This window comes from Camelus bactrianus, chromosome 9, assembly GCF_048773025.1.
Source record: "Camelus bactrianus isolate YW-2024 breed Bactrian camel chromosome 9, ASM4877302v1, whole genome shotgun sequence".
Classification (NCBI taxonomy): Eukaryota; Metazoa; Chordata; class Mammalia; order Artiodactyla; family Camelidae; genus Camelus; species Camelus bactrianus.
Genome location: NC_133547.1, coordinates 46670141 through 46741134, shown reverse-complemented (window position 1 = coordinate 46741134; position 70994 = coordinate 46670141). Strand labels below are relative to the sequence as shown.

At 48.8% G+C, this 70994-nt stretch overlaps 1 protein-coding gene and 2 long non-coding RNA genes across 5 annotated transcripts; 1 reads left to right on the top strand and 2 right to left on the bottom strand.

Moving 5' to 3' along the window:
- Positions 1 to 19404: 19404 nt before the first annotated feature.
- LOC141578754 (uncharacterized) lies at positions 19405 to 25186 on the bottom strand. Its single transcript, XR_012509412.1, has 3 exons — positions 24883 to 25186; positions 24550 to 24681; positions 19405 to 19744 (listed from the first exon to the last, which is right to left on the bottom strand). It is a non-coding gene; the product is annotated as an uncharacterized LOC141578754 (long non-coding RNA).
- An 8436-nt stretch (positions 25187 to 33622) lies between these two features.
- On the bottom strand, positions 33623 to 55230 carry TENT5C (terminal nucleotidyltransferase 5C). Of its 3 annotated transcripts, none has more exons than XM_045505850.2 (2): positions 55099 to 55230; positions 33623 to 39137 (listed from the first exon to the last, which is right to left on the bottom strand). In XM_045505850.2, exon 2 carries the CDS (start codon positions 39111 to 39113, stop codon positions 37938 to 37940), a length of 1176 nt encoding a protein of 391 aa, XP_045361806.1. In that variant the 5' UTR covers positions 39114 to 39137; positions 55099 to 55230; the 3' UTR covers positions 33623 to 37937. The 3 variants fall into 3 exon arrangements, with proteins under 3 accessions (XP_045361806.1, XP_045361804.1, XP_010966388.1); XM_045505848.2 differs by lacking the exon at positions 55099 to 55230 and adding an exon at positions 54707 to 55092; XM_010968086.3 differs by lacking the exon at positions 55099 to 55230 and adding an exon at positions 54176 to 54291.
- On the top strand, positions 54334 to 69254 carry LOC123612537 (uncharacterized). The gene is made up of 2 exons (XR_006719789.2): positions 54334 to 54471; positions 66063 to 69254. It is a non-coding gene; the product is annotated as an uncharacterized LOC123612537 (long non-coding RNA).
- Positions 69255 to 70994: the final 1740 nt, after the last annotated feature.

Genomic DNA, 70994 nt, shown 5'->3' with positions numbered 1-70994 from the left:
CATGGCCTTTGATTTCTAGAAAAAATGGAAGAGCGTTGCTGCGGAGGGAACAATGGTTTGGGGGCAGCCTAATCAGGATTATCACCAAATTATCACCAACTTGTTTCACAGAGGCAAACATTGCCTCTTATCCCGGTTTTCCTTATTTGTGAAGTTGTCACACCCTCGCCGGCCACCTGGATGTGGCCGGCAAATTTCCAGCAGGCGAATGGGTCCTCGTGGGCTGGGGAGCCCTGCGGGGCAGAGCAGTACACCTGAGCCACTCAGCTCAAAGAGCAGCCCGGGATAGGCTGCCCACCAGGGGACCTCCAAGGGGTCCAGCTATACAGTTGATAACCCGGCCATTTCTCGGTAACTTCCGCTGGGTTGAGCCCTCATGGTAGAGGGTACCCAAAACTAGGGAACCAGACCTGGCTGGAGGAGCTCTGTGATGTGAGAAAGAGGGGCCCCAGCATGGGTGCCAAGGCCAGCTGGCAGCCCCTGCATTTCCTAGAGAAGGTGAAGAAGGAGGCTGACTAGCTGGAGCAGTGGGTGTGCTCCAGCGGGAAGAGGGCAGGCCCGGGGAAAGGTGTCTGAGAGCGCAGATGCCTGACCTGGGTGATGTTGCCCGTGGAGGAGCCTAGGAGGGAAGCCAAGGCAGGAAGAGGTTGCCAGCTTCCCTTCCTTGTCTGGGCAGGATCCCGAAGCTCATAAGACCTCTGTCCCCTTTAAGAACTGCAGCTACTAAAGGAGAAACCAGTCTTGGTCGTGGCACTGACCAGTGTCCATCCCTCCCAGACCTCCTGGTTAGAAAACCCTGCAGTGAGGTGAGTGGGGCAGGTGCCACCGATCTCCCGATTTTGCTGCTGCATCTCAGGGCTGTTGGGAGACTGTTTCAAGGTCACTCAGCACGTAAGAGGCACATTCAGGGTTTGAAATTGGATCTTCCAACTCCGAAGTCCAAGATCTTTCTGATATTCACGCCACCTTGCCCACATACCCCAGGGGGTATGCACCCTCCTTTCATAAAGGAGGTTACTGTGGACAAACTGCTTTGTAAATCCTTGAAACCTTTTGTGAGATGTGCTGTTGATAGATTTGGGAAACAGACAAACTCATGACGCTCAGAGAGGTTAAATGGCTGAGCCAGAGTCACACAGCAAAGCCAGGGTTCAATTCAAATGCATTCACCTGCTCTCAAGAATCCTGAAGAGAATTCGTTGTCAGAGGGCAAAGGGTCTAACCAGGCTCTGCCTCTGCCTTGCTTTCTGGGGCCCAGCTTTCTGTTTTGAGGGGGATCATCGTATTTCTGAGAGGCAAAAAGGGAAGCAAAGTAAGTGTGACACCTGGAAGTCTGAGAAAGGACCCCTTTACCAGTAGGTAAGGATGCTCCTGACAGCTCACAAACATGGGCAAATGTCTGTTTCCGGATGGGCTAAAATCCAGGGCTCTCCACAGAGGGAGGTGATGGAAATGATTGTCCACCCCAGGGTAGGGCCAAAGGGAAAGATCTTCAAACATGTCATTTCCTTAAAGGGTAATACAAGCCCATTAGACCACTCAGCTTTATACAGAAAGCAGGCAAGCAACCACTTTTATCACTATTATTATTGTAAGTGGGAACAAGAGAGGCTTCCCAAAGCCACAGTGATTCACTAAAGGAACCCTACAGGGAGGCGACTCATGGCATAGCTATGGGGTAACGGAGGCAGCCACTGGATTTGGGGTCAGAAGGTATGGGTTGTGTGATCTTAGGAGAGTCATTCCCTTGCTGAGCCTCAGTGTCCTCCTCCACAGACCCGCACACTCTTCAGGGGGTGATGGGGATGGGCATGTGACACGGTGTGTGTACCAGAGGAGCAGCGAGGAGTCCCCTGGCCACCCACCCGGGACACTTCATTCATGGCGTCAACATGCCCTTTTCACCCTGTGCTATGGCTTCCTGCTTGCTTCACTGAGTGTCTCCTGGTCAGCCCACCACCTGCTACACTGTGGTGCTCAATGAATGTGCTCGGGATGAAGGAATAAACAACTTGTTTTCCCATTCATTGAACTGAAAAATCTGAAAAGCACGATGCAGACTTTGGCATTTTTTTTTAACACAGATAACACGTGAATCACAATGCAAAGAGGCTCATTTTCTAAATCTCTGGCCGGAACCAGACACCTAAAAACGGAATACGCGAGGGACAGTCAGAAATGGCACAAAGTATTTCGCACTGTTTCATTTCTGCTCCTTTGGCACAAGGAACTTTGTCCCAAGGAGGTTCGGTTTCTCCCCAAGCATCTCCCCAATGCTCACGGCACCACATCCTCCCAGATGCTCCAGGTGGAGAACACAGTCAGTAGCTGAGGTCCCAGAGCTGGCTGAACCCCCTGATCCCCTCCTCTACATCCCATCTCACTCCCAGGAAACCGAGGCCTGGGAAGGAGAAGTGACTTGTTCCAGACCCCCTGGAACCTGGTCAACAAGGCAAGCTGAGAGCTTGGGAGTCTGAGAGTGCCCCCAGGGCACTTTCAGCTCAGCTGTGTTCCTGACAGGGCACAGCGTGAGCAGGGCTGCCGGAAGCCCTGGATCACCATGAGCTTAAGTTTGGCTTCAAAATCAGGGGCTCATACAGAGGATCCAGTAGTTTAATTCAGTAAGCATTTGCCGAGCATCTGTCAAGTGCCAGGCGCTGGCTTTTTGATGTAAAATATGAGGGTTCACAACAATTTTGTTTTGGGCAGGCCACTCCAGATTAGGTGCCCACACTTGGGTGCGTGGTCACTTTCCTCTCATGGGGAGGAGTCTGAGCGATGCCCTCCAGCCTGTGGACTGCCCCGCCCGTCCTCTCTCTGTCCTGGGGGCTTCCTGCCCTGGTCTCCAGGCCTCATGATTGAAGAGTCACTCTTCCCCTTCCTGGGATGGGCCCTGCTGTCCCGCTGTCCCTTCTTCTCCACGGCAGCAGCATCCAGGGCTTTCTCCTGCCCCCAGGGATGGTGGTGGAGGCAGCTGCGAAGGAGAGGGTCACGACACTGTGACTCTGGGGACAGGGCCAGCCCCTGCACTTCCCTTCTGCCTGGTAGCTGCCCAGGACTTTAACAGGAAGGTGCCCCTTCATCCTGGTTGTTCTGTGGCCTTGGGAGACCGTGGCCCAGAGCCGAGAGGCAGCCAGGCACGCTGAGCATCACTGTACTCCAGGCCAAGACGGTTTCCTAGGGAAGGCTGCGAAACAGAGCCAAACAAGCCCTGTGTCCAGACGAAGAAGAAAATAGAAAACACCAGGAGAGGAACCGGACGCAGGGGCGGGAGTGGAGCAAGAGGAAGTGTCTCGGGAGCGTTGGTCTCTGGCTGGTTGTTCTGAGTCTCGATATGGCTCACGGCTGGAAGTATGGCCGAGCTGGAAGGGGCCTCTGTGACCATACAGTCCATCCCCTTACGTCACAAATGGGAAACAAGGCCCAGAGAGGGCAGGGAGCTGCCCCAGCTGCACAGCTGGATAGAGACAGGGCAGGACGGGGCTCACCTAGCTGGTGGTCTGGCGTGTGTGTCTGGAGGCTGCTGTCTTCACCTCCCCTAGCCACCTCCTCCTCCTGTTCACTCTGCTCTCGGTCACATATAGAAAGGCAGCTTTTCCGATGGCATTCTATAAGTTTAAACCCCGTTGGTCTGGATCCAAAAATGTGTCCAAATCACATGCACGACTGCCGTTTCGTGCAATTCTGCATCCACTGAAACCTAACCACAGTCTGGGAGGGGCACAGGCAGGGATGTGACCAGCCTCTGGCTGTCCCCACTCAGGAAGGCCTGAGATACAGCCAGAGCCCCCAAAACCTTCCTAGAAGAGGCAGCCGGAGCAGGGCAGCTACACCCCGCTGACCACACTGCTCACACTAACGGTTTTCCCAAAGGAGAGACCTTGCTCTGGACACTGATTTGAAGCCTCTCGCTCTGGCCCAATATTATAACCACCATCCATCCTGCTCCTGGGGTTTGATGGAAACAAAAAGGACAAAGAAAGAGAAATAAAAATCCCTGGGTTTCTTTCTAGCTGTGCTGTGCATGAGCTGTGTGACCTTGGGCTGGTCCCTTCACCTCTCTGGGCCTCCTTTCCCTCATTTTGACATGGAAGCGTGTTCTACATAAGCCCTTAGATCTATCCAGCCCCTAGACTCTCTGACTCATATAAACTCAAGGAAGACCGGCCCACGCCCTGCCCAGGACTCTCCCCTTACGTGGCTTCCTCAGTGCACTGAGCTCAGAGTTTTTGATCACGGGAATCCTCACTCCCAGAGCATGGAGCTAAAGAATCCTCCACTTTACAGAAAGGAAAGTCATTCTGTAAGGAGAAGCTCCTTTCTGTTTACTTTCTCCCACCATGTTACCTTAGGAACACATACACCAAGCTAACCAGATTTAAACCAACTTTCTCCGTGGGTGAAAAATTGGTATTTATTGTGTATCAACAGCCTCAGTAAAGAAACCACTTGGTTTTCTGATGCTGAGGATGTTCTGGATCTAATCCGGTGTGCAACTTTCCCCCTCAAGCTCGTCACTGAAACTCTTGGGTACCCACGCTATAAGCCTGCTCTTGAACCTTGCAGATTTGCTCTTGCGTTAAAAGAAGGGGTGGGGTAGGGGTGGGGTCTTTCTCTCGTTACATGCAGGCTTCATCTCGCTCTGGTGCATCTGACACTGCTGTGGTCAGGCCCCCTTTGCTGGGCACAGCCTGCCTAACTGGACATGGTGACCCTGGTCTTTAGAGTGGCCTGTCTCATGCTTCCTCAACCGAAAGTCTAACTTCTCTTTCCTTATGACTTCTCTGCCCTGACAGCTGAGACGGGAAATTTTAAGAACTGAATTCTTTATATAAAGACAAGTGGCCCACTTTCGATGACTTTTCGATGTCATTATCCTCTGCCTACCCAGCACCTGAAGCAGAAGAGAAATGGTCTTTGTGAAGCACAGCACCAAGTTCATGCAGCTCCTTCCGGAATTCCTGACCTCACGTGGACTTGGACCCTCTCTCCCTTTCCTGCTACCTCTGTCCTGGGCACCATTTCTCAGGGAGCACTGGTTACAAAATTGCCAAATTACAGAACAGCCAGAAGACCGCAAGGACATACTCATGTCCCCTTGGGACCTGGGCTCAAAACTGGTACTCTGTCACTTCTGCCTCATTCTACCGGCCAAAGTTGGCCACATGGAGAATACTGTGCTTTCAGGGGAGAAATTCCAAAGTTACAAAGTAAAGAACTTGGGTACAGGAAAGGGTAAGGAATTGGGGCCATTAATGAAATTAACTGACCACACCCCCAAATTCTCCCGTGCTTTGGGCCGTCATCAGACCCTCCCTCCTCTGTCTGCAGCTGCTCCCTCTCTACTTGATCAGAACCCAACCCAAAATATGTTTAAAGCCTTCCTGACTTAAGACAAAAGTATTGCCTAACCCCTTAAGCCCTGATCACCCTCTGTCTCTCTCCCTCCATTCTTCAGGAAATTTAATCCAAGAAAGAAAGAAAGACTATAAAATAAGAAAGTATATATATAATATAAAAAGAATATAAAATATAGAAACATGTTGCTCATAATGGTGAAACTGGAGGCAGTGTAAACGTCAAAAGAGGAGGAAGAATTTGGCAAAGTTCTGTGCGTGCTGGGTGGTTGGCTGGTCATTATACAGTCATTATAAATGATGGTCATGAAGACTACGCAGTAATATTTTTTAAAAATTCATATGAGATCAAGTTAATTGGAAAAAATACATAGACCACACATATAAGACTGTTATAACTATGTTAACAAAATAACCGCAGTATGTGAAGCTGATGAAACCTGAATCAGGTCTGTGGACTGTACCAGTGCCAATTTCCTGGGTTTGATACTATTTCTATATAAATACTGTATTTATATAAGACATTACCATTGGGGGAAACTGGATGAAGGGCACATGGAAACTTTCTGTTCTATTTTTTCAACCTCCCATGAATTTATAATTATTTCAAAATAAGAAGCATCTTTTAAGCCTCAAAACATACACAGGAAAAAAAATTAAAATCTTGAAAATTTAAAAAAATTTTTAAAAATTAAAATCCTGGAAAAACTTATATGACTCTAGTATGTGGTTGAAACGTGAGGGATTTTTTTCCTTTTTTCCTGAATTTTCCCCTTTCCATATTGTATTATGTGGGAAATGCCCACTGTATTTCAAGAAAGAAATCCTAGATTTTTTTTCCACCTGGTCTGAGCTCCCCCTTCCCCAGGCACGTGGGTGGCGTCTGGTGGCGGCCCCACTGTGGCTCCTTCTCCTACTTGCCTCTGCCATCTACCTCCAGACAGCACTCTCCCTAAGGCAGGGGCTGGGGTGCACCACCTTTGCACATCTCTCTTCTCAGTGCTCAGACCAGGGCTTCCTGCGAACTTACTCAATATTCAACAAATATGTGCTGAACCAAAAACTCTCCCGGACACTGGCAATCCTGACCCCAAGCCAAGGTGCATGGAAGTGCACTTACCTTCAAAAGACTCACCATCTCCAGACCCAACCCAGTAAAGCTCCATGCAGGGGTGACAGAGGATGGTGAACACAGAGAGGAAGAGTCAGCTGTGTCTCAGGTGGCCCGGAGGGCTTCACCGAGGAGGTGACCCTGGGGCTGGGCCAGGGGGTGAGGAGGGGGTCACCAGCTGGCCTCTTAGAAGGGTGTTTTCCAGATAAAAAGACACCTTGGACAGAGACTTGGGGAAACAGAAGAGCCCAAGTGTGCACAGGCAATTTGAATCCATGATTTACATCTTGGGATATTTTAACTGGAAATATTTCTAGTCAGAATTACATAAGCAGTAATGAATTTTTGTCAAGAAAATATTTTCCAGCATGAACTCTGTTGAGCCGATTTATTTCCTTTGTCAACTTTTCTATACAATGTGGTTAGCTGCTCTTCTGTTTTTCCTTCCTCTCATGTTACCAGAATTATTTTTGCCATCTCTCCTTTTTTACCTTTTGCATTCAAAGAGAAAAGTTTTCATTTATTCATCTGTTTATTTTGTTCACATCAAATTGGACTGATTAAAGCTTTTGCCATTATGAGGATGTATGTCTTTATTTCCATCAACTTTGACTTCTCTGGGTGAAATTTTATATAAATTAATATGGTCTAGAATTTCTAAAATTCTATTTTATTTTATTTTTTTGGTTACAAAACAATTTTACCAAGGATAATTTTTTTGCCATTATCGCTTTTTTTTGTTTAGACTTTTTTCTCCTAGAAATATTCATTATACATTGCGTAAACTTCCGCGCCTTTTTGTTTCTGAGATTGCTCACGACAAAACTGAATGGACTTGAGACAGATGAAGAGAGCAGACCTGCAGAAGGCAAGAGCTCGAGAGACAGGAGAAGGCTGCCGCACCCCTGGCGCCCTGCCTGCCAAACACAGACACAGGGAGGGGGGCTCACTGTCTCCTTTTGTTTAGAGAACAAAACTCGGTACCCTTTAAAGGAAGACAGGAAGGTCCTGGGCCCCTACAGAATATCATTCACAGCATCATACGATGTGCTATCACAGTATCGTCACATCGTCTGTTCACGATAGAAAATCAATCACTAGACCTGTGAAGAGACAGAGATATGCAAGGATGGGCAAGAGGAAAAGCAGTTAATGGTCCCAATGGAAATCTTTAACAAGGGGGGAAAAGGCATCCATTGTGTATTTCAGAAGGAGCACTGAGAAGGGACTGGTCCAGGGGGAGACAGTGAGCCCTGTTGGCAGAATGTCCTAGTGGCTCTGAAGGAAGGAGATACACACGAAGGTTGTGAAGATCTGTGAGTATTGTGCTTGCACTAAGATCGCAAAATGTCAGAGCTGAAAAAATCTTAGCTAGTGTCCTATCTACCCCTCACATTTCCTATGAGGGAAGCGGGGCTCAGAGAGGATGTGTGATTTCCCTAAGATCCCACAGCCATTTCAAAGATAAACCTGGATTAGAAACCATAACTTTCCCGTATCACATGGCCTCCCTGTGACGACCTTGTGCTAAAACCGGGTCTCTGAGGTGACTCATGTGCGTTCAGAGCAGGGGAAGTCCCAGCCATAGTTTCTAAGATGACGCCAAAGTGTCATTTCTTCTTTCTTCTCCCACGTAGGATGAGGAGGTTTCCAGTAAGCTGTCAGAGAGCGACACAACGGCATCACAAGCCAGGCCCTTTGAGCCCGTTCCCGCGAGTAGTTGCGACGTGAGGCTTCCGAGACTTGATTTCTAGAAATGCGTGTGCTTCAGGCTCACGCTGGAATCTGTTCAGCTGCTGCTCAGAACCAACATGAAGAGGGGGGACTGTGGCTTTGATCAGGGACGGTGCCGGGTTCAGGGTTCAGTTCGGAGCATCCAGAGGAAAAGGAGAATACATTCCATGACCTCAGTTTGCACTTGCAGATGTGGCTTTCAGCAACACACAGGGGCAAGCAAGGATGGTGGGGGATGGACTGTGGCCCCTTCCTGATTCTGGGAACAAACACAAGGCATCCACAGGGGATCTGTGGGCCATCTCTCTCCCAAGCAGCCCCCAACTCAACCCATCCCTGGGCTGCTCTTGTCTAAATTCTCAGGAAGTGCTTTCCAAGCACTTGATGTGTCTTACAATACAACAGGCTCCCTCTTATAGAAGCAAGCTCCTTCCTCTTTCCTAGAGCTGGTCAAGCCTGATCTGCACAACCAAGGGGGTTCAACCCTATTGGGTTCAGTCCTTTCCTGAGAGCTTGCTGCTGTCTGGGACTTGGTGCTGGTGCTCAGCGAGGGTGCTAAAAGGATCAGAACAGCCTAGCCCGGGGGCTGGCCATGCCCTCTATGGCTTCTTCCTTCTCTACAATGCATGGAATTCTCCTATTCGCTGTAGAGGGTAAGAGGCTACCCTTTACTGGGCCAAGTAGGTGGCATTGGTTTTATGCACATGATTTAATTTAAGCCTGACCACAACACTGTGAAGCAGGCATCCTCACATCTGCTGATTTCATTAAACAGGAAACCTAGGCTCCAGAGGTCAAGTCTTTGCCCAAGATCATGCAACGCATCACCCATGTCCACACCACTTTGACTTCAAAGGCAGTGCTCCGTCTGCCGCATTGCACTGCCTCCAGAAGTATGAAGAGGGGACTGCACTTGGGGAAACTCTCGGGCCCCTGTGAATTTGTAACTGAGTGTATTCAGAACATATACCCGTAATGGGAAGAGGTCTGGAAAAACAAAAATACGTTCATGAGAAGTAGCAGCTAACACCTGTAATATTTCCGACCCAAATGTTGTGGGATATTCAAATCTTTAAAAACCCACCATGGCAGAAGATCAGAAACCAGAAGAAAAGATGAGGGTGTGTGTGTGTGGTTGTGTGTGTGTCCACTCAGGCATGGACGCGACCATCAGCACGTGTGATGATGGTCTCACACACTCAGATGTGCACATGTGTGTGAACAGATCAGGAAGCGTGTTTCCACAGGTAAACTATACACTTATTTCATTTTTCAAAGCACAGAAAACAAAATAAAGCCAAAAAAACCTGCTTTTATTTACAAGATGGTCTTCAAAGATCTATCCATGTGACTTGCAATATTAACTTCTCCTGGGATTTTCAAATCATTTATTTAATCATTTAAAAGTGCATGGAGTGGCACATTCTGAGTTCTTAGGAACCAATAGCAAGGAAGCACACATACATCATGACTTACCCAAGTGAGTAGTAATTAAACTCTTGCTGGTCAGGTTCTCTGGAAATTCTTATCTAGGGTTTGCATGCATGTGTTGGGGCCAGGAAAACCAGACCTGCCCAATGGGCTTAGGGAGGGCCTGGCTGAGGGCAGAGGAGACAAGTTGGCAGATTTCAGGCCAGAAGACCTGCATTCTTTAGTCTGCTCCTTCTGGAACTGTGAGAACCTAGCAGGACCCAGGGGCAACCAGCTTATTTTTAGAAAGTGCTTCAAGTCCTCCAAGTGTACACAGGCGTGAAGAGAAGAGCTTACTGCTCCAACTGATGCTGCCAGAGGTTACTGGTCCAATCGACTGATTCCAGAGGGAATCAAGAGGGGAGGGAGGGCCACCTATTAGGACTGGCAGCCGGGGAACGATCTCTGTGAAGGGCTGAGCAAGAGGGCCACTGGCTGAGGCTTTCCTCATGCAGCCCCTGCTCTGCCCAAACAACAATTCCTGGGATAATTCAATGAGCAATTGTTCCTTTTTACCTGCAGAGTAATCCAAGGAAGTGTGGATTTACCAGCCACTCAAGAGAAATTCTAGGTGGGTTCAGTTTAATTCAACAAAAATGTATTGCAGGTCTACAGCCAGCACACATGGGCCCAGGGAGCAGAGAAACACAACTGAGCTGGAGCGATTGTGAGGCTGTGAAACACACCCATGGCAGTCAGCAGTCACTCATCACAGCCTCTCTTCTGCAGGACCAGACGCGGCCGAAGGACCGCCTTGGCAGAGCCATCCCGGTAGCCACCACACGGGACCAGGATTGGCACTTGGGATGGAAACGATTTGCTGTCGTGGGTTTGGGTTCTGGCTGGGCTTCTGGACTGCGTTTGGTAAATAAGGCATGAACAAAAGCTCCTGAACTCTAGAAACCTGTAACTGGGGGAAAAACAAACACCTGGGGGGGATGAGGGGCTCTTTCCTTCCTGCCTCACTGACTCGAGCCACCTGCTGCCTGGTGTTGAGAATGAGACGCTTTTCAGCTCAGGAAGCCAGGAGACAGATCATGCTCACAGAACCATGGGAAACACTGGGGTTCCAATCCAATCCAATCCCCACCCACCCGCCATGCTGGCTCCTTCCAGGCAAGCTTGCCTCCTCTGATGTCCTTGTCATTCTAGCTGCAGGCCGTGCCCCCCCACCCCCGACACTTCCCCACAACAGGACCCCCCCCCCAACCCCCAGCCTCGGTGCCCAGCCTTTTCCACCCTCATGTTAGAAATGGCCAGGTTTCCATGACCTCCCTGAAAGCTGCTGTATGGGAGACTGTTTGGAAACCACACCAAGCTTCTCCAGGGACTGACTTCAGCCATTCTTCTCACTGGTAAAAGCTCAGCTTCCCCAGAGACTCTTGTGAGCTGGAAACACAAAGCCCAGAGCAGTCTCTCCAGCTCCTGGGCTGTACGTTTCAGGGCTCAGGGGCGACGTGAACAGCCAGCAGCCCGGGAGACACTTGCCAAGCGTCCAGGGGATCTTGCGTTAGCAGGTGCCAGGAGGAGGCGGGTGCTGCATTATCTCCATTTATGCTATGCTGTCAGCACTGCCCCAAACACTCTTTATTACTTTGTCATCATCCCCAAACATGCAATAAGCCCCTGCCTGGGGCACCGGCCTCTGTTAGTTCAACGACAGCCCTGCTGGGGAAAGAAGCTCTTTGCAAAAAGTGGTAAGCACCAAGCAACAGCTCCTGTGCTCCAGCCGAACCAACAGCACAGAAACTCATAAGGCTACACAAGTTCTGAGAAGCATGTTGAAAAATAAAGATAAAACCAGTATCTCATGATGTTGATTTTTCTTACATTTTCCTTAAAAAGCTAACGAGAATCTTTTGGACCCAGGGAACAAGGAATGACTAGGTAAGATTTTTCCATTTAAAAAATGATTTTTCAATCATTTTATCTTTTCAATAAAGATTCTATTTCCAATATCAAGTTCACGGCTTGCCCTGCTAAGAACTTGTGCGTGATTTGGGGCAGCTACAGGGCTTCTCTGGGTAGCTAGAATTTGGCTTATAAAATGAAGAGGTTTGTCTAGATGGTTTCCAAACTCTCCTGGTGATAAAAAAATCAGAAACCTTGTAAAAATATCTAGCTTCCCTGGCCCCTCCCTTAGAGGTGCTGGCTCTGGAGGCCTGGCATGGGACCCAGGTTGGAATTTGTCATTTAAACAAGTACCTCAGATGATTGTTGACATCAAGTTATTTGGGAAACACTGGGCTGGAAGAGATCTACCCTGCATGCCCCAACCAACCCCACAGCCCATGCAAGTGTGTGCGTGTATGTGTGTAAGGGGTGGGGGGTATGGAGGAGAAGGCGTGTCTTTGGGCTCATGAAACTGTCAACTGGGTGTTACATTTCAAAAAGATTTTAGATTGTCAGCTTTTCTAGAATTAGTCACTGCATGATCACTTCAATGCCTGGGCAGCCAATGCGCAGATGTGACCTGCTTGTCTCTGTCCTGTGGCTCAGGTTTGCTTTCCTCCAGAGACCTCTGCCCCTTCTTCCAGGAAGAGCGGTGGACCAGGGCCTGCAGCTGGAGTGTCACATCAGCTGTTCTCACAGGCTGCACTTCCTCGAGTTTCTAGAAAACTCACCGTCTTCCCAGCCCCTTTCAGTGCAGCCCAGGGCTCCGGAAGGCCTGTTTGAGGGAGGCGAGCATCAGTAGCCTGGAAGTGGAGCCCCCAGGGGCAGGGGCAAGAGACAGACTGGTGGGGGAGGCAGAGCGCAGGGCCTGCTGGGACCCGTCTGAACCCACCCCTGCCCATCACAGCTGCCAGCCTGAGCTTCGTCATCTGTAAATAACCTGTGCAGGGTTGTCGTGGGGGTCAGATGAGCTCCTGGGTGAGTCTGTTTCAGTGTCGTGTGCCTTCGCCATCTGCACACGTCACCATTCTCCGCTCCTCTCGAAAGCTGCACCTGCAGACCAGCAAGTTTCTAGTGGCTAGACCTAGTTTTTCTTAGCCCCTTAGACCATGGAGATGCAAATTGTTGCACACCTGGAGAGTCATTTAGGTTATTTTCCCTTCCCAGCCCCATTTTTGACCTCAGAGCAAAGACATTAAATCCTCAGGGCCCCAGGGCACAGCATTGGGGTTCGTTGAGACAGGAAAACCCCAGAGCCAGAGAGGAAAAAAACCATCACTTACCTGAAGGGTGGGTGGGGAGGCGACAGCCCGGTGATGGTGGGTGGGGGGTGGGAAGTGTCCCAAGCAGGGGACACTCCACATGGACTGGCCCTGAGGTTTGAAGGAGCGTCCCGGTTCAAGGATGTGAGAGGCACTCAGTGGGGACGAGGAGATAAAAAAGAAGCCAACCCACATGGGGAGTTGGAATGTTACCCTACAAGCAGGGAGAACATTTGAGCTGGGGAGCAAAATACTTTTTGAAGGGGATTCGGGAAGATCTGCTGATGGGAGCAGGAGCAGGCGCCGAGGGTTAGATCCTGAGCTGCTTCTCAGCGTGCTGTTACTTGCATTGCGCATTGAAGTCTCACGACACCCTTGTGAGGTGACTGCTATTATCCTTGTTACCCTGGGGCTGAGTAGCCCTGAGAAACAGGCTCAGAGAGGTTGAGGTTTGCCTAGAGGCCACTCAGCTGGTGAGCTGTGGAGCCAGCTCTCCAAGCCCATGCTTTTGCCTACTAAGCCTTACTGCCTTTGCTTTAAAAAAAAAAAAAAAGATCTATACTTGGTGGTCACCACCTCTCATTTACTTGTCAGCCCCCTGCAACAGGGCTTTGCCCCCCTCTGCTCCCTGCACCTGCCTCTGCAGTCACAGTGATGTGTCCAGTCCCTAATCCAGGCCAGCCTCTGATGCTGCCAACCCCCCGCCCTTGGCTCCCAAGACATCACACCTTCCTGCTTCTCCTGGTTCTCCATCTGCCTCTCAACAGTCAGGAGCTGAGGCTCTCAGTCCAGCAAACTGCAAGGAACTGAATTCTAAGAGCAATGTGAGCTTGGAAGTTGATTCCTCCCCAGTCGAGCCCCAGATGAGACCCCCACCCTGGCCACCCTGACTTGACTGCAGCCTTATCAGACCCCCTGAGCACCCAGCTAAGCTGTGCTCTGATTCCTGACCCTCAGAAACTGTGAGGTCACAATGGTGTTGTTTTCAGGTGCTAAGTTTATGCTAATTTATCACATGGCAATAGGAAATGAACACATTTACAGTCTCTTCACCTGTTTGAACAAAGGGAGGAGAACTCTTTCTGCTGTAAGCAGTGTGGAAACCCAACAGGGATGCCCCAAGCCCACGGGACCAGCCCATCTCACCAGTTCTCCTGCACATCTTCCCCCATACCTATTTTTCTATCATTCCTTGAACCAGTACTTTCTCTACCTAGAATATCTGCCTCTTGGCCTGTGAACTCCCTTTTACCCATCCTGGACTGGTTGAAATGACACCTCCTCCATGAAGCCCTCTGAGATTGACCCCTGCTATAGGATTTCACAGCTCACTCTCCATCCCTCCATCCATGTCCCGTGGCTGCCAGAGCCCCACATCTCACCTTATTTATCATTGTATACCCAGAGCCTGTGAAGTCACAGGGATGCGATACACGTGCACTGAGTGCATAAATAGTTCAGCCCAGCACACCTCCTCCACCAGGAACACGATTGCCAGCGAGGGGGTCAGTAACCACCTTGAGTAGGAGACAAGGCCTTGCTGTCACCGTCGTGGCCTTCTTTGAGTGTTATCATATGATATTTATGTAAGTGGGGAGAGCTACCTTCACGGGACTGCAGATCCGGGTGAATGAAAGGCCCTTTTGTTGTGCTTGGAGCCAGGATGGTTCTGGATATGCAAGCTGATCTGTGGTAGAGCAAAGGGTCGGGGCGGGGAACAGCCTAGAGCGGGAGCCTGGGAGATGCGGGCCCTGCAGACCGCAGAGGTGACACAGACCATGAGAAATCCCCAGTCATGGGGAGCCAGGAACAGAACATCTGATGTTCAATTTGAAGTTGTCAGCATTGCTGTTAGAGTTGCAAGATTTGGAAAAAAATATATTTGGGACACAACAATGAAAGAAATTGTTTATCTGAAATTCAAATTGAACTTGGCGCCTGGATATGATCTGGATATATATTTACTGTGCTATAAACCCCTCCTCCTACAAATGTTCAGTCAAATCTACAATGAACACCGTGCCTTGAATGATTTAGTCTGTTTGTGAATATAATTTAGGTAAAGATCTTTCCCTGAAACTTTTGTTATGAATGTATCTGCCTACATATATGTGTACCCGGTTGCAAGGCAGAAATGTATTTCTGGGTTGTGGTCCAATTAGTTTGAATGTCATCAATTTATAAAATGAGTACCACAGATTATGACATGGAACATGGAACCAGGACAGTGTCCTCTTTCTTATTATCACCCGAATACCCAGCACACAGACACTCAGTAAAGAGGTAATGCGTGAAGGAATGAAGTTAGGGGTTAAGAGGGAAGGGAAAAATTACCCCGGCTCAGATGTCAGGGATTCACCAACAGTAAGAGCGTGTATGGCTTTTTCTCTGCAATTTCTGTGTGCTGCTGGAGTAGAGGCCAGACTGCAGAAGTAAATGGGAGGTGAGACAAATGACAGTGGAGATTGAGAGGCATTTGTTTTGTTTTCTCTGAAGACATGAAAGGTTAATGTGTGTCCAGAGGAGATTACATAGGAAAGGCGTGCTCTGTTACTGCACTGTCCACTAACAGAACCACTTGCCCCATGTGGCTATTTAAATTAAAATTAATTAAGATGCAGCTCCTTAATCACAGTAGCTAAGTGGCTACCATATTGCACAGAGCAGATTGAGCATGTATCCGTCATTGCCAAAGGTCTATTGGACAGCACTGCTCTAGAAAAAAGTATCAATCCATCATGTCTCTGCTGGCTTCAGTAAAATAAGTTTAGGTTAAACCAGTGCACAGCAACCCCCGGCTTCCTCCTACCGGAAACATTCTCCAAACCTGGCAGAAAAACCGTTGGGATTTCATTACAGTCTCTGCACGACAGAATCACATTTGGCCCCAGGGAGTGTGAGATCAGTGGGGACACCAGGAGGCTGCGGGACCTCAGGATGTGGTCTAGGGGTGGTCTGAAGTTCTGTGTTTGCGGTGTTTTCCCAGCACATCCCACAACGGTCTGGGACAACTGGAGGCAGCTCATGATCCATCGCACGGGAAAAGGAGGTGTGGGCGGGCTGGGTGTGCTGATGGAAGGCACCGGCACAGTGCCCCACAGGGAGGATTGGCGCATTCAGGCTGGGGGAGACACGGGGTCCTTAGAGCAACATTCCAGTCCTACAAAATCCAAGTGACTGTTAGAGAACCAACAAATTGTGTTTATGATTTCTTTATGCAGTTTTCATGGCTTTTATACGGCACCTTAGTAACAAAAAGAATGTGGTGGAAGATGATGTGTTATTATCCACCAGAGCTGTCCACTTAGGCTCTGTCGTTAAGGTCCTGCTGACCCGCTGAAGTGACCGAGTCACTTTGGAACTTTAAAAATACGATTTCCAATTTTAAGAGAAAATCTCTCTCTCTCCTCTTTTTGAAATCACCTTGCTCCCAAAGGTAAGTTCAGTTCAAAGAAGAGGTGCTTTTTCCTCATAGAAACTTGTTTACTTCTCTTTTCTTTCATCCTCGTTAGTGATTTATGACCCCTGGGTTCTATTTATCTTATCGCTTCTCCAATAAGGCAGGAGTTGGGAGGAAACTCTGGAACCATTTCTGAACCATAGTTTGTGATGAGGTAGCGGAGGCTCAAAAAAGTTAAATGACCTGCCCGAGGACATGGAAACGACATATTCAAAATCATCCACAAATAAAAATATACTGTTCAATAAGACAGTTGAAGTATACAAACAACTGTTGAAGGAAGGAAGCATGTTCTGAAAGAATAAAATTATAAATCTGCTTCTAGCAAGTTCAAAACCAGGCCAGACCAAACAACACACCTGGAGGTGCCTACACGGGTGGTAGAACTACAAGGAGAAGGAAGAAGCAGTGTCACAGAGGACAGGAGAGGGGCAGCCTGGGGACGAGGGAGAGTGCAGGGATGCAGGCTCCCTAGGGGCTTCTGACGGCCCCGCAAGGTTGTCCCTGCTTAAACTGGGGGCAGTTACACAAATAAGGAAAAGTAAAGTATATGTTTTCTCATCTCACCGATTCAAAAATTACAAAAAGCTCATTCATTTGGACTCAGCAGTCCGGAATCAGTGGGAATTCATAGGTGGAGCAGGTTATTTTTCTGAGAATTGAGCTTTTTTTGTTTTTAAATTTTTTTTTCTTTTTCCTTTTTTTTTCAATAGAGGTACTGGGGATTGAACCCAGGACCTTGTGAATGCTAAGCATGTGCTCTACCACTGAGCTATACCCTGAGGATTGAGCCTTTAAGTGGGGGGATGGGAGCCACAGGGGGGACATCGGCTACTCTGGGCTCTGCTTCCAGTGCTGCCTCAGTGTGTCTTCCTCCTCTTCTATGGGGATTTCAGAGTGTGGTCCTTGGGGCCCTGTGGAGGTGAGTCAGGGCTCCCAAGGGAGTGATAAGCCAACCTCCAAGAGGGGCTCCGGGCCCCTAACTCAGCTGCAGCCCAGCTCCACTGATTCTAACTGCTTTCCACACTGGATCTACAAGAGATTTCATTTTAAAAATGGCTTTTGATGCTAACAGAGAAATGTAAAAAAAATCCCTGGGTATCAGTTCTCCCTTTAGTAATAGACATAATAGTTAGAAATACTAAAATTACTTTTCTTAAAAAAATAAAATCTCTCTTCCAGATTATTCACCAGAAAGACTTCCTTCAGGCTCCCCTCTGGACCCTGAGGCTCCAGGTTCTGCTCCCAGACTCCCCACCTCACCCCTTCCAACTATACCCTCCCCGCCTTCTGTGCAGAGGAAAAGGCTGCTTCCTTGAGTCACGTGGGCCAGTTTCAGCCGTGCTGGCTCACCCAGAGGTCTTCTTTAGGGAAGCTGTGGTTTCTAGGGGGTGGAGTCCCCCAGTCCACACTGGGCAGGATGCACAGCTGGGCCACAGGAGAAAGGAGTTGGGGACCAGTTGCAGCCACCACAGTCTGGATTCCACGGGGCCAAGCCATGTGCTGCTGGCTCTGATGTCCTTGTCTAGACTTGTCAGCTCTTGCGCCTCTAGGAGCCTCCAGCTCGGGACCTCTGGCCTCCTCTCTGACCTGCTGGCTTCTAGAGCTGCTGACATAGGAGTCCTTCAGCATGCAGACTGCCTGATCCCTGCTAGCAAGAGCTGGGCACTGTGAGAACCCGACACATGACTGCCCGGAGTCATGGCCCAGGGAGCCAGGAGGGAAGGGGCTGTGCTCCCAAGGGCTGCCCAGCAGGGTGGCAATGTGGGTTGGAGCGTGCTGGACGGCAGCACCAGCCCAGCCACTTGCCATTCAGAGAATGTGCTCCCTCCGGAGAAACTTGCCTATTGTGGCTCCAAGACTACATTCAAAGTCATGGACGAGATGTATTATGTAACCAAAGGCAACCATTCATCTCGGCCTTGCTCCAGAACTTCTTTATTAAAAACAGCTAAGACCATTTACTCAGTTATTACTACATTCCGGGCATTCTACTAAGTGCTTTATGTACGTATCTGGGTCAATCCAAGTCAATCCTACATAAAATTTAAGTACTTTTACTCATTTTATTCATGCAAAAACTAACACATAGAGAGGTTTGGTAGCTGTCAGGATTACCCAGGGGATTACCCAGGTTCCCAGGGGAACCCAGGTCTCAATGATCCATTCAATCCACTGAAGTATCAACAGGAATTGCCCTGCTGCACGCACAGAGCAAGCCCACTATGGCCGCCATCTGCGCACCTCAATATTCCCCAATGCCTTGCCAGGCTTCCCCTATCACAATGTCCCCAGTTCCCCCATCTCCGTTATAGTCCCCGGACCTTCATTTCTGAGGGACACCTCCTCCATAGTTTGTAGTTTGTTACTCTGCAGGGTCCCATGTAAAGCAGATGCTGCCCAAGGCAGGGTCCTCAATGAACCCCCAATGAACCTAACTTTGGGGACCCAAGGTCAGTTCTCAGACTTCTAGGACCTTCCATATGTATGTCGACATTCATGGCTACAGTCCAATAGGGGATGATCCCAGTGACACCTCTGAGTTACTAAGAACAGATAAAATTATACTTAGTGATCTGTATGCCTTGGACACATATTTAATCGCCTGTGTATGTTTCCTCATCTACAAAATGATGATAATGCTTGTACACCCTCACAGGGTTGTTGTGAGGATTCTATTAATTAATACTAGTAAAGCACACAAAACTGTGCCAAACTCATTAAGTATTATTATTATTATTATTGGTATTGTCATTTGATGACTCTTACGAAGGCAGAAATGTGTGCAGTGAATTTTAGAAATAATTCTATCAAGAAGGTAAAATGTTTGAGGTGCTGGCACTCCAGGGCTAATCTTTGGGTATGTGAGAAACCCGCTGGCCCAGCAACTCCCATCGCCTGAGGGACAGGATAACCCAGAGGTGCAGCACCATCAGGCCACTGGAGCTAAGAGATAAAGGACCAGGGAGTCGCTGGGTTAGTTTAAGCTTTCTTAAATTGCCAAAATAGGTCCCCTGATTAGCAATACCCCTTCATCCAGCATTTGAAGGAAATGATTGACAACATGTTAGATGAAACTTTTTAATCAGAAGAACAGCATTGCTATGGTGATTTCTTTCTTGGATGCTTTCATTGCTCTCCACCCCCATCCCTTTGCTTCACTTTCCAGAAACAGAAACTGGCCTTCCAGCCTTTGGCCTCCACCGCACCAACTCCCATCACTGCAGGTCCCATTCTCGGGGGAAGAGGCAGAGAGATGCCACAGGACTCTGAGAGGGGTGGTCTCCATCAGAGCTGAAGCCAACCACAAGCTGAAGAGTTGTGCTTGGTGGATTTTATTTTTACCATGCCCACACTTCTGGGGATTCTATTTATGGTGAACCCAGCAGGAATAAAGATTTGTTCAGTTCAAAAGCAATCTCTAGACTTTCACTTCCAGCCATTCTTACCCTCTTGCCTGGAAAAAAAAAACAAAAACAAAAACTTGAAACCAGACAAAATGTATGAAAGATGTCGGGTATCAGGCAATAAAAGGTGGTGATTCCTGAGAGATGGGAAACCAAGGAATGGAGTCCTCTGATTGCCTCAGCTCACTGGCTGGAGGGAGTTCCAGACTCCTAAGACAGGGAGAGGGGAAGCCAACGGGAGCTGAATTTTGGAGATGGAGCTGGGAATATGGGAGTGTGCAGGGCAGGGGACCAGAGAGCGGAGAGCTACAAGGGGAGGGAGCTCCAGAGATCAGTGGATCTTCTGCAGGTCTTCAGCTGAGCACTGACCAGTGCATACATGTAGAGGAAACTTCTCAGGGATGGGGAAAGAACCACCCTAAAGGATTAGAGGGAATAATCCCCAGTGTTCCACAGAGCCAGCAATGGTCCCTACTCCTTCCAGCAGAGTGGAAAGCCTTATCATGAAGTATCAGGTGGAGAAGCAACATAGACGATAAAATTGGTAGATGAGAATATTTTAAAAGTTACAATATTAGAATGGCTAAAATCCAAAACACTGACAACACCAAATGCTGATGAGCATGTGGAGCAACAGGAATGCTCATTCATTGCTGGTGACAATGCAAAATGGTGCAGCCACTCTAGAAGAGAGTTTGGCAGTTTATCACAAACCTAAACATACTCTTACCATGTGAGCCAACAATTCATTTGTAAAAACCCATAGATGTAGAACACAAAGAGTGAGTCCTAATGTAAACTCTGAACTTTAGTTAATAATAATGTGTCAATGTTGACTTATCAATTGTAACACATGTTCCATACTAATGCAAGATGTTAATTAATAATAGACAAACTATGTGGGGGGGGCAGGGAAGAGAGAGGCGGTAGAGGGAGATTCTCTGTACTTTCTGCTTAACTTTTTTGTAAACCTAAAACTACTGTTAAAAAGTCTTTTAATTGAAAAAAGAACTACATAAAGTACAAAGTGTTATGATAACTCCATGCCACATTTTCAGAAAGATAAAGAAAAGATTAAATACGCTAAGGAAAGAAATGGAAGATATAAAAAGACCCAAACCAAACTTCCAGAGATGACAATGGTAATGTATGGAATGAAAAATATCCTGGTTAGAAATAACAGCAGATCAGGCATTGGTAGAGGATAGGAGGGTTACTCTGCAGAAGTTGAATTGGAAAGGCTCTGGATTTGGGGATACCAATAATAGGTAAGGGACGATCGAGACACTCTTCTGAAAGTGGAGATTCAATGAAAGCCCACACAGTAGACTGTGAGTCAGGCTTGGACCTCCAGATACACGTATGGACGAAAGAGTCCTTTGGGAAAACTAGTCAACCCAAGAGAAAATACCTACAGAGATTCACACTAGGGGTCTCCCAACAAAGTGTGGCTGAGTACCTGCCTCATCTCTCTGCAGAGAAGGCTGGAAACTCTAAGCATGCCTCATGCACTGAGTAGAGCTTCTAATTAATATTTAAGTGAAATAAGAATGCACAGCCAAGGGTCATCAACCTTCTGAAGAAAGTCTCTAAATGAAAGATGGGATAAAACACATAAACAGAGAAAAGGAGCTTGGAGAGAAGGGAGTAAAAGGAGCATGAGAAAGTATCAGCAAAATGTGTAAATATTCTTTTTAGAGTGATAAGAGAAGATACTGCATCTAAGAAATAGGAATAGAAAGTTTTTTTTTAAAGAGTATTATAAAGAACTTTTGAAAGTCAAAACTTCGTGGCAAAAATTAAAAATTCAACAGAAAATTTAGAAAGTATGTTCCAGATATTAAGGATATCACTCAGAAGTTTAAAGAAAAGATATAGATAGACAGAGACAGACAGGCACAGAGAGAGAATTTGTTTGAGAACCAAAGAGAAACAATAGCAATTGAGGAGTAGCTCAGAAGTTCCAACGTCTGATTAATCAAATTCCAGAAAGAGAAAAGGAAGAAAATGTTTGCAAAGAAATAATAAAGGAAAAATTTCCCATAATGGAAGGACATGACTTTCATATTAAAATGACCCATGGAGTGCCCAGTGCAGTGAATGTAAGTTCACACACACACACACACACACACACACACACACACACACACACACACACGAGGCACTTTATCATGGAATTTCAGAATCCCAGAAGAGAAGGCCCTTAGAGGGCAGATAATGGGGACAGGTCATACACAAAGGATGAGGGGCTAGTGTGGCATCAGACTTCTCAACAGCAATACTAGAAGCTAAACAGCAATGAAAAACTGCCTTAGCCTTCTCAAGGAAGATGACTTCCAGCCTAGAAATTTATGTCCAGCTAAATTCAACCAAATATAAAGGTAGAATAAAGATATCTTAGGCATTCAAGCAGGTTGACTGGGGAGCAGGGAACTCTGTCCTCTTAGCTGACCTGATTGGAGAGATTGAGATGATTGATGATGTCTCTGGGATCTGGTCTTCCAGGTTATGGCAGACAAGGGACACACCTGCATACAGCAGCTGTCTGGGAGACAGGGCCATGTGTGGGGACATGAACAGTCATCATTCAAGTACTGGCCCCCTAAGGGCAGCTTGGATGCATAGAGGGGCATTGGCTGTCATAATCACTGGGGGATGCAATAGACACCTAGTTCCCTCAAGGGGCCAGGATGCTGTGTCCTGCCATGCGTGGCAGTCCCTCCACAAGGAACTGTGCTCCCCATAATCCCAAAGCACATCCGTGAGAAATACAGACTAGACACTTTCCTTGGCTTCCACTATGAGGCTGATTATGCCTGAGGTGGGGCTGAGAGACTGTCCTGTGTGTTGTGGGGTGTGCTGGGTGAGATAAAGAAGACAGCTGATTTGGGGAGAATGGAGGAGAACATTCCAGGAGATAAAACACAATGACTGATTAAAATAAACAAGCATGCCACATGCCTGTGAGTCTACAGAACAAATTCTATAAAGCTATATTTGGGGATGCTCACCTTTGTAAAAGATTCACGAGTTGTTCTGAGCCCAAGTTCACATCTACGCCCCCTCACCATGTGTCCCCTGAGCCACCGCTGAGCCTCCCTGTGGCCAATCTCACCTCTGCCTCTCCATCCACAGCACAGTGACCACAGTGATCTTTCTCAAACTCAGATCTGATGGTGTCACTCTCCTGCTCTGAAGCTTTCAGTGGCCTCCCGTTGCCTCCCCGGTCCCTGGAGCACACACAGACAGACCAACTCATCCTGTGAGACCCAGCACCAAGGCACCTCCAGGGTGGTCTTGCCCAGTCATTCCCTTCTAATGAGACCCTCTCATTATACCCTCTGCTTTAGTTCACGTCCACAGTGTGACACTTGTGTGTCTTTATACAGTGTTTCCCAGGAGTCCATGAGCTCCTCACCTGCTGCAGGAGTCCCTGCCTGCTTCTCACCCATCTTGGGATCTCCAGTGCCTGGCACCACGCCTGGCCTGGGGCAGGTACTCCCCACACACCTACTAAGGAGAGTTGACCCCTTTCTCCCTCATGAGAAGGCTGAGCTCAGAGAAAGGCCCTCAGATACACTCCTGTTACCAACACTAGCAAGGGCCCTACATTGTGTCAGGCCTCCTCTGAGCACCTGAGCCCTTCACAGCTATTCTGAGTCACAAAGGACGTTGTGCATTAGGCTGGGCTTAGACCTGTGGCCTGAGGCCCCTACAGATGGGCTTAGGATTTTGCAGATGAAGAAACAGCAGCCGAGAGAGGCAGTGCCTTGCCAGAAGCAGCATGGCAGCACACACCAGACCAGGACATGGTCTCCTGGCCTCCAGGCCCGTGCCCCACAGGCTCTCACTCCAGCTTTGATGGGACCAGTGGGAACTGGTGAGTGTCTACGCATAAAGTGACTGTTTTGTCACCCCATCTTCCCTTCTCACCAGCAAGGACGCTTCAGTGGAGGGGGGTAGGGATGGGAGGAATGGGAGAGAGACTTGGATGGTGATTTGAGGCCAATGGTGGAGGATCTGGAGCCTTTCTAGAGGCAATCAGGAGTTACTGAAGGATTAAGAACAGGCTGACTCCATGGAAGCAGGGCTTCTGACTGATGAGAAGAGAGGTGGGAAACGCAGGCCACTGGTGAAGTTGTCATGAGTGATCCGAATGCCACAGCTAGGCGTGTACAGGAAAGAGGCAGCGGTCTCACCAACACAGCGAGGTCTCAGTGGATGTAACAACCGAAAGAGAAGATCCTGGGTAAAGAGCAGCAGGGAAACTGTCCCTGGACTCTGATCTGGACCCAGGAAGGGTCAAGAGGTCAAGGAGGTGGCCTTGGAGTAGTGGTGACAGTAATTGTGGCCCCACCAGTGAAGGCTGAGACAGGGAGCCAGCCCCTAGGAGCTAGAGCACAGGGCTGGCCAGCCAGGGATGGTGTGGGCTGGAGCCCAAGGGATCAGTTTACCTCAGGGAGTGCCAGGGGCCAATGCTCTTCACATGATGCTGTGTTTACAACCCTTGCTCTTTCTATATTTATTTTCCTTTTGTTCTCCTTTAAAATTTAATAAAGTGTCTTTTTTTTTTTTTTTTAAACACATCCAGCTTGTCTCAGCGGGCTCCGGGGAACCAAGAGTGTTGGTGACCATGCGGTGGGGGTTGGGGGGAGGGGCAGTCTGCAAAGGAGGGGCAGCCCGCCCCCCACCCCACCCCACCCCAGGCCAGTGGAAGCAGCAGGGCCGCTAGAGTGAAGGTTCCAGAAGGGCAGGAGGAACTCCTGGTCACTTGCCCTTCTCCCTGGAACATTCTCCTTGCAGAGTTAACCCCTCAAGACTGGGGATTTTATCACGGGAAGTGAAAACCACTTACCGCCACTCTCCGAGCAGACTTCAGTTCTTGGACTCAGTTTCATGCTACAAACCGCAAATCGCCTTGATTTTTCTTACTATTCAGTACACAGTTCCTCACCAGGAACAATGATTTTTTTTCTTCCCCCAAAATCTGAAGTAAAAATGCAATGTTTTAACAACAGTCAACTAAAATTACAAAAACAAAACTCTCTCTCTGCACCCTGGTCTAAAATTCGAAGGAAAGGACAGCAGACTGGTCTCTCTTATTGATCCATGTGGGCAACCATTTAAAAATTCAAACTAGGTGTGGGCATCTCGCTTATTGGGTTGCCATTTCTGGTTCCCTTTTTACCTTGTTGAAAACTGCGACACGTGATCCCATGTTCAAGTGTTTCCCCTGCCCTGGGATGTCATCTTCTGAGACCAGGTTCAGTTTTCCAGCTCCCAAGGACCCCCAGTTATCCCTGCTCCCGTGGTACGTCTCCTCCTTAATTCGTATGGCTGTGGTGTCCAAACTCCAAGTACGTGAGAATTATCCGGGGATGACTCCCCGGCCCCAACCCAGACCTTCTGAATCAGAATCTTGGGGTGGGATCTGGGGAATCTGAATTTAACTGGCCCTCCAGGTGATTTTAATCAGGCAATCCCAAGACCAAAACGCAGGGCTCAACTTTACTGAAGAATCGCCCTGTTTAAACACACACATAGACGTGCCTACACACACAGGCTATCATTTATTAACCATCTGCTTGGTGCAGGGTCTTTACTAACCTTATCTCCTTTAATCTTTATCCTAACCACAGCCGGCAAGCATCCCCACTTTTATAGTCAAGGAAACAAAGAGGTTAAATAACTTACCGAAAGACACAGTGTTGGGAAATGGCAGTGCAAAGTCCATCCCACTCCTTGGCCCTCACCCACTCCTCACTCTCACTGCCTGTGCCCTCTTGAATGGAAAAGACAGACGCCTGGAGGAACTGAGCCTGCGGGCTGGCTCCACTCTCCCCTGCCCCCGGCAGCAGGGCTGTGCCCTCCATCTTCCACTTGGTGAAGCCTAGTGTCTTTCAGATACTTTCTTTCTGGCTTTGACCCTTCTTGACTTATTCTTGGCAGGGTTGAGACCCTCCCTCTCAGTACGGCCCCTCCATCACCTTGTCCCCTGACCACCTGAACGGCTGCTAGTCACCCTGACCCCACCACCACCACCACCACCTTCTGGACTCTTTAGGGAGAACATCAGTGGTTCTCCCATTTGGAACCTATTCTCCTCAGGCATTTGGTTTGTCTGGCCATTGTTTCTCGGAACCTCCAGTGACCCATGTGCCTGCTGCAGGGGTACCAGGGAGGTCTGAGCCAGATGGGGCAGACCCTGCTGGAGCCCAGCCCAGGGGTACAGTCAGCTTTCAAACAGCCCCAGGACCCCCTGAAAGAAGTGGTAAAGATCTCTGGAGTCTGAGAGTCAGCCCCCAGGCTCCGAGAACAAAGGGCTTGCTTTAGTCTTAGGGGAGCATCTTAAGATCCTGGGGTTGTGGGCAGGAAAGATATGTTTGACTCAGTGCTGAGGGGTACAACTTGAGAGTCCCAAGTGAAGTGTCCTAAGTTCTTTGAGATGAATGGTAAGGAGCTGAACCAGTCTGCCTAATAGGAGTTGTAATATTGGGGCACTCTGGGAAGAACCGAGGGACAGAGTTCACCCCTTCTGAGAACATAAAAGAGATTGTGACCCCACCACGGGTAGGGAGAGGGGCTTCCTCACCTGACAGGTATGGTGGAAAGTGGGCCACGAGAATCAGCTGGGGTCAGAGAGCAGGGATGCCCACCTGGCTAGAACCTCTAGGCTCAAGTTCACAGTCATGGTGACAGCAGCTCAGGCTGGCAGGTGCTGCGGGCCAGCACAGCCAGACCCTGAGGGGGCAGGATGGAGGCAGCTCACAAGGAGGCTGGTGGCACACGAGTAACAGGACTGGCAGTCGTTCCGGGACACAGTTGGAGGGGGACGAAAAGGAAGAGGAGTATTTTGCTGTGAAGCAGCCTTGCATCTAGAGCAAAGGTCGGCAAACTACAGCCAGGGGCCCAATCTGTCCTTCTGCCTGTTTGCATACGGCCAACATGCGAGACTGGGTTTCACGGTTTAAATGGTTGGGGAAAATTATGGTATTTCATGCTATATGAAAACTATACAACATTCAAATTCAAAACCTAGAGATGATCATACTAAGTGAAGTAAGTCAGAGAAAGACAAATAAAATGTGGTATCCCTTATATGTGGAATCTAAAAAAACGATACAAATGAACTTAGTTACAAAACAGAAACAGACTCACAGATATAGAAAACCAATTTATGGTTACCAAAGGGGAAGGGGGTAGGGATAAATTAGGAGTTTGGAATTAGCAGATACACATTACTATATATAAAATAAATAAACAATAAGGTCCTACTGTATAGCACAAGGAACTATACTTAACATCTTGTAATAAACTATAATGGAAAAGAATCTGAAAAAGAATAGATTTATATATATGTGTAACTGAGTCACCTTGCTGTACATCTGAAACTAACATACCACTGTAAATCAACTATACTTCACTAAAAAACAACATACAAAATTCAAATTCCAGTGTCCATAAATAAAGTTTCATTGGAATACAGTCATGCCCATTTACTTCCATATTGTCTCTGGCTGTTTTTGTGAAAAAAAAAAAAAAAAAAACAAAACAGCAGAGTTGAATAATTGTGACAAGTCCCCATGTCCCACAAAGGCTAAATGATTGCTAATTAGTCCTTTACAGAAAAAAAATTGCTGACCCTTGGGTTAGAAAAACCCTTGTTATGTCCTCAACAAGTTATTTCTCTAATTGGTTTCCACGATGGCCAGATCAGAAACTCGCCCAAGCTGATCCCACGTGGCAGGGCAGGGTCTCTCCACCTGTCCTCTCCCACAGGCCCCGGCCGCTGACCGTGCTGGAAGTCACTGAATGCTCCTTGGGTGGGGGAAGCCCTTGTCTGGCAGAGAAAACACAACCGTGCTGGGGAATGCGAACCTGTGAAATCCCAGCAGGGAAAGCCCTGTCTCCCTCCAGCCCCATTTTTGCCCTTTCCCTGGGCTGCTGGGTCCCGGGTCCGGGGGAGCAGGGCCTGGTGGGGGACCGAGGGGGCTGGGTCTGGGGCTCAGGCAGTGGAGGAACATCTGAAACAGCAGCTTTGGAGAGAGGAAACGCCCCGGCCATGCAAAGTCCTCTTTGTTTATCATCACCATTATTATTAGAAATGTGCACACCCCAGCAAAACCAGCGGGTCACACAGTTACAAAAGAGCCTGCCACCCTGGAGCAGGAGGGTTCTGGGCTTTTTCAGCGTGTAGGTTCCAATTCCGGGTACAGGGAAGTTGTTCATCAAAAGAACAAAATGAGTCCATTGTATAGCGAGTTGACTGTCGTCGTCCAGAACAGTATCTTCCATTCTCTGCTTACCCCCAGCACAGGGGTGGGGGAAGCGGGTCTGAAGTTCCGGGGAACTGTGTGAGCTGGCAACACCTTGGAAGGGAGGCTGATCGGCTGTCTAGTAGGAATTATGATGATATTGCACCCCATGGGCCACTGGGCAATGGGGCGGTCTGCCAGCACAGAGCACTGGCTGGCACCCCAGGCTCCGGACCCCAGCTGGACATGGTCCACACCATCTTGGCTCCAGGTGTGGAATGGTTCAGGCCAGACTGATCAACCTCTCAGCAGCTGTGCGGGCTGTAACACGTCTCTTAGCCTCTCTGAGCCTTGGTTCCTCATCTGCTAAGTGGGAGGTGGGGTTGGGGGAGGGACTGCCACCACTAACCTGGCAGAGCTGTCTTAGCATTATCGAGAGCACAGGTGCCACCCTTAACTGGCCTTGTAGCTTTCCATAAACTGCAGCCAGTATTACTATTTACTTCCTGATGTCCAACAGAACCGAAGAATCTGTGGCACACAAATGTTATTGCTTTCATGTATGGTGTCTCTTAGCTCCCCAAGCAGATTGTAAGCTCCCGGGAGGCAGAGGATACCAAGGAATGGATACCATCTGGTTTGGAGCTTGGGGCTTTATGTCAAATACCTTGCTTCTCTAATTCTCAGCAACCCCAAACTGGGTACCATCATCACCTGCATTGTCCAGAGTGAAGTTGGGCTTGGAGTGGTTTATAAGAGCAGGCAGGGGGGGAGGGGAAGCATGCTGGGCTTGGACCTCTGGCCCTTCTGCCTCTCCAGAGTCCTCCTCACTACAGGCCCCTTGTCCCCTGCTGGGTTATGGGACTGGCACTCAGGCAAGAGGCTGTAGGCATCGCCCACCAGGCTCAGAGCCCAGGACTGCAGCAGCAAAACCTCTAGTTTGACATTTCCTGAAATAGGGGCTGTGCCTGATTCAGCAGCAGCCAAAATTCAAGAGGCAAAGGCAAGGAAGAATCACTTTCCTTTCAGGAGCGTCTCATGTGGGATGGAAAATAAGCCTGCTGCTTAGCTGCCTGTGGGCCGGGCAGGTGCAGCGGGGACCGGGGCTGTTCTCCCGCCCCGCCCCCTACCTCCGTACCCATGCCGATCATGTGAAGGCCAAGAAAACCGATCCCTCACACTGGGGAAAGGGACACAAGGCACAAGGACAATCAAGTACCCAGAGTCGACCTAAGGGAAGGGAAGAAGCACGGGGGAACCTGAAAGAGCCAGGGTGGCAGAGGAGCTAGAGGCTGCCCCGAGGCTGCTCCTCCCAGCCTGTAGGAGCCAATGTCAAGATTCTTTGGTAAAATGTCTTTGCCTAGTTAGTGTTTATTTAAGGATAAGATGACCCAACTACCGCTAAATTTAGTGCATGAACATCAACAGGTGTTTGACTCCAGGAACTGCTTTGGGTTTTGTGATTAGTTTTCTGAGTCCCCTCCTTTCTAGGTTTTGTTGTTCCAGAGCTGTGGGCAAGCTGGTTTCCCGTCCTCCCTCACCCTCTCCTCCAGCTTGCAGGGAGTTTAAATGCCCCTCTATTATGTAACTTCTTAAGGGGAAAAAAGGATGCTCTTGCAATTTTAATTCTAATTAAAACTGGCTAATATATCTAAAACAGTCAAGCAAGAAGTTTATACTGTATGGCACAGGGAACTGTGCTCAGTATCTTGCAGTAACTTATAGTGAAAAAGAATATGAAAACGAACATAGGTGTATTCCTATGTGACTGAAGCAGTGTGCTGTGCCCCAGAAATCGATGCAACATTGTAAACTGACTATGCTTCAATAAAAACATTAATTAATTAATTAATTTGAAAAATTTGTATGTCAACCCCAATCCTATATAGGCACCTGTTTCAGCTTAGTCAGTGGACCTGATTTTTATTTTTAACGCGTCAGTTTAGTCCGTCTCCTTGGCTTCCATTTAATTCCATTACTAACCACAGAGCTGGGAGGTGAGCGCCTTCCTGTCCAAAGGCTCCTATAGGGAGGCAGGATATCTGTTCTCTTGTGCCTCTTCCACCTGCTACCCTGGAAAACACAGGGTGAAGGCAAAACAGCACATCGTTGAGGGGCTAAAAGCTCGGACGCCCGATGGGCCAGTCCCGCACTGCCCGCTGCACAACATTTTGGTTTCCTCTGCGAACAGGACCACCCTGTCTCCGAGATGTTGGGAGATGAAATGCTAACTCAGCACAGGACCTGGCACTCGGCGATACTCCCCCAACATGTCAGGGAGCCTGCAGTAGGCTCCCCCACCACCAGTTTCCCCCACCTGATTCAGAAAGGGAGGGTTTTCTGAGAAGAGCTGCTGGCCTGTCCAAGGAATTCCTTTCCTGCACAAGTGGAAGCGGATCTATTACCAGGCAACTCAACACCTCTGGCATAACAACATTTGCCAGTGATTTATGGTTTACAGAGAGCCTTCAGGGGCATCAGAGAACAGGGCCTTGGAGGCAGGCTGTGGTACACAGGCCCTGCCTCTCCTAAGATAGAAAACTTGTGCAGCTCCAGAGTGTTGGGAGCTTCTGGCCCCTTGTTTGTAAAGTGGGCCTGCAGCTCCCTGCCCCCAGGTCTGAGGTCCAGAAGCTGACATGCAGGTAACAGGCATGTGGTGAATTCTAAAGCCTTAGTCAAACGTGAGCCATGTCACTCCATTTTCTCATGGCTTTAGCTTCCAACAGATAGATCCCTTGAGCAAAGGCTCAGAGACACTACGTATATTGAATGGATTCAAATTGTTCGGAAGAGTCTGGAGAAGTGTTGTGTCGTCTGTCTCCTTTCCTCCCTCCCCCCTCCCCCCACTCGCACATACACACACACACACACAGCGTAGCTTCAGACCCCTCCCTCTAAGGTAAGCATCTGAAAGGAGGCAGGCCACTCTTGCTTCTTGTGCCTCCCCTAGGACCACTTGTAAGGAACTTCTTAGCGTAAAAGGCAGCCTGAGCGGTGACTCACTTTGACAAAACAGATCTGCGGTGCAGCCGTGGCCAGGACAGGTCGGCCCGCTTGCTCAGAGCTCGGTGAGGCATCACCTCCCCAGGCACGAACCCGAGCCTCCCGCCATGGCCCAGCTTCCCTGGCTTGTTGGCAGCATGCACAGACATCTGCTCAAGAGAAGGATGCCAGTCAAGCAGGCGAGGGACATGTGGTTCAACTGCCAGGCCAGCACATTCCTCTCGATAGCATTCACCCTCGGAAGAGGCACGCAGCCCGGTGGGACAGGAGGGAGCACGGGGCCGGGAGGCAAGGAGCCAGCACTGTGGGCCCAGCACCAGTCCTATCACTCGGGCAGGAAGTCACTCGACCTCAGCAATTCCCACTCAGCTTTTGGGTGGTGCTGGTGGGTACCAGACACTCATCATGTTGCCATCCAGCTCCTGACTATGTCCCAGACTGGGCTCCACCCTGGCTTGCCTCTCAGCTCTACCTGCCTTGAGATGCACAGGAGCTGGGGGCCTCTGGAGGGGATGAAGTTGCACCCGAAGGTAAGGAAGTAGAGGGTGTGTCACACTGATGCTTTGGTCTGGGCCTCTCCTAGAGGTTGTTTGGTAAACCCTCTCAGGTCCTGTTAATGCTCTTAGTATCTTCCAGCAGACGTTAATCCCAAATTACAGGTATGTGACTATCCCACCCCAGTCACTACTTGGACAGGGAAGGAAAAAAAAATTCCCCAGTACTGGAAAGTGTACTCCTGGAGTCCTGGGAATCCTGGGTGGCAGTGGGAGCAGGGCTCCAATGCTGAGGAATTCACACTCAGAGGGGATTCAAGAGAAGTTCTACTAAAACACCAGGAGGGTATGAGGTGGGTGGGGAGTTCAGAAGAAAACGACAGAGTATAAGTATTGCAGCCATAAGTATTGACCTTGCTTAGGAGGCCAAGAGCTTGTGGCCCACAGCGTTCCAGTGTCCACGAGGTAACTACTCATTCTGGGGAACCAAGCACCACCGCTGCCCACACAAGTTGTAAACACTGCTCTGGACAATGCCTGGACCGAAACGTTCCCTAGCATGAGAGTGGGCATGATAACACATCCAGGTTAATATGCAGGATTCAGCCTCCTCGCTGCGAGTGGCCCAAGGCCAAGTCCTCTAGGGACAAAAGCATCAAGTTCAACATTTGAAGCACCCAATCTATGCCAGTTGTGTGGGAGGCAGGCAGGGGAACACGGAACAAGCAGGTGTTCACAATGAGAGTGAAGAACTGACGCAACCCAGGATGGACAGGAGTAGAAAGAGCAGCAGGGAGGGTGCGACATCCCAGCTGATTTTCGAGGCTCGCTGCACGGGAGGAACTGTGTGCTCAGGAACCGGAACAGGGTCTGCTTGGCAGAGCAGGTACGAGGCCGGGACGGGCTGTGAAGGACTCCTCGTGGGTCGAAGTCTGACATCCACCCTTGCACAGCACAGTCGTAAGCAGGTTTTAATGTACGGGAGGAGCACAGGTAAGTCAGAATGTTTGAGAAAGAGCCCTTGGATGAGTCAAGAAAAATGGTGGGGAGACAAAGGAACTGACTCACGAAATAACCCCGGTGAGAGGTGAAGGCAACATCAAAAAGGCAGAGTTGAGGAACATCACAGAAGGAACACGCAGTACAGATGAGGGGGAAGAGGATCCTGGAGCTGGCTCGTAGGCAAACATAGCAAGACTGTAAAATTGCTCTTTGATGGATCCTAGTTCTTGTGGCCACAGAGGGAGGAGAAAGTCATTCCAGCCTTCACGGGCAGTTCTAGATCCAAAGTCTAGCCAGTGTGAGTGGCTGGCTGAAGAGGCCACTGACCTGGACTTCGACGGTGCCAGGTGAAGTGAGGAGTGAGGGGGCGACAGAGATGGCGCAAGCGTCAGAGGAGGGGTCAGCCAATGAACACTCCAAAGCAGTGATCTGGAAGGACTCCAGAGAGTTCTCATCCTCCGACTGGAAGGATTAAGGAGCAGCAGCAACAGGCAGGTCGCAGGCAAGGGAATGAAGGATTTTACACAGTTAAAAAACCAAGTTTTTTGATGACAGTTATAGAGAAGATCATTGGAGTTAATGAAATTTAGCCCAGAAGAGAGGCCATGGGAGGGGCAGGGCTGGGGATGCTTGAGAACTGGATCAGAGGAATCTGGAAGCAAGTTGGTGACCGGGCAAGGTCAACAGTTTCTCTTTACACCCTCCAAGTTTCCATCAACCAATCAAGGATCACTTGATCACTTCTACACTGCTCTTCAAATGTGAAGAAACCATGGTAGCAGTTGTATATAGTAGAGTTGAAGTTATTCTGGTTCTCTTACTGAAATGATTTTGGGACCAAAGTCAAGCTCAAGAGAACCTGGCCTTTAGCACTGAATCAAACCAACTGCCAGTGAAGGGGGACTTCAAGACCACACCATCTAATGTGGATGACAGCTGAGAGGCTGAGGTCGGTTTAAATCAGTCCAGCACCTTGGAGAAGAGTCTAAATATTAAGGGAATTATGGCCCCCAAGTTACCCACATGTTCCTTCCCCCAGAGAAGGCACCATCTTTCAGACAAGCATCCAAGGCTGATAATGTTGATAACCGCTTACCATGTGCGACATGTTTCCAGAAACCTAAAATAAGTTCACCATTGAGGCGGCACAAAGAAACGAGCATAAATGACAAGGTCTTTTCAAATGTATCTTTATTTCTCAAACTCAAAGCTTTACTGCATCAAGTTCTAACACATTGTGCATTGACAAATGATTTCTCCTGCATCACGTAAGAAGGTCAGGGACCATTACACCAAAGAGGAAACCTCACACATCCTAGGCACCACTAAGAAATTAATATTTCAAAGGCTATGCAAATATTGAGTAACAAAAAAGCTTCAAATTTAGTCTAATTTGTATCTTTTCATCTATAATAATTTGGAAATTAATGGATAAAAACTCAATTTTCTGAAAGCAGCTCTTTTTTTTTTAAATTCATTAAACAAAAAAGACCAGATGCCTTGAGTTTTAAAACACCCACAGATCCATATTATTTAACGACCTCCTCTTTAGTGGATGGTCTCCTCGCCTTCCTAGGCAAACACACATGACAGCCTGCACCAGCTCCCACTAGCCCAGGCAAAACTCCAAGCGTTTTCTTTCACAGCCACTTAAACTATTTTTTTTAAGTGATAGGTAAACAAGGTTTAGAATTGGAACTCACAAAAAAAGCAGTTATTTCCTGCTCCTCACCTTGGAAGTCTCCACAAATAATCCTGAAAAGTTGGTCTTTCTAAATACACCCCTCATTACACACCCCTCCCTTGGTCCTCTGAATGGAATTGGCTGAGCTGGAGTATGTTCCAAAGTCAGCTGAGACATTTTGGTCTCTGCCAGGTTAAAAATTCAAATTTACCCTTGGCAACTGGCTGTTCCTTCACCTCACAGAATCCACGCACAGGTTCTCCTTGTGTGGAGCCCCAGTCAGATAGCCGGGAAGCAAAGGCCCCGGGGAGCATCAGGGCCTCTGCTCGCAACTGGGTAACTATCCTTTATTCTCTGGAAGAGGACGCTCGCACTCACAGTCTATCTGCATCCTAAAAAAAGGCACCGGAACCAGAAAGGTAACTAGAAAGGAGGTTTTCCTAAAGTTAGGAAGTTGCTTTTGAGTGGCACCATTCCCCAGAGTTAACAAAGCAGTACTAGTTAAAATCCTAACCTACCGTGAAGGTGAGGGGCTAATGCTAGCGGCCAAGTTGAAGGAAAAGCAGATTCAGGGCTTTAGCAAATGGATTACTAATGTGTCACCCCAGAGCGTGGGTTCACACACAGCTCACTGAGGCTCAAATCCCCAGGGGGGCAGAAAAATCAAACTAGGAAAAAAAAAAAACCCTTGAATGCCAAACCACATCCGTGACCGCAGATCAGGAACCCAGCACCTTTCCCACCTGCCTCTCCCCATCTGCCCGGCCCTCCCGGTGTGCGCCATGCCACCTCCCACACCCAGTTGGCGGAACCCTGAGGTGAAGGGGTCAGCAATGTAGTTTAGTTCCAGAGCTGAAGTTAGTGGGTGAGGAAAACTGTCTCACTGCCAAGGTTAAGACTTAAAGGTGAGATGAAGCTCGAGGCCAGGAATGTATTGTATCCTCTTCTGCCAACACAAGCGGGAAAGGGTACTGTTTCAATCTCACAGCTGCTGAAACTGATTCTAAGAAGCAGGCTAGGGTAACAGGCTGCATCCTTGCAGAAAGCATCAGAAAACTGCTCAGAGTCCTGAAGCAAATGAGGCTGCTTAAGTCTACACTAGAACTTGCACTTGAACTTTAGTGCCCTTGGCCACTGCCAAGTTTCACATTACTCAACACACAAAGAAGAGGAACCACTGGACTCAGGACAAGCTCGGAGTACCTGGTGCTTGTGTGAGCACCACGAAAGGCAGGTTTCAGCTAGAATTTCCAGACACCTGAAATTCAAGGTTACCTGGTCTCTTCTGAGGCAGACAAGAGGCTCGGAGAGCAGGTGGAGACACCACTAGACCAGGGCGGTGCTTCAAAGTGCAGCTTTGGTGAGGGCAGCTTTTTACCCGGATGATTCTAAGAACACAGGCCTACTCTCAAACTTCAGAACAGCTGGGCTGACTACGAACTGCAGGCAAAGAGAGTTTACTGAGATGGCCATCGTGCAGTGGTAGTAAAGCATTGGGGGGCTGGGAATTTCCAGCAACTTCTGTGCCTCCCTTCCTCCTCAAAGGAGGACTAGTACCAGATAGGAAAAAAAAAAAATACGAGCACAAAGCACTCCAAGGACAAACTGGGAATTTAATTATTCATGCGGTTCTGATCCTCTCTGCATCTGGTCCCTCATCACCCTGATCCGTGAGCCTTCTGGTGGAAGCAACACTGACCTCTGTTAGCAAGTGCTTATGTTGGTGGCTTCATCATATTTCAAAGCTTTGGTTAAACAGATCTCTCATTTTTGTGCAAACATGTTGCCATCTGACCACAATGGCAGTTTTTAAGGTCATGGATGACCACGTAGTTTTGAAAGTTGGGGCTCAGTCTTCATTGCCCTTTTTAACCCTGAAGCACCGCAGGGCCCCTCTCAATGTAGAACCAGCCTTGACTCAAAGCCGTGAATTTAAATATAACTATGGCTCCCAGGGAGACAGGAGCTGTTTACGCTGAGAAGTGGCTTCTATTCGCCTAGTCCACAGCATGGATACCGAGCCACGCCCGATCTGCTTTCAAGAGGACCTAGACATCACATTCTAGAAAAAAGCCCTGAAACTATAATCTTTGGAAAAAGGTAAACCACTCCTTTTCTACTAAGCATTAAGGTAACTTCATTGCTTCAAGCAAGAAACAGGCAATCACGCAGGGCTTGGGATTTTTATGGCCACAAGAGAATGCAAAACTCTGGAGCGTGGATTTGATCAATCACTTGAGAAACCAAGCTGGCTGGCAATATTGCGTTCTTTGCCCTTGATAACCCTGAAGTGATGTTTTCCAAGAGAGCCCACAGACAGTTTCAAAACACAAAGTCCCGTAAATAAATCTACCGGGAAAGCAACAGTAAGTAGCCCAGAACTCTCCCATTTACTAAGCCTGCTTCAGACTAGAGAGTAACACTGTTTTCCTTCTAAAGTGCAGAGTACAAACACGTATGATCAATCTACCAGAGTAAGGAAGATTCTCCTTCGTTCACTTGCTTCTTCCCAAATACACCGGAAGTAGTCGCCGGGAGGTGCCTCAGTGGCTCTGATCCACATGAGGCCCGACTGACGGGAGGGGCGGCCACCTCACATGGAGCACAGGGACAGCAGGGGAGATTCTAAAGCAATTTTCTTAAACCAAAGAACTCTTCCCGCAAGAGCAGGCCATTCCACAGGTCACTCAGATCTACTGAAACTCCTGGATTCATCTGCTGTCCAAAAAGCCTGGAAAAGGAAACCACTATTTTTTTGGGTTGGGGGGGGATGAGAACAAAAACAAAATATCAGCCAAAGTACTCCAGAAAAAACAGCCAGTCATACTTGGAATGTGACCAAAATGGGTTTCCGATTAAAAGGTGAGAAGACCCTCATGTCAGTTACTGCAACGACTCTAGACTCACAACCTTAGTCTTGGGAAGAGCAAAACGAAAGTGATGAGCTGATGAGGGGGAAGAAATGTCATTCAATAAGAATTCCTTACGTTAAAGAAAAGAAAAATTGAACATTCACGTTTCCTATTTACAGTCACCCCACCACCACTACCACAATTCTACTTAACATTATGTTGCACATTTTATTTTGTTTTCAAGTTACATTTCAAGAAAAGGTCACTTTTTTTTTTCTCAGCGATTTCTCACAATTCCTCGTGCTAGCACAGCATCTAAACCATAAACCACTTTCAACCAGATCTCAATTCTCCAGCTACTGGCTTTGGTTTATTGATGAGAGAAATCCTCAGCTCTGTTGACGGAGAATAAACATAAGCAAGTCAGTCCTTTGAACAAAAATTAAGTCACAAGAGCACCCTCATGTTTACCATTTTCTGCCCGACTGAAATTGATAACAAGAAAACAGACAATCAGCACAACTTTCATGCAACGGCTGAGGATTGCACATGAGGGCTGCGCGGCCTCCCCCGGGCACAGACGAGAGGACCAGCAGCTGACGACTTCTCAGACACTGCCCAAGCGTCCCCCCAACCTCAGTGACTGCAGAGCCCAAACGCCCCGTGCCAGTGTTTGGGACATGCCATGTTAGTGTCTGTCTTGGAAAGATGTGGGTAGGCCATACTTCCTATAACCTTTTCCAAAGTGGCACTGCAATAACGGGTCCCTTTAGGGTTGGCTCATGATACACTGTAGACCCATTCCAATGGGTACACAAAGGAAAAAAAAAAAAGCAGAATCAGAGCTGAGTTCCCCTTTAAAAGCCAAACGCCTACATCTAGAAGGAGGCTCCCCTACCTGAGAGCCCTTGCCCTAGTGGGATTCCCACTGTGGAAACCCACAGGTCTCAAGGTTAGTTACAGGGCAGCCAGGTGGGGTACGGCTGGCTGTAGGTGACTGGGGGCTGGGCAACGTAGTAGTTGTTGAAGTTGCCGTCGCTGACGTAAGGAGCGGGCTGGTAGTAACAGGTGACGTTAGTGGCATTGGGGATGATGTTCTGCTCCGCCAGCACGCGCAAGGCCAGGAGGGAGATGAGGTTCAGCGTCTGCCTCCGTTCGTGCCCCATCAGACACACGGTGCTCTCGTTCACCACCCGGCGCAGGGTCATGAGGTAGTCGTACTTGCTCCTCTCCTCTTCGGCGAAGTGGTTCTGAAGGTAGGTCTCCAGCTTCCTCTGCTGTTCGAGGATGTCAGGGAAATCAATGAAGAACCTGGAGCACATGTAACGCTCCAGGGTCTTGATCTCTTCCTGGTCGGTGGGCCTGAAGTCCCGCACCAGGAGGTTGCTGTACTTGAGCAGCCCCCCGCCCCGGATCTCCTCGGGGTTCTTGGTGGCGATGAGTCTGTTCTGCAGGTGGTCGAAGGCTTCCTCGAAGTCCCCATACACGCTCTCCCCAATCACCGTGGGGTGCAGGTGCTCGGAGATGGGGTTACTGGAGCAGTCGTAGAAGAAGAGCAGCGAGTCCAGGATGATCTGAAAAGAGTCCACGCTAAACTCGAACTGACGCCGGATGGAGTCGACAAACTTCAGCTCCACGTTCCTCCCGTTCTTGTTGGAGAGCGAGATCAGGCTCCAGCGGTCTGTGTCCGTGCACACCTTCACCAGCTTCTGGACGTAAGCCTCCTTCAGGGTGACTGGGCTGATCTTCAGCTTGTTCACGCCCTCTGGCAGGAAGTTCAGAAGGGAGCACAGAACCACATCCCTGACCAGCTGAAACTCGGCCTCCGTGGGAAGAGCCACGTGAAAGATGAGGTCCAGGTCTTTGCAACCCAACCCGTTGTCTTTGACCAAGACATGGCCGGCTGCAGAGCCGTTCAGCCGCACATCCTGCACTTTAATGCCCGCCTCCTCCAGCCGGCCGCGGACGGTCTGGACGATGTCCTTCAGGGTTATCTCCAAGGTTGGAAAGTTGCCTCGTCCGTGGATGGGGACGACCTCGGTCAGGACCTCGTGCAGCCGGCTCACCTGGTCCCAGTTGAGCACGCTGAAGGACACGCAGTCCCTGGTACTGCTGCTCTCCTCTGCCATCTCGGGGTGTCCTTGCCAGGGAAACTGAAAGTGAGGGGGAGAAACAGTTAGCGCTCACTTCTACGTGGCAAAGCGGCTCCCGGGACTCAGAGATGATGCTGGTTTCTCTCTGAACCTCTTTCTTACTGTAAAGAGGTAAACAGCACCTACTGCCGGGTGCTGCTGAGGGCTAAGTGAGTTAGACGTGGCAAGAATGGTGCCGGCAGGCAGTAAGGAGAGAATACACGTAAACTTACCCTATATCGAATCTGACAACTTTATAATTTTGTTTTCTGTGGGGTTTGTTTTGTTTTATCTGTGTGGGGTAGGGTGGGGGCAGAGTTTGTGTGTGAAGGGATGCAGAGAAACTTATTAAGCCAAGTAACCTAAACCCAACGTTACTCAACAGAGGGCCTATGGGTGTTGCTAATTTTCCTTGTTTTCTATGGAAAATCACCTCTCCTGCTTTTGGCACCGTAACTACGCCTAGGCTATAATGCCCACACAGAACACACGACCTACCAAAGACTCCTTCACTCTGTGAATACATAGATTCTCAACGCCAGGCTACAACCACACAGAGAACAGAGAGTCGGTTTAGTCCTGCTAGAATCCAGTACACTGATACGCTTTTCACTTATGGGAGCCGTCTGCCCTATAACAAACACTCCTGTTATCTGGGGTATCCAGGCGAGGACTAAGGAATTGTCTGAAGGACAGGATTCCTGAGTAACAGAGGGTTAGGTCAGGGACGGAGGGAACCGCTCTGCCCAGCAAGGAGGCCTGACACAGGATGTGGGAAACCTCCTTGGGGCAGTGTGATCTTTCAACTGTGTTTTGAAAAAGAGTGCCTTCAAGCCACCCAAGGAGAACAGTTAGCACTCAGTACCAGGAGCAAAGCACGCCTCTCACAGCTCACCTGTTAGAACCACAAAGTTACCAAAGTAATTTCTAACTAAGTCAGACTTTTCAGAAAATGAAACACTGGAAATCCTACTGCGGAAGAACATAAACGGATACACTAGAAAGCCAAGGTGCCTGTGGATCCACTTGGGTCACCTATTAGCCAGACAGATGTCAGAGCACAAACGAGAGGTTGAGGTGCTGTCCTCAGACTTCCTCGCAAATTGGTAGAAAAGTGACAGGGGCAGCAAAACTGACTTGCCAGACACACATAGCCCATCCCGATGACCTGCAGTCTCAGGGTCTGGAAGCTGCTGCTTTCGGATGCACACCCAGTGTGCGCTGTCCTGGGGTTCCAACTTGAGTTTTCAGTCTTGCACCGGTGCCGGGGATCCTCACCTCATCAACAGGGCTCAGATCAATGGGACAGTTTTCAGTCTGTGCTGGGGCACCCAGGGACATGCCGAGACAAGCTTTCTAGGAGTTGGCCATTAAGAGGAGGGTGAGAACACGACGTCTCAATACAAGGCAGTGTGTAGGAGAAAGAAAATGTAACAAAAGGGCAGAAGAAAGAAGCGCCCCCTGATTGGGGTGAGCAGGGAGGCCACAGAGGAGCTCACATGGGGAGGGGATGCTGGCCGACAGGAAGGCTGGGGCTGAGGGGCAGCAGGGAGCACACAGCTGAGAGCTGGCAAGTTGTCCAGTCTGGCCAGCATGGGCCTCTCCTCTAGCCAGATCACAGGCTCCCTGTAGGTTAAGGGACAGAATCTGCTTGGCCGGGCAGCAGGAAGGTTGATCGCATGATCCAAGCAGGCTCCAGGAAGACCGATGGGGGATGGGCAGGCTTCTGCTCCCGCCTGAAGAATACTCACCAAGGGGAAGATAAAAGTTTCCCTGCAAACCTGTTTGGACAGCGTTAGGAGGCCCTAGGCCATCTAGATTATCCGACCAAAGCACTTCTGCGTTAAGGAGACCAAGCGAACTTGGTGATGAAATGCTGCATGTTTACTGTGGCTGGCCTTTGGCTTCAAGTCAGCTCTGAAACAGCAGAGTTCTCTTCTTCAATGCGCTCTGTGCACACTTAGTTCTTTGTGGCCCCTTTTATGACGAGCACGCAGTACACTTGTACCCATTATCTAGGGCAGCACGCAAGCTCAAGCGATCGCAGAAAGGTACGGCTCTAGCTTTGTTTTGAGACACGGCCAAACTGTGATTTGGTGGCATGGGTTTCTGTCAGGCACGCTGACCTACCCATAAAAATGCAACTCGCTTTACACCCTGCGGATCCCCTGTTAGCGTGCTTCCAAGGCTTGTGCGGATGATACGGGCAAAAGAAGTCATAGCAACAGGAGAGATGCTGCTCAGTCGGTACTCGGAATAGAAGGAGCACTTAACTTTCAGAAAATCTCCAGGAAGAAACTCAATAATGTTGTAGAGGAGAATCGTTGTAGGAATCGCTTTTGACTCATGCCATTTTTTTTAAGGACTTGTTTAAAAAAAAAAAAAGCCATGTAGAGTTAAAGCCAGGACTACTCCTACCTCTAGAACAGTGGTTCTTAACATTAGGAGAGGGACATCTGGGACCGGGGAGAATCTCATGAAAGTGACCGCTCCTTCTGGGGGGAGGGGTTGGGGGCGGGGAGTGGGATGGGGGGGTGCACTTATGCCTGAAAATTTTCATATGTTTTAAAATCCCTGAACTTGTAGTAGATTCAAAGTGAGAATCTATTTTAGACTGAAAATTGGTAAGGTTTATATGTGAGGAGGGGCAGGAACAGCCAGGAGAGTTACGAAGAACAGGACGTACAATAGGCTGGTAAGAGATATTATGGAGCCACAGTGATGGGAACAGCGTGCCACTGGCACAAAAAGACAAGCTGGTGAAACAGAAACTTTTAAATCCAGAAATAAAATCTAATACATAAGAAGATTTAGTATATAATAAAGGAGGCATTTCAAAATAGTAAAGGGAAAATTTTGAGACATCTGGATAATTATCTAGATTTAAAAAATACGCAAAGATGGCTCCTGAGCTGGTGCCAATCTAAGACCTAGATGGAAGAATCAAAGACCTAAGTGTAAAGGATGAAACCCTAAGAGTACTAGGAAAAAACCCACAAAACTTATGTATACTTACATAAGCTAGGTAGTCCTTTCTAAATCACATAAAACCTAAAAGTCAGAAAAAAATTGATATATTTGCCTATATAAAAATATCTACATGGTGAAAACACCATAAAGAAGTGAGAAGACAAAACTAGGAAAATATTTGTAACATTAGACAAAGTACTAATTTCCTTAATGAATAAGGAGCTCCTGCAAATCAGAACCACAGAATCCCAACATAAGATGGGGTAAAGGACATGAACAGTGGCTCAGACCTGTAACGTAGTCAACCTTACCTTAAAGGATAGGCAAATTTAGACTATGATGTGTCATTTTTACCCATCAGATTGGCAAAGACCGAGAAGCAGACACTTTTACTGCACTGTCCCTGGGTTCTCTTTGAAGAACGACATGGGATTCTCAATTTTAAGCGGACACACTCTTTGGCAAAGCAATTCAACTTCCATGAAGTCTACTTTGGATTTTATTCTATGGGTACATTTGCAAGTATACACAAGGATATTCACTGAAGCATTATAAAGCTACAAATAATCATCAGTAAAGAAGGTTAAATGACTCGCAGGTACACAACAGTATACAAATGCACACAGGTGTCCAAAAGAAAGGTGGCAGCTCCCTCTGTATGAATATGAAGCGCTCATCAAGGTCTATTAACAGAAAAGTGTGAAACTGTGCAGAAAAGCGTAAGTCTGCGCTTGTCATACAACCAGAAGTCTCTGGAAGGAGATGCTAGTGGTTCCGACTACACCAAATGCCACAGCTAGGCTAGGAGAGGGTAACAAAGGAGACTTACTTTCTCTCTTTTGAATTTGGGACCTACACATGCATTACTTGAAAAAAAAAAAATCCTATGAGCCATGTTCCCAAATCTCTCCCGCTATGAGCCATCTAACCTGCTACCTTGTTTAATTCCTTCGATGCCTTTCCTCCTAGCCGTCCCCATGTCCCCATGCTCAGGTGCCGAAATCAAGTACACTTGGAGGCTTCCCCTCCAAGCCTTAAAAGCTGATCCCCAGATCAGCAGGGGAAGAGGAACAGTTTTTCTCTAGAAGAGCTTTTAGTCAATTTTCTACTTACGTGTTGTTTAAAAGAAGATGTCCATTGTTTATCCCAAAAACAAAAACAAAAACAAAAAAAACCCAACAAACCCAAACTTTCAAACTAATGGATAAGCCATCTCATCTAGCACCATTTTATGTTTGGTATTCAAAAATGTTTTCTGTAGTTTTACAAGACTCGCTATTTCTCATTTCAGACATGGTACAGCTTTCCCCATGATGTTGCTGATTATTGTCTACAGTTGCAAGAACCTTAATAAATGCAATAAACACTTTTTCAGGAACCTAAGATGCCCGTGGTTGGCATCTTCCACGCCAGCAACTCCTGACACATGTATGAATAGTGGCGTCGACTGTCAGAAAAAAGCAGTCTATGTAAAAGCACAGTGTGGGACGCGCCAGACACCGAGCCCATGGGTAGCTTTTAATTCTCCCAATTTACCGTGATTTAGACATAGAGGAGCTCAGGCTACTGAAGGCTCAGATGTAGGCTGATTTCACATTCGGCGTCTAGCCGCCCGAAGAGCCCAAAGTAAGTTACTGAGGCCTGTTAGAAAGCAATCTTTTGTTTTCTTCCCCGCCCCCCACCCATCCAAACAATTTCAAGTATCAAAAGCACATTTTTAAGTTACTTAGACCAACACTAGAATACATTTATTACTAGAATAAATCCAAGTCATAGGCCCTTAGTGCTTGGATAGCACACCAGAGCACAGTGTAACAGTTTTAATTAACCACTTGAGATCAACATTGATATAATCCCCATATAAAAGAACCACGTGAAACACACATTCTCAAATCACAACAGGAAAATTCTAACTAGCAGAATTAATAAAATGGTAACCAGGAAAAAAAAAATCCATCTGAAGCCTGGTAAATTCAAAGTGTTTGATTTCCTTTCATTACCAGAGAAGCAGATTCACTGTTATTCCGCACAGGAGAAACTGGGAAAGGTAGGAACCGTGACTCCTCACTGATTTGAAAATTCAGGCACCTTTTCACAAGTGAGGATGACCAACCGCCTACTCAGCTTAAGCTACATAGTCTTCTAAAAAGTTTGGCTCATGATGATCGGCACCTCCGGGTGCCCCTGAATTCCCTTTTATCATCCGGCTGCAGCAGCAGCATAAAATACACATATTCCTGGAAAACAGGTTTGCAGAGATGGCAGCAAAAGGTGAGAGGGATAGACAAACTGAGCCCAAAGACTAAACCGAGCTCCCCGAGGACAAGCTGATGTCTAACTTACCTTTGTTTCCCGCTGCCTGGGACACTCAAGGCAGGTTGATCTGAAAACCGCTTTGAGCCCTCATGGAAAAGAGTCCTGCTTCCTAGCTTACTTAGACCCCAGAAACAAGGGGGGCAGAGGCGGTGAAAGCAGGCGGGATTCGAGGCGGGCGAGCAGGCCTGACAGACGGACAGTAAGAGCGTCTGTAGCACTTCCCGGCCTTACGGCCCAGCGCTCAGTTGAGGCAACGCCAAGCCTTGTTTGTGCCTGGCACTAAGACGCAGACCCTGCCCAGAGAGCCCCGTCACATGTGGACACGCACATCCACGAAGCTGAAGGCAGCATATACTTCAGCCTAGGTCTGCGACGTTTAACGTGCAAGCTCCAGAAGGCTTCATGGGAACGCTGTGGTCAAATGAGGCGCTCTCAGCCGTGGCAGCCCTCCATCCAGTCCACAGACAACTGAGTGACACCCTCGTCCTCTGACCCTGCTGTGGGCTTAAGAACACAAAAGAAACTCAAACACATTCCGGCGCTCCTTTGACGACAAAATTCCCTCTCACTGATAACTGGATGCTCCCCCACGGCCTGGATGCTCCCAGTGACACTTCCCAGCTCAGCGTGGAGACCCAGCCAGGGCAGTGGACCAAGCCTGGTGACAGACTCCGAGGGAGTGTGTCTGTGGAACAAAGATCCCTGCTGTCCCCAGCTCCTGGCTAGGGGGGATCCCATGGCCCCGTGGCTGGCATCTTCCACACAAACTCTTGTCCTCCGTGGACAACAGAGGACCTTTTAAGCAGGAAGAAACTAGTTTACTGTGTATAAAGGCCTAGAGAATTTAGGCAGAAGTGAAAGCAGAGGGCAACATGTGTCATAATATCCTCTCCCGCCTCTTCCCTCATCCAGCTGAGTGAGTGAAATGACAACTCTGGGCCTATTTCTTTTTTTTTTCTTTTCCTGTAAAATGAAGGCATAGAGGGGTGTGTACCAGCCAATGGAAGGGTTCTCAGTACAAGCCACTTCACGTCCATCCCTATTCATCCTCACAAGCACCCAAGGAAGCGACAACTGTCCCCTTTTCACGACGACTAAGATCAGAAAAGATGAAGTGAACTGACCCCAGACTCCGGAGCTAACAGTTCTGACTCCTGGAACTGGCCACAACCTCCACCAAGGTCAAGTTCTGCCGCTGGCAGGCGAGAGGTGGGGAGAGGGCAGTAAGTTCACACCACAAACCCACACGTACACGGGGATGGCCAGGTCTTGCTGCTAACAAAGTGACCCTTTCTAAAACAGCAAATTTTATTGGTCTTATCCAAAAAAAAAGGAGAAAGCTACACTCTGCTCACTACGTGACTATGACACCTGATCTTCCCATCGCCCCTTGTCCCCACCACACATGCACACATGCCAAAGGCAGCTACGCTTGAGTCAAGCACCCTTTACTGCCTGCTTGAGTGCAGACTCCAGGCGAGCAAAGGCATGGGTCCGTGTTCGGAGCATAGAGGGGCTCCTCAGAGAGGCACCGAGAAGGCAGCTCACTGGCCACGGTGTGGGAACCCCAGCTCTCCAAGGGCAGGCACACACACTGGCTGTGTCACAACACAAACACTTTACTATCCTCACCCACAGCCTTGTGCCACTGGGGTTCATTTACTACTTCCTCGGAAGCTCTGGCAGGTACTGACGAGTGCAGAGCCCTCCAGGGGCTCTTTGTGTAGAGCTGGTCACAGCCAGGGGACGCCAAATGTGACTAGATGTTTGGCCAGGCGCCTGAACATGAGCCACCAAACTATGTGACTGCTTCCCAAACAGCAGCGAGACAGTGCTGCAAGGGCTTCACCGGGACTGACTCACCCGATCCCGACGACTATCGTCCCTACTTTGCGGGCGGGGAAACTGGGGAGCAAAGGGGATACGTGCTTTGTTAACGGTCCAAGAATGCGCTGCTGCAAGTGGCAGAAATGGGCCTCAGGAGGCTTCCTAAGAGATGGACAGCCCGCATGCATGTGCTGGGGTGGCGGCAGGGCTTCGAAGGTAAACTGGGTGCTCAGGAGTTGTAGGAAGGATATGGCAGTAAGAGGAGAGAAAAAGAGAAGAAAGGTATGAAGGTTTGTTCTGAGATGGCGGGAAAGAAGTCAGCCAGATGTGCGAAGGTCCCCCGTGTGGAGTAAGGCCAGAGGGCAAGTGCCGAAAGCAAAGCAGAAGCAGCCAGAACTAAAGTATCTACAACTGGTGGGACAGAAACCACCCCCGCCCCAGCCAACAAAACCATCATGGACGTGCGGGTGTATCCAGCCTGGTGGGAACCACCAGAATTGCATGTGATTAAGCACAGACACGCTAACAGCTATGCGGATGTTTGCTGTAAAGGAACAAGGGCTGAGAGAGGAAAGCCAGGGTCCTCACTCGTGACGGAGCTCTGGGCAGTGGTGGTTTCAGAGAAGGCAAGTCAGGAAGGCAGAGAGAAGCCAGAGTGGAGGAGCTGGGATGGTCAGCTTGCTAGATGAGCAGACAAGCATTAGGAGGAAAAAATAATGGTACAGAAGGGAGCGTTTAAGAATGGGCTGACCCTGATCTGGGTCTGCAACCAAGGCACGTGCCCTGCTCACGGGCGAAAGGAATGGCTGCTGGGATTCGCTCTGGTGGCTGGAAGATCAGGAGTGAATCTGCTGACGAAGCCAACGGAACAGGACACCCCTGCAGACAAGAGGGCACTTTTATCAGATCTAAGAAACAGACAACCCAACTGGAGCTGCAGAGGGAAGGTAGGTAAGTTTGCAAGAAGTGGTTAGGATCCCAAGGGCTGGCACAGGAAGGAGAGCTGGAACAGACCTGAAAACAGAAACAGCCTGGAACAGCCTGACCAACACATGCACGTGGAACCTGAGACTGGACACCTGTCCTTTTTCCCACCTGTTTGTGGTCTGAACCTTGAGATTCTTTCATCCTCGAGAGCGCGCCAAGCGCTTGGAATGACCACAGACTTGATACACGCAGAAACAGATTAGTAGTCAGAAAGGAGAAAAACCAGGGTCAACACGGATTCAGCCTTCTGCAGAGACATCCTCCCTTACTCCTTGAATTCCTAGGGGGGTGAGAGCCGGAGTTATCTAGGTCCAGGGGGCAGCCTGAGCCAGTCTTCCGTCCACCAGCTGCCAGCCCCTCAGTGGGGCCCCAAGCCCACCTGGGAGGAGGTCACATTCTGGAGACTCCTCCACTGCCCCCAAACACACTGCAAGGTTACAGACAACCAAGATGCACACCTGGGTTTAACGTACATGGAGTTAAGAGTTTAGACTAGTAGGCAACCCAAAGCAACAGAACCAGATAAAATAAAGCCTTGTTTATTAAAAGAACACTAAAATATATTGTTAACTTTTCCCAAAAAGTTATGTTTACAGTTGCCCAAACACCCACAAACACACTATCTCAGTTCAAAGGAATCAGCGTCACATACCACAAAGCTGTGCCCAGGGAACCGTCTCTGGGCCAGTGACACCAACCCCGCAGGTGGTTTTTTCTCACTCTGCTCGAGCACATTCAGCCGGAGGCCTGAATCCATTTTCTCGGGGTTACCAGCATCCTCCTAGCCATTTAACACTGATGTTTACTAGAGTCAAAAAATTTAGTTCGATTCCCACAGCAACTGGGATGCTGCCCGGGGCTTCTCACGAGGTCTCACTCCCCACTGATGCCAACATACAGTCTTCATGGTTATCAGCAGCAGGGCCCTGCCCACAGACACCACCCGCCCCGTGAGGACTCCAAACAGTTTAAAGTGCTTCCCTGTCTTTCAAAATAGGATGCTTGAGCAAGTGTGGCTGGAGAGATAACACAGGGAGAACTCATGCTGTGGCTGCAAAACAGCATGAAACAGAATCAAAACACTGGCCCAGATGTTATAACAGGGACACCACAGAAGTTCAAGTGCTTAAAAGAATATCCTGAATTGTTGCAAATGTAAATATTAACAAGGCCAGAACACAGATATCTTTGGATGGGAGCGAGGCATGGGAGCCTTGATTTTTCCAAGGTGTCAGCACGATTAAATGCGACATGTACAACTTGAACTGGAAATAATCCTTGTTGCTACTGGGTACCTCATTTCCTCCCATCAAATGCCTCTTTCTAAATCAGAGATGTGACTGGTCTGAACTCATTTAAAGAGATCCCCAGGGCCGGCCCTACAGATTGACCAGGCCGAGAAAAACAGGACGATTCCTAGGAGGCTTTGTTGTAAGGACGAACAAGTTTACACACAATCCACGGGGTTTAAGGGTTTTTTTTTTTTTATCAAGGGTTGCATCCACGAGCTACCTTACCAATTAACTCTCCAGTTCAGAGCTTTCAATAGTTGTCAGCTGTCCAAAATGAGGACCTCAGTCAGCTAAAAGCTGCATCTCGCCACAAGCAGCATCCCTGGGCCTCATCAGGAAAGGGACAAGCAACTCTTAGTTACTCAGATGCAGCACTTCTCCTCCTCCCCTGGACATACACACACCTCCTTCGCCGATACCTAAGCATGAGCTGCCTCCATTTCAGTGAGGATGCTAATTACGCATACAGTTTCAGTTTTGCGTAGCTCTTTTCCTGCAGAGTTAACTATCACATAGCAGGTACCTGACCTGCAGGTACTGAGCGAGGCGGCAGCCTGAGTGAACATCGCCAGGCTCAATGGTCCCTCTGACAACAGCACAAATACTACGAAAAACAGAAACCTGGGTGGGAAGGCAGAGGACGGAGTTGCAGGAGTGGGATTAAAGGGAAGGAGTGAGACCGTGGGATGGTACCTAATTCTGTACTAACCACACCTGCGGTGGCCAACTCACCTTGTCTTTGGTGTCCCTACCTGCCTGAGCCGGACAAGCCACGCATACGGCGCACTGGGATGATCATCACTAAAGTAGCGTTTACCGAGTCATGTGCTGTTGCCATCAGGCTTCTCACACACATCTTTCACTTGAAAGTTATTTCCTCTGGCATTTTCAAACTTTAATTATTGATAAATTTTATTTGTTGATAAATTGTTGGAGTCCTGGTCCCCTGCCCCCTCAGAAGATTTTATCTGCAGTTCTTGGAAATCCTATTACCTTATGATTATTCTCTAAGAACTACAGAAAAACAAAAGAATGAGCTGGACTAGGACTCAAACATCCTGTGTTGTAGTGTCAGGTCTGACTCACATGGTGAATGATTAGCAGCAAGCTGGCCCCAGTGACTGAACTTCTTTTCGTTCTTTCAGATACCTGAGTGTCTACAATGTTCCGAGCATCCTTCGAGGAGCTGAGGAACCATCCAGCAAGAGACCAAGTTCTGCAACAGCAGAGAACAAGATCTCTACTGCTGCAGAGCTTAGATCCTAGTTCACACTCTCCGTCCAAAACTTCCGTGTTAACTGTGGTCTCCCACACCAGGAGGATCAGGATTGGAGGGTGAAACATTTTTGCAGATGGGCTAGACCAGCACCACCCCATACTGTTCCCACAAGCTGTTGAGCCCTTGAAATGGGCAAGTCCAGGCTGAGATGTGCCATGGATGATTGGAAGATACAAACTGGATTTTAAGGACTCCACATGTGGAGAAGTAAAATAACTCAGTAATGTTTTTCTATTGATTACAGGTTAAAATTATAATATTTGATATGGGTTAAATAAAATTATTTTCACCTGTTTATTTTTTTCCTTTTCAATGTGACTACTAGAAACTGAATTATGACTCATATTTCTATTGGACAGCACTGGCCTATTGTTCTTATTACCATGAAGAAATGGAAGAGGTAGAGGTGCATCCAGGACCAGAACCCAGGTGTCCTGACAACTAAAGCAGCCTCAGAGGTCGGGAGGAGACAAGTATCAAGACCACAAAGGGCCTGGGCATGGGAGACAGAAGCAGTGTTGGTGCCCCACCCAACCCAAGGCCGGCACCTGAACACACAGCAGGTGCTCAGTGAGTGCCCACTTCATCTCTGCTCTGGGACCAGCACTCTTCCTGGGACGGGCTGAGTGCGCGCACAGCCGGCCAGCTGCTGTGTCCTAATGCCCACACTTCTTCAACCACCACAGGCATGGGACAGGGACAAACCGGGTGTGTTTGGGGGTAAGGAGCAGGCAGCCAGGCGAGTTGGAGGATTACCCCTTCTCACATCCAGTAAGCGCTGCACAAGGTGAGAGAAGCTTATGGTAACACGAGAGGGTGGGAGCAGTTCAAGATTCATGGGTAATTTTCTCAGAATGTGTTTACAGGAAGTGAATATAGAGACAGATACGGATGTTTCTGTGCTCATCAAATGCAAGATTTTTTTAAAAACTAGAAAATAAGGGACAAGGCAGGAGTGCAAAGCAGTACTGATGAGAAGAGGTATGGGATAAGGGGGTCCCCAGATGGATAAGATCAGAAGCCTTTGAGAAGGGTTCAAAGCTGGATTGAAACACGGTTTGGTGAGGAGAGAGAAGTGTTCACTTGTTCAGGTATTTGAGTGTGCATCTGGGAGGCAAGGGAGGGCAGTTAGGAAGGGAGGTATAAAATGAAGAGAAGGCAGAAAGGTTCAGGTCCCCAAAAGGAGTGCATCTTCCGAGGGGGGCAGGTCCTTGAGCTCTTAAGGTGGTGCTGGAGGGGCAGGATGGAGAACTGGCCAGGGCAGGGGAGGCGCTCCACTCCGGCTCCAGCTCCGATGAGCTGCCGTCTGCAGCCTGAAACCAGGTCAGCGATGGCAATGGGAAACAAAACGCTAAAAAGAGGAAGACTCAGCAGAACTGGCAGGAGTGAATGGGGAGAGAGAAAGGCTGAGTGCGCTGTGTGAGGCTGGTGCTGGGGTGGAAGGCAGGGTCGGATGAGCTGGGAGGGAGGGTCTGGAGGTCACCCTGAGGACTTCCAGCTGTTGCCCAATGGGTCCGCACTGCCCCTCTGGCTCCAAACCTACACCCCAGAGGCCTCCGTTTTAAAAAAGGCCCAGAAGCCACCCAGCCTTTGGGGCTTCCCACTTTTGATCCAAAAACTGGCTCCAGCCCCCGGGGCCCACTAGGCCGCCATCTCCTCATGTGCACTTCCCCCTCCGAGAGGAATGGCAGGCGAGGGCCAGCAGAGCCCTGGAGCCAATTATCAGGAGCACCTCCTGTGCCCCGGGCGGCTCTGGGCACCAGGCCCTGAGCACAGACCCCTGCCTTCCTGGGCTCACATGCCAGCAGTTACGACCAACTGGCAAAACCCACGTGCCTCCAGGATGTCCTGAGGCCGACCCGGCTCCACTTGCATCCAGAGTGTCTCCACAAGCCTTTCCGCATCCCATCCCCTTGGCCTCCTTGGCACCTGGCACAAACCACTGCCAAGGAAGCATTTAACCACTCACGGACTCAGTCACTGTCATCCAAGAAATAAACACTTTACGCAGTTGGGTGACCGAGACTCCAAAAGGCTCTGAGACTAGAAAACATCCTACCCGGAGAGTTGCTTAACATCAGCAATTATTTCTTCACATTAGTTTTGTCCTATTGTTTCAAGAAGTTCTGGAAACAGTTCGAGAACAGGCTATAGGGCCCAGCTGTACAAAATCTATTAATTTTAAACAATTCGTAAGGCTTCCTCACACAGTTGGGTTATACAAAGATGCTTCCCCTAAACCATTTAAACTCCAAATATAAGCTTCCTTATGAATGCATGGAGTGAAAGGATAAAAAAGTGTGAGACCAGAAGTTCTGGCAGCATCACAACAGATAAGCTCTACCACTGCACCCAAGTGGCTTTAAAATACATGAACATCTCTTTGAAGACAGAGATGTCTGCTTCATCACAATACTGCTTGTGCCAATGTATTGAACATGCTACAGTCAAAGCACCAAGAAGGCAGAAAGCATATGTCTATATTGCCTTGTTTACCTCAGTGACAGCACAAAAAAAGCAATGGACCTTATCTAACCAGACTAATGCTTTATACTAAGTAACCCCTCTGACTCTGCACTGCTTCCCCTTAATCCCCATCCCCCGCCCATAACAACAAAACAACAGATACAGCCCAGAGTCCAGTATGAGACTGAGGAACCCAACACTTAACTCAGGAAATCAGTCCCAGGCATCCACGAGATGAAGTTCTCTCAGTAACACACACACACACACACACGCAAAGCTCTTACCGCATCAGAGCCCTTGGCTTGTCATTCTTTAGTTCTTTAATGACTGACCCCATGCACACAACATATCAGAGAAGAAAATGAAGACAGGGTACTGCTCACTTGACGCTTATTTTTTCCAACTGCTCATTTTCCTAATTTTGTATCACACGTGCCCAGTTTCTGGCCCTGGGAGAACAAGAGCACTGCAGTCCACTCTAAGTTATCTTTACTGCTGGGCAGTTCCTTGGCCTCTCAGAAGTGTGAGGACTCCTCTGTTCTCTGATGGGCCTTGCACAATGTGCACAATCTGGCCCGGCCTTGAACGCTGGGGAATGTGTGCTCAGTGGGGCGCAAATATTGGGAGATGGGACAGGGGTAGGGGAGAGCTTCTGCAACACAGGATGGGATTTCAGGGGCTACTTGCAATCACAGTAGAGCTGAGGCCAGTAAGTAGTGAGTGCCAGGGGTGCTCAACCAAATCATCTTCATTCTGACAAACAGGCCAAGAGCCAAATCCTTTCCTTCAGTGTCACCCTAACAATCTCTGGATACAAGGTAGGTATTGTGGAAGAAACTCAGAGTGTAGCTGTTTGCTCTGTGGGCACATGCTAACATGAAATTAGGGACCTTTGTTGGGTAACAATTTAGAGGCCTCCTAGCAGAGAAAAAAATTATTTTTTATTTTTTACCTGACAGCTACCTGAACAATTATATGCAATACACCAAAATCTTTCTAAAAACTACCTGAACAATTACATACAATATACCAAAATCTTCTTTCTAAAAACGCCTTACTGAGACTAAACTGAAGACATGGGTATGCCTTCAGACACAAGGTTTCAGTTATCTCAAGTAAACGCTTCACTCCAGAGACACTAAGCTTCCCATCTTCACAAACAAAAATGTCAAAGGGCAGAAACCCTGCTGGTCCAGCTCAGATGCTTCCCTGAAAACGAAGAGTCAGCATTCTCCAGTCCCTGCTCCAGCCCCTACCATGGCAGGGTCCCCGGAACAGGTCTCACTCCCCCAGTAACACCTCCAGGGGCTTGAGACACAGCACAATTCTTGGTAGGTAGTGCTCCTGCCACCCTGACGGCTGCCTGGCTTGCTGCCTGGTTCACTTCCTTGCCAAGTTACTCACGCTGAAAGGTTAGTGTAGCCAACAATGGCCACTCACATTCCCCCTGCAGGGCAGCTGGGCCGCGCCAGGAGTCTACTTCAGGAGGATTTAATAATCTTAACTTCATTTCCTGGGTAGGTTCTGGTTCCCAACTCACCTACCAAATGTTCTGAATACCAACTGCCACAATATAAACGATTTCACAGTCTTTATAAACGCTTACTGTTAAAGTGCAGCTGCATGTTGTAACTCCACAACAAACAAACTTTAAAAAGGCAGCAGGTCCCTGCTTAATACAAGGATTTAGTCTGCCTTGCAGAAGCCTTTCTCCAGATAAAAAAGAGTGGGCAAGGGGACTGAGCTGATCCCTTCCGCGGCATCCAGCCCTAGCAGTCGGTTCTAGTGAGCATGGGTCAACTCGCGTTTTCCAGAGAAACTCGCCAGGCATTTCCCCGGAAGTCTTCCCTCACTTCGAGGTAGCGCCGGGCTGTTTTCTCCCGCAGGCAAGCGTTCTGCATTTCGGTGTACAGGCTACCAACCTGTACTCGCGAGGTCCATCTCCCTCCTCCGACTCCCTCCCACCTTCGCGATCCGGACTGTGACACCTCCCGGGGCAGCTGTGCCTCCAAGCCGCCCGCGGCCCCGCGAGCCAAGCCAACTGACGGCCGCGGCTTTCAGTCTACAGGCTAAGGAAGTTTCATTCCTAAAAGGGGAGGACCCAGGTCACAGACGCAGTATTCCGAGAAGTTTCCGAGAGAAGCGCAGCGCACGAGTCACTCGCTTGGATCACTTTGCTGCTCACGGAGACCCCAGTCTAGCGCGAGTCCAGGAAAAGGTAGGGATCTCCGCCCTCTCCTTAAAACCCCGGTCCTGGCACCGAGCCTGGGAAGCGCCCCTCCCTCCCCAGCCGGATGCGGCCCCTGACCGCGGAGTCTCTAACTGCGCCTTCAGAAACCGCTGCATTCGAATTCGCGCCGGTCCAGCGGGCCGCGGCGTGCGCGCCCGCGGGAGCACCGGGGCGAGCCCGAGAGACCTCAAGCAAGGCACGGGTGGTGCGGACGCCGTCCTACCCCAGGGAGGAGCTGAAGGCCCCCAACGCACACTCTTCGGCCGCCCGGCCCGCGCCCGGACGGCGCGCAGCCTGCGGGACGCGCAGAGCAGGAACTCGCTGAAGTTTGCCAGCCCCGGCCGAAGTCTCTGGAAAGTTGTAGCTCCCCCTCGGAGCGATTCGCTGGGCCCTCGGGGGCGGGCTTCGTAGGGGGAGGTGTCGTCGCGGGAGCTGGAGGGGAAGGGAGCACGGGGCCCGACACCTGTCCGCACCTCCCCTCCGCCCCCCGGGCTCCCACCGGGCACGGTGAAAACTTGAGCTCCGCTCGACAGGGACAGACCCCCGAGGGCAGAGTGCGCGGCTCCCTGGAACCACGCATCCTCGCACCTTTGGAGGAGTGGGCCTTGCGCTCACCTGGGAGGCGGGGGAGGAGACCACAGAGGCAGGTCCTTGGCGTGGGCAGCCCCCGGCAGGAGCGGCGCGGTCACTACAGCCCCCAGACAGCGGCACCAAGTGAGCCGTCCTGCCGCCGCCCCCTCCGTTCTTATACGGCCTGACCACGCCCCCGCCCGCCACCACCCCCGCCCCCACCCCCGCCCCTGAGCCAGCCCTCCCGAGGGAGCGAGGGGCGGAGCGGGGAGGAGCCGGCGCCCACGGGATCCTTCCGCCTGGGCGCTGACGGCAAGGGCAGGGCGAACGGTGCCCTCTGATTGGCTCCTCGGGTGAATGGTTGCCGAGAGACGAGTAAATCTTCGGCTGCGGGACGGGGCCGGGGTGCCCAAGGAGGTAGCACTGCGCAGGCGCAATAGAGAGGGGCTGCGTCGACGCCCCCTTAACTTCGTAGTTTCAGGGACTCCCTTTCTTTCCACTTTCCACTACGCTCTTTTCTGCTACTCCGATCACAAAACTTCCGCCGCCACAAGTTTTCTCATCTCTACTCCGCTCTCTCGCAGGCTTGTTTTTCTTTTGCTTCTACTGGGGATTTTCGCGTTGGTTCTCTCTCTGGGACTAGGGAATGAAACCCCCACGCCTACCTCCGACGTGTGTTTTGAAGTTGGAAAAAAAAAACGTGTGGTTTCTGAGCCGGGCGAACCTTCCTGATTCCCCAAGCAAATTGGCTGGAAGTCATTGGGGAAAGGCCGGCACAGTTGGTTCTCTGGCGCGGTTACCACCTGTGTGCAGTTAGTGGGACTAAGGGTCTGGAGGAATTCGTCGCGGCAACTTCAGCGCGACTCGCAATGTCCCAGGGCTCAGTCGTGTATGTTATATAACATGCAGGCGGGGCTTGGACACCATCCAGTCACTCCGCAGCGAGTGGTTTCGGGTCCAGGTTCTAAATCAGATTAATGGGTTGGAATCTCCATTCACCACCTAACTATCTGTAAGGTCTTGGGCAAGTAACTTAACCAACCCTCCATAAATCTCCTTTTCCTCACCTGTATGATGGGGCTAAAAATGGAACAGCTTTGTTGGGTTATGTAAGTATTAAATAAGGAAATGGAAAGATAGAAGTGCAGTGCCTGATATAAAGTGTGTGCTAAATGTTATTTATATCAAGTAGTAGCTGTTATTTATCAAACGTTTTTGAGCTTGTACTAATCTTAGCTCGGTGGTGGGGGAAAAGATTACTTCCTAGAAGCAGTGTTTCTCTACCTGGCCCCTTCCATCCCTGCCTGAAATAAGTATGGCTCTCAGTGTCTGCCAGGATAGAGCTCTCAAATATATGCCTTTTCTGGGGAGGGGGAGGTCCCCTGGAACATTAATGAGATGGGATATCACTATGAATGCTTGTAGGAAAGGCACAGTGACTCTATTGTCGGACATGAAATTAGGATATATGACCTTATCTTTTTTAACTTTTTGTTTTTGAGGAATAAATTCTGTAAAGTGTACAGAACAATGAATTTCTACATGTAACTGCCACCCAGATCGAGGTAGAGAACATCTCCAGCTTCCCCATGCCTCTTCCCGTTCAGTGGCCACAAGTAACCACTCTTCTGAGCTCTGTCACCATACGTTAGTTTTACTAACGTTTGAACTGGATGTGGATGAATTACATAGTGTGTGTACTTTTGTATCTGGTTTCCTTCACTCAACAGTGTGTCTATGATGTGATCCATGTTGTTGCATGTAACAATGGTTCATTCTTTCCCATTGCTGTGTATTGTTTCATTATGTAAATATTCAATAATTTATGCATCATTCCACCAGTGGATGTTTGGGTTGCATCAGGTTTTGACCTGTCATGAGTGAAGTTGCTACAAACAATCTTGTTCCTCCCCTAGCTTTAGTGAGGTATACTTGACAAATACAAATTGTATATATTTAAAGTGTACTCCTTGTTATTTTTATATGCATATATACTGTGAAATGATCGCCACAGCCCAGCTAATTAACATACCCATCACCTCATATAGTTACCATTTGCTGGGGGTAGGAGCAGTGAGAATGATTAAGAGCAGCTCTCTTGGGGGGAAGGTTTAGCTCAGTAGTAGAGCATGCATGAGGTCCTAGGTTCAATCCCCAGTACCCCCATTAAAATAAATAAATAAACATAATTACCCCCCAAAAAATCACATACACATACACAAAATAAAAATAAAAAAGATAAGCTTTCTTAGCAAATTAAGCATATAATAGGGTATTATTAACTATAGTCACCATGCTGTACATTAGATTCCCCAGCACTTATTCTGAACCTTTGTGCCCTCTGACCTACAAGCATTCTTATATATGTCTTTTGGTGGACATAACGTCCATTTATGCTGGGTTTATGCCCAGGTATTGAAATTGAAGAATCATAATGTATATACATATTAAGCTTTAAATGCACTGCCAAGCATTTTTCCAAAGTCATATAACAATTTATATTCCAGTGATAGGAGATTTCCAGTTGCGCCACATCTTTGCCAGGACTGATATTGTCAGTCTTTTTCATGGAAAAATGGGGTTGTCTATTTCACTGTGATTTATATTTACCTTTCTCTGATAATGATGTTGAGCAACTTTTCATATGCTCATTGGCCATTTAGATGCCTTTTTAGTGAACTGTCTATTCTAGTCTTTTGCTTATTTCTAGACAGTTGTCTGTCTTAATGATCTGTAGGAGTTCTTTACAGATCCTGGGCAAGTCCTTTGTCCAATATATATTTTACAAATATCTTCTCCCACTCTGTGCCTTTCTTTTCATTCTCTTGATGTTATCTTTTGATGAACAGAAATTCTTAATTTTAATGACATCTAATTTATTAATCATAATCTTTTATGACTAGTACTTTTTATGTCCTGTTGAGGAAATCTTTGCCCAGCCTAAGGCCATAGAGGTCATCTCCTTCATTTTCTTCTAGGAACTTGATTGCCCTAACCTTCATGTTTAGGTCTATGATTCATCTCAAGTTAATTTTTTGTGCAGTCTGGGGTCAAGATTTATTTTTTCCCCATATGAATATCTAATTAACTCAGCACCATTAGCAAGCAGTTTTGTTGAATGAATGAATGAACATTTATTAAATGAAAAATTCAGTTAAGAAAACAAAGTGACTAGCTACTTAAAATTCAGATTGTCCAGAAAAATCTAGGACACATGAGCAGAATAAGATTAATATAAATTATTATATTACATTGATCCTAGGACCATCTCTACTTTATCAATACCTCCTGGATACCATTAGCACAAGTGGCCTCAGGGTAGAACACAGGTCGGAAGTTCTTTCCTATTTGCCAGTATGACACCTGGTTGAGATAGAAATATTTTCCCTTTTGTTTTCTTTCTTTAGGATGATGATCTAATATATTTGAATAAAATTACAATTTAATTAAAAAAAAAGAAATTCTTACTTAGAACTTGATCTATCATGGCTTAATTTACCTTTGCTTAGGTAAAATTTTATTTAGTTTCCTAAACCTTAGGCAATTTTGTGGAAGGGAGGAGGCAAGAACCAAGAAAGAAATTCATTATTTATACAGGTGTATATTTTTCCTTTGAACTCCTTTTTAGTCCTGGGGCATTACTTGATTTTTCATAGAATTTTGTTTCCATTTTTGTTTTGTTTTGTTTCTTTAAAATACACACTGTTCTTTCTACACCATAAAACTGTGGCACCTTGGAGCTGGAAGGAGACTCAGGAAGTCTCCAGGTACTGCCCTTTGGATGGGGAACCAGATATTAAAACTTTCCTTCCAAGATTATTGGAGCCTCCTTCTTGCCAAATCAAAATGGTTTAAAGATCAGTACCTAGGAAAGCTGGGAAAAGGGAGGGAAGAAAAGCCGAGGGAGGAAACAGTCTTTAAAATGCAGGTGTGACTTGCTTGTGGCCACAACACTGAAAAAGTTTTATGTCTCAATAGAAGCAAAGAAATTCTATCATTAATTCTTTTTTTTTTAAGGCAAGAAAAACCTTTTGTTTAGTGCCCTGTTATCTCATTTATTGGTTTTCTTAAGTCTTGAGTTTTTGTATTACTTTATCCCAAGGTGGATCACCTTGATAAATGTTTATTAAAATGCCCTTGTCTAAATATCTTAAAATGATTTTTAGGGAAAGTTTTTATTGATGTACACTGACATATAGAGACGTGCACAGATCTTAAGAGCAGCTTAGTGGATTTTCACAAACTGAACAAATATGTCACTAGCACACAGATCAAGAAACAAAGGAGCCCCACAGCCCTTGCAGCCAGATTTGAAAACCACGACAGTGGCATTGTCTCCACCCTCATAAGTTTCTGGTGGGGCTAAGTCATGACCTGGCTTTACACTTCCCACCTAGAACTCTTGCTAATAAATCCCTGTCTCTTCTCAGGCTTCTTCAGGCCAATATTTTTCTTGGGCGTCACAGAAGGAGAGCTCGGTTGAGAGTAAGAAGGTGTGAGTTTTATCTGGAACAAAGAGCAGAAGGCAAGAACCTAGGACTGGTCCGATTGGATGGGGCAGGGAGGAGGAGCGGCCAGGACCACAGGCTCAAGCATAGCATGGCAGTGGAAGCACTGGGGCACCGGGGCAGCCCAAAGGCAGTAAGAGAGGGGCCAGGAAGGGGGGAAGGAGTGAGGGTGGCACTGCCAGAGAAAAAGTGAAGCTGCCAAAGATGAGCAGGGCTGACCGCATCCCTCTGAGCTTGTCTCTCTAGACACCCTTCCTGCCCATCACCCTAGCGGTGAGACTGGAGAAAGGATGTAGGGCTTTGTCAGATGGCTTGTATCCCTGTCGGATGGCTTAAGCCCCCTGAGTCTCAGCTTCCTATTCCGAACACTGCTCCATGGAGTTCTGTGCTGACTGAGTCGGGTAATGAAGGCAGGTGAGAACAGTTGCCCGGCTCACAAGATTTATCTCTTTGCCAACCTGGGGCCGTTTTCTCCCTTTACTGTTAGAAGAGCTTAGCAAGCGAATCGGCTGAGAGCAGAGGAGAGTTAAGTTCAGACACCTAGCTGTGACTGCCCTCATGTCTGGGCCCCACATCTCTTATCTGAGGATTAATGTTTTCAAATCTCCCTTCAGGGAAAAGTGTTCCATGAAAGTGTAAATTGTTAACTGATCACTTCATATCTCATGGCCAGTCACTGGGTCCATTCTGAACCGCCCTTCCGTTTTGGCCCTGATGTCTCTCTCGCCAGCCACCGTGATGCCTGAAACTCCCGGCACAGGTGTCTGTGCCTCCCGCCATTCCCACATACCTTGCCAGGGAAGAGGCGGCCCACCGGCTAGATGTCTAACTCACCTACCAAGTGCAGTTCTCAACGTTCAAACATTGTCTTCCAGTCCATGTGTCGGTTTAGATTTTTAGTTGCAAACAATTAGAAATGACTCTGGATGATTTAAGCAAAATGGAATTCTTTTCAAAATATTGGGGAGCACACAGAATCTGCAGGAAGGCTAGAGAACTTGGCCAGTTTGCTGTGCTACTGGGAACAAGGCTTAAAAATCGTACTGCAGAACTGGTCCAGAGAAGAGGCCATCACATCACCACAGACGTAAGCAATGCCTGTTCCGTGGCTACACTCCCACCACTGCCGCCACCCACTGATAAATGGAGTCTGTGCGTCCCATCCACTAGCTTCTGATCCAAAATCTAGGTGGGAGCATCTGATCAGCAGAGTCTGAGTCATGTGCCCAAGCCTTGGTTGCAAAGAAGGCTCAAAAACCAAATTATCTGATATTTTCAGCTTTAACTGTGGGCTCTGCCTCTTGAGGTAAAGAATTCTCCAAACAGAAGTAGGAGGTTCAGCTGCTGGATGGCCAGAACATGCACCTCTTCCTTCCAGCCTTTACATCTGTCTCTGTGAGCATTGCCTGAATGAATAAGCATCCTCTGATCCACCTAGCTCTGGGACACAGATCCAGACAAGTTTCTGAAGCCTATAAGTTGGAGGACAAGGAAATGGATTCTTGAGAAGCTTTGAGGGCGGAGGCCATCCAGCTGGCCTCACCCTGCCAGGACTCTATATTCTTGGTCAGGTGACAATTTTCCTCTTCAAAATCCTTAGACTGGACACTGAATGGACGATGTTTGGTGAAAAGAAAGAAAGAAGAAAGAAAAGAAAGAAAGCAAAGAAAGGGGTAGAGAGAGAAAAAAGGAAAGAAAGGAAGGAAAAAGAAAGAAAAAGAAAAAGAGGGAGGGGAGAGAAAAGGAAAGAAAGAAGGAAGGAAAGAAAGGAAGGAAGGAAAGAAAGGAAGGAAGGAAGGAAGGAAGGAAGGAAGGAAGGAAGGAAGGAAGGAAGGAAGGGACCCGGCCTGGCTTACCTCCAGCACCTACAGCTCCTGTGTGATGTGACAATGAATACATGTATATTCATGTATAACTGAAAAATTGTGCTCTACACTGGAAATTGACACAACATTGTAAAATGACTATAACTCAATACAAAAAAGTTAAAAAAAAAAAAGAAATAGAAAGTAAAAGGGAGGGGAGGGAGGGGAGGAGAGAAAGAGAAAGAAAAAAGAAAGCAAAGCAAGAAAGAAAGCAAAGAAAGGGGTGGAGAGAGAAAAAAGGAAAGAAAGGAAGGAAAAAAGAAAAAGAGAGGGAGAGAGAAGGAGGGAGGGAGGGTGGAGGAAGGAAAGAAGAAAAAGTAAGAGAGAGGAAGGGTGAGAAAAAAGAGAAAGAAAAGGAAGAAAGAGAAAGAAATAAAACGAGAAAGAAAGAAAGAGGGAGGGGAGGGAGGGGAGGAGAGAGAGAGAAAGAAAGGAAGGAAGGAAGAAAGGAAGGAAGAAAGAAAGAGAAAGAAAGGAAGGAAGGACGAAAAGAAAGGAAGAAAGGAAGGAAGAAAGGAAGAAAGGAAGGAAGAAAGGAAGGAAGGAAGGAAGGAAGGAAGGAAGGAAGGAAGGAAGGAAGGAAGGAAGGAAGAAAGAAAGAAAGAAAGAAAGAAAGAAAGAAAGAAAGGAAGGAAGAAAGAAAGGAAGGAAGAAAGAAAGAAAGGAAGAAAGAAAGGGACCCGGCTTGGCTTACCTCCAGCACCTACAGCCCCGACGTGATGTGAAGGAGGTACGGTGTGTGGCCTGGCTGCCCAGCACATCATGGGGCTGGCTGCATATAATGACAGTGTCCCAGAGCTGGCGCTTGTGTAACAGGCAGATTTACTGAGAGGGGACGACTGTTTGCTCAGCAGCCGAGAAGTCTATAATTAGACTGTCACAACATCAGCAAAAGTACAGGATCAATGTAATCAGAGAAGAAATGGAAAAGAACACGGCATCGGTCAAAGTCTCCAGTGGGTCCCCGTGGTTTCCGGAGCACTAATCGCCCTGGCGGTTCAACGTCCCGCTTGTAGGTTTCCTCCTGGTGATGAGCAGGTTTGGTGGGGCCTGTCCTGACTGCCCTTGTCCCACCCAGCTCTGCCTCCTCTCCCCCTTCCCCCTTCCTCTACTCACTCAGGCTTAGGGATGAGAGTCCCAAGGAGGAGGGACCTGCACCCCAGACCCAGCGGCCAAGGCACTGCCAGTCCTCATGACGTGCATGCGTGTGGGAGTGGAGGAGGGCCAGCTACTTTTAAATGCAGATCCCTGGCCCTACTGGGTCAGCGCCTAAGAATCTGCACTTGGCACAGCCTCAGGGGACTCTGTGCAGGCCGAAGCTCTAAGACCACCAGGCTGAGCCATCCTCCTGCCCCACAGCCGACACTCCCTCTCGCTTCTGCTCTGACACCGGCGTGGCTACCGCACAGTCAGGATGGCAGCAAGACTGGGGATGGCCAAGGTGAAAGGGCCAAAGCCAAGGAATGATAGTGGGCCTCTTATTTTCTTTTTAATCACATTAAGAACTCCAAGCTGCAGATGCGTTTATCCCTTTAATCCTCGTGACATCTGATCTAGGGGGTATGGCCAGTGTCTTTAGTTTCTTTCCATGAAGTAGATCTGGGCCCAGATCTGCCTGTGAAGGATCTGGATCTGAGGACTTCTAGTCTCCCTGAGCCTGATCCTCCTAGACAGGAATCACTAGATTTCCTAAATCTGTGGATTTTTACTCTATTTCTTACACAATTTTTAACACAAACAAGTTGCAGTGGATAAACAATCAGAAAGTTCAGAGAAAGAAATAAATCCGGGATCTCGCAGCTGAGGCTTTGGTGTTTACCCTTCCACACTCGCGCAATGTGTAGGTCCACACTCACACACACGTGTTCCAAGCAGACGACACACTCGCACATGGCAATGAGGAGCGCTTGGTGAAGGAACCATTTACCTAGTTGTGGGCAAGGTCCAGCGAAAGCGTAACAGGGGATGGGCAGCCCTGAAGGGTGAGCGGCAGGCAGCGAGCCATTTCCACCCTACGCCTGAAGGGACGAGAAGAGGCGGCTCCCAGGACCTGGGGAGCCTCGCTGCAGCTAAGAGGGGGCTGTCTAACAGGAGCAGCAGCCTCTGGTTGAAAAGCAGTCAGCTCCCCGGAGGGAGCCGGAGGGAAACTGCCTGACTGCTGTTCCTGGAGCTTGCTGGTCTCTTGCCTCCCCAGAGTCAGAAGGTGGATGGGTACACTTGCTAGAAGGCAGCCTCCCTGAGACACAGAGCGGGGAGTTAGGATGGAGGGGGGTTCTGTAGGGGCCAATAGAGACTGTCTAACATTGTTTCCTGAGTGCATTTATGAACACACTGATTGGTTTGGAATTTCTAGAATTCCAGATCTAGAAAATGCAGTGTTCCAAGTTAATTCTCTCCTTGATGACAACAGCAGATGAGTAAACTGCTAACTTGTGCTGTTGCCCCCAACACCATGAGTTTGGAGCCCAGGCTGCTGGCTCTGACTTCTCTGCTCATTTGAGGCAGAATCAGCTCTTCAGGTATTCAGCCAACTGGGCCTCCTCCATGATGTAAGACACGGCCCTGGGGACCACAGACACTGGCTGCCAGGAACTTACAACCTCATGGCGGGCTTCAGAGCACACCAGTATCCATTAACCAAGCAGATGGGCAAGCCCATGAGGAAGGCACCAAAGTCTACACTCACAGTGGTAGGTTAGTAAGAAAAGCTAATATTTTAGCCCAATAGTAATTAATATTCATTAATAACGGATAATGTTTACTATATACTGGTCTGTTCTAAGTGCTTTATAGGTACTTATATTATTTAATCTCCCAACAGTCCCAGGAGGTAGGTTGTATTATTAGCTCCATTTTCTAGCTGAAGAAACAGGCATGGAAAAGTTAAATAACTTACACAGAAACTGAAGCATGGAAAGATGAAATGGTGAAGCCAGAGTTTGAACCCAGGCAGTCTGATTCAAAACCACATTTTCTCAAAAATCTATGTTCTATTCCCATGAGTCTGGGATCAAAATTGTTTTGATAATAATACTAAGTCATCATTTGCCTTTTGAATTCTCATTCTCTCACGAGCACACAGGGAAGCTTCCAGAGGCTGCATGACATGTGAGGACATCACTCAGGCTATTGGAATGTGTGCTGTGTGTTCTGTGTTTTAAATTTTCTCGGTGTGAACTTCTAATACAGTAAATGCCAATAGACACACACAGAAAAGCTTTCCAGGGTCCTCCAGGAGGTCTGTAAAAGGGGTCTTAAGACACCAAATTTTGAGAACCACTGCACCACTCTGTTCCTTTGGGGTTCAGAGGAGGGGATCCCATTGGATTATGAGATCCAATTTATGATCACTAGTTTCCTCGCCTAAATCATAGAGCAATGTAAAGCAGATTCTACACTAGAAAATTATAGAGCCCCAAGGAACCCAGAGAGGTCAATGGCTCACTTTCTTGGTTTGGGGATGATGGCTCCAGGTGGGCTGCAGGCTTCCCAGCCCCTGGCTGCATCATGGGCCTGCTGATGGCCAGAGTAGGCTGCTTGGGGATGGTCCAGGACCCCTGGGCAAAGTCTAGGTCACACCAGGGTTTGCAATTCTCCAGGAGATGTGAGAGTATCTGGTTTCAAGATCACACCAGTAATATCTGTCATCTCATTTGTGAGGGAGAGTAGAAGTTTGAGGCTTTGTGATGTTCAGTAGAAGGATATCATTTTAATTCTCTGTCAAGATATATAATATAAACATGATTGCAAGTTGCCTTAATCTTTTCAGTCTATGAAATGGGGAGTAATTGCTTCTTAATTAGTGAATATTGGGAATTATAGCAAATGAATTTTAGCCAATTGTGGGGAAAGACTGTAATCTAACACTAGGGATGGCATAAAATAATTGCTGTTCTTTACTTGAAAGTGAAGATATAATAGAAAAATGTACATAGTGGGAATTCTTGGCCAGTGCACACACCCACGTCTCCTTCCCTGACTGGGGAGCGGCCATGTTGCTTGGGTAGAATTGATGTGGACACCCCAGTGTCCTATTGATGGGCCTAAGCCCATCAGTGTAATTCTATCCCTTGCCCTTGATCAGCTGGGATAAGAAGTTCTCTCAAGCTTATGTTCAGTGGTTGGAGGAAGGAAATCCACAAATGCTCATCTTTCTGGAGAGGATGATGTGGAGATGTGAGTCCTGGGATGGTTGTTGGCATTTTGCTGCCACAAGAGAGGGCAATGTGTGATGAAGTCTACACACCAGCAAGGGCAGTGCCAAAGACTCAGGGACAAACAATCCAGAAGACCACCCCACCACGGAACTCCTCTCTTCCAGAAGCCCAGGACTCCCTGTGTTTAAGCAAACTGAACTGTATTTTCTAATACTTAACAATCAGAGCATCTGATATAATTAAACAACTTTTTTCCAACTCAAATACTATCAGACAGAAAAAAGTGAAACTGTCATGTTGACCAAAGAGTGCCAAATCTGACAATTTAAGGACAATCCTAATTTTCTATCACCTTCCCTCAAGCCAACCTTCCAAACCTTCATGGTCCCAAAGTCCCTTGGCCCCACCTTCCATGTAGGCATTTCCTATACTAGTTTTGCTTTCCAAATAAAACTTTCCTTCCCTCTTTTATTGCATAGTGACCACACACCAGATACTTCAGCCTCAACAGTGGAAGCCCCTCCAGTGTGAAGGAAGAGGGGGGCCTGGAAGGACAGCACCACGTGCATCGCGACGATCAGTTAAGCCGACTCGAGTTCCACTTCTCTGCGGCAGAACAAAGGCAGCAGGGTGGGGGCCGGGACCCATCTGATGGTTAGAAGGATGGGCTCCCAGCTCTGACTAGCTGGGTTCAAGTTCCAGCTCTGCCTGTCTCTCCGGGAGAGTTACCTGACCTCGCCGCTAAGCCTCAGCTTCCTTATCTCAAGATAACAAGATGGTGATAATAAGAGGACCTCTCACCTCTGGGTGTTGCGAGGATTAAATGAGCTAATGAATGCACCGTGCGTTTGTAGGGCAAACAGGAATTTTTCCAAAAGTGTCAGAGACAGTCCAGGAGACCTCCCCTAGCTGGGACTCAGTTTCCTCTCCTGACAAAGGAGGACCTGCTGGCCTTGGCAGAGAGAGGAGCTGAGGGGTCTTTCGTTGAGCAGCAAGGGCAGAGCTCTCCTGCACAGGGAGGCCTCCCTGCCCTTAGAAATGATGCAGGGGCCACCTGTCAGGTGACCTCTAGGGCCTTCAGGGACCCATGTTTATTTGGTTTTGGTTTTGGTTTTGGTTTTGGTTTTGGTTTTGGTTTAAATGTAGCCACTGCAGCAGACAAACACAGGACCATGCATTGCTGGTCCTCACATACACGGCGCATCAGGACTGGATGTGCAGAGAGCGTGGGTTTGAGGTTCTAAAATCCTGCATCGGCATCGTGCCTCCTGCTGGGCCATGTGGGGCTCATCTGTAAATGGGGCTTGTCCTCCCCGTCTCCCAGAGGGCCCGTGAAGATGACAGAAAATTAACCCACGGGCCGTGGGAACGTGCCTGTCACACCTGGGTGCCTTGTCAGTACTGTCCCCTTCCTCTTTCTGGAGCCTGAGGCCATCAGCCCCCACTGCAGTGAGGAACAGAGCTGGAGAGAGAGCCCCTGAGGATGCAAGCGAATACGCTCTCTCACTACACTTGAGCTGGAAGGCTGCTGGGGTCCAGGGGAGACCGGCTTCTCCACTGAGACCCCAGACGGGACAGCGCCCGGGACCCAGGGAGCTAGCACATCATGGCAGCTCTAGGGACCCATTTTCCTAACGGCCCTCTCAGCGATGTAGCGATGCTTTCTGTTAGCTCGTGAGACTTGGCAACCCTTTTCTCTAGAGCTCCCCACCCCTAGCTTCCCAAGGCCTCTGCTATCTAAGATCCAAAGTCCCAGAGGAAGACTCTGAGGGGGAGGTTGGCACCAGCGACTCTGTGTGGGCCCCTTCTCTCTGGTGGCTTCCAGGCTGGCCTCCCCGGGCCAGGTGCTCTCAGCCGAGGTCCCAGGGATGGGATCACAGGGCACAGGTGCTCAAGGGACAGCAGAGGTGGGCCAAGAGCTTGAAGCTGCACAGCTGGATGGGGCCGTCAGCTTCAGGGACAGCGGTGTCAGACATGGGCTTCTTCCCAGGGCTGCGTCCACCCTCCTTTCTCATTGTCTTGTTCCGGGCAGCTTCACCCCAGGCCAAGCTCCCAAAGCTCAAGGGCTTGTGCTGTTCGAGCCTGGAGCTGTTATGGCCTGTCTCCCAAAGGGCTTGTTTCCGTATGAAAGGGTCATCACAGGTCTGGTGCTTGCAGGTGGTACTGAGGTTTGGTAACCACGTCAGCCCTAACAATACGTACCAATGAGCATAGGGTGAGATGCTGCTGTGGCCTGGCCTGCGGGGAGCAGGCTTCCTGTGTTTAGCAGTCTGTTTCTGAGCTGTCTTGTTTACAATCACATCCACCCTGGTGTGGTGACACCTGTCCCTCATTCTTGCTGCTGGGGGCTGGGAGGCTTGAATAACAGACAGTCACAGCCCCACGGAATCATCCCCAGTCACCGCGACCCAGAAGATGCTCCGGTTGTTGTACTGAATCAGCAGGGAGGACCTGTACTGGGGACAAGGCTGCCCCCTGTGAGGAGAGGGGCCCAGGGCAGGCTGGGATCGGACCTGGTATCAGTCACCTGAGGAAGAGGTGTGCCTCTCAGACTAGAAACAGCTGAGCTCCCAGGAGGATGCCTACCCCTGGAGTCTTGACCTGAAGTCCCATCTGTGGGTGTTAACTTTCCTCCTTCATTTAGGACCTTGTTCTTGAAACTTTGAGACCATTGGAACACCTCGGGTACTTGTTAAAAAGGCAGGTTCCCATGGCCCAACCCCAGAGGCTCTGAACCTACAGCTCTGAACCTACAGGTGGGACTCAGGGGTCTTTTATTTCAACAAGCCCCCCTCCAAGTAGTTGCTCCAGATGACCAAGGACCATATCTAAGGAAATCTGGTCTAAGAGGAAGGTTTTGGCATCAGGTACACTTGGATTCGTAGTCTGGCTCTGCCACTTGCTGGCTGTGTGGCCTTTGGCAAGCCCTTTCATCTCTTTGTGCCTCAGTTTTCTCTTCTGAGAAATGGGAACAATAATATGAACCTCACTGGGGCATTAGGAAGAATAAATGAAATAAATAAGGTGCTGCTCTCAAGGCCTGGGAAGGGTGGGCAAGGGTGACGAAGCCTGAGTGAAAACTCACTTGCAGAACCGGGCTTGTCAAGAGACACGCTGCCGAAACGAAAGGTAATTCTCGTGTCCTAAAGACACACCCGTGTTGGCTGCTGCATTCAGAGTCCTCACTGATAAACAAAACAATCCTAATGCACCCTCACCCCAGGCACACTCCCACCCTCCTCCTTTCTCTTTCAACTGGACCAGCCCTCTGCCTGGAAGCCCCCGTGCTCCACTGCCTGTTCCACAAAGGGCTTGTCCCTGTGCGACCCCCACAGTCCACAGAACACCTGTTAGCAGGGCGTCTGTGCCCGCTGCTGACATCACAGTGGTGCGGCCGCCCCAGGCACCACCCTGAGTACTCTTAGGTCTTAGACTTCTGGTTTTTCAAGTAGTATTCCAGAACAGGTATCCAGCCTTTGGAAAAATACGATATTTTTGTGTGGTCAAATATGTGGGCTCACTGAGAGAGCAGACGAATCCGTTCTTTGGCTGATCCTGTATGCATGAATATTTGAGAATTGTTACTTTATACAGAGGGTCTGGCAACTCCCAAACTCTGCTAAATTTAATGTTCAAGGGTTAGAATGTTACATTAAAATCTTCCAAAGCTCTGTTGTCCTTGTTGTGAATAATGATTATCATTGTAGCTGAGAACCCCCTAAATAGCATTTCTAATCATTAGAATTCAGGGTCAGCCAGCTTCTACCTCATTAATCTTAAAGCCCTGGCAGACATCCAAGAATTGTGTCTACCCCACACAAAACCAGCCGGGGACCTGGCTGGGGAGGGTTCAGAGACCTGGGTTCCAGTCTTGACTCTCTTGACCTTGCTGTGTGACCTTGGGCAGGCTGTTTCAGAGCTTTGGGGTTCTCATCCACACAGCGGCAGGTGGGGGTGGTCATCCCTCAGTCTCACGCCTTCTAACCTAGAGTCCGAGTGTCTGGGTGAGCTGGCCTTCACGTTTCCGCAGAATGACGCTTGGTCTCGGTTCTAGTTTAACAGGCCAGAGGGCGGTTAGAACCCAGCCTCGCTGCCAACGATCCACTACAAAATACATTTCTGTTTGTTTTGCACTGAGCAAATTCCCCAGGGCAGCCATCCGAGCGGAGCAGAGTCGGTGGTAATGGAGAAAGCCCAAGATGAGGACGTAGTTTCCAGCACCAAGAGCATTAGCCAAGCCTTCCTGACGCCAGGGCCGGGAGAGGAAAAGTGGACAGCTCCCCCAGGCACCCACTCCATTGGCCTGACCTGGGCCTCTGGCCACCGTGTTGGCAGAGTCCCTGCTTCTCCAGCATCGTGTAGAGGAGACATGGCTCTGAGGGGGTGGCCGCGCAGCCCCGGGTCCCTGCCGCCCGCCACACCCCTGCCTTGTGGTGCATGTCCAGGACAGCAAGGCCAGCTTCTCCAGGACGGCACTTGGTAACATCAGCCAGAGGGTGAGGGCTCAGTGTGGCTTGTCCCTCCATCCAGCCAGCTTCTGTGGGACCCTGGTCACACTGAGGAAGGAGAGGCGGGGGTGGGGAGCAAAGCTGGCCTGCCTCTTCTGTTGGGTTTGCCCCATCTCACACTCGTCCTCGCTCCTGTTTGCCCCTGGCTGGGTCTGGCCCTAACCTGCAGAGAAGTAGCAGCTGGAAAGGGGGAGAGGCTGCCGGAGCAGTGGTAGCCATGTTCACAACAGTGGTCCCCAGTTATATCGTGCTCTGGGAACTGTACCAAGGGCTCTTTCCTGGAGGTAGGGTCTGTTTTTTCACATGGACAAACTGAGACAAGGGAGATTAAATGACATGTCAGAGCCCAGGGCTAGTAAACCAGGAGAAAGGACTTGAAAAGCTGGCCACTACTGAAGAGCAACGTCTTTCTAGAGTTGTCGAGGGCAGGGTGCCCTCCAGATACCTCCTGTGCAGCTCAGGCACCCCCCCTCTTGGAGCTTGCTACCTGGAGGGAAGCAGACTTCTCCTTTGAGAAGTTTCCACCACCGCCCCACTGTGACCGTGTTCGTTCTTTTGCCCCTGAGGGACTTGAGTGCAGCAGTCTTGGCTGGAAGCTGCAGGCAGGGGACACAGCCTCTGTCCTCTTAGAAGCAGCTTTGTAAATGCTCCCCAGGCCACCGACAGGGGGACTGTTAGAAACATCATTTCTTGAACCCACCTCACACCTTCTAAATCAGAATCCTAAGCAGCCAGAGGGCCCCTCTGGGAAGCCTTAGAGTGGGGAACACGAGCTTCAGGGTGGAAAGACGGGCTCTGCCACTCAACCGGCCACACAACCCTCAGAACTTTTGTTTCCTCTGTAAAATGCGGGTCGTGATGGCTATCTCATGCCTCCTCCGACAGCTCCATCATGCGGGTGGA

Excerpts from the sequence above, each read along its gene's own strand:
- TENT5C (XM_045505848.2), bottom strand. The coding sequence starts at position 55,063 with ATGCGTGGTTCCAGGGAGCCGCGCACTCTGCCCTCGGGGGTCTGTCCC. Across the intron at positions 39,138-54,706 it reads GCCTTCAGCTCCTCCCTGGG|TTTCCCTGGCAAGGACACCC; the intron begins GTAGGACGGCGT and ends CCTCACTTTCAG.